The sequence below is a fragment of the Cyprinus carpio genome, chromosome B15 (genome assembly GCF_018340385.1).
Source record: "Cyprinus carpio isolate SPL01 chromosome B15, ASM1834038v1, whole genome shotgun sequence".
NCBI lineage: Eukaryota > Metazoa > Chordata > Actinopteri > Cypriniformes > Cyprinidae > Cyprinus > Cyprinus carpio.
In genome coordinates this window covers 13,362,115-13,429,217 of record NC_056611.1, presented here as the reverse complement: position 1 = coordinate 13,429,217, position 67,103 = coordinate 13,362,115, and the positions used below count along the sequence as shown (strand labels likewise).

The 67,103-nt window shown below is 36.8% G+C and overlaps 2 protein-coding genes across 2 annotated transcripts; one reads left to right on the top strand and one right to left on the bottom strand.

Moving 5' to 3' along the window:
* Positions 1-19,085: 19,085 nt before the first annotated feature.
* LOC109090322 (A disintegrin and metalloproteinase with thrombospondin motifs 8-like) lies at positions 19,086-30,622 on the bottom strand. Its single transcript, XM_042739329.1, has 9 exons — positions 29,584-30,622; positions 28,107-28,346; positions 24,789-24,921; positions 24,537-24,704; positions 22,950-23,242; positions 22,467-22,653; positions 22,200-22,372; positions 21,816-21,991; positions 19,086-21,069 (listed from the first exon to the last, which is right to left on the bottom strand). Exons 1-9 carry the CDS (start codon positions 30,262-30,264, stop codon positions 20,337-20,339), a joined length of 2,784 nt encoding a protein of 927 aa, XP_042595263.1. The 5' UTR covers positions 30,265-30,622; the 3' UTR covers positions 19,086-20,336.
* A 2,635-nt stretch (positions 30,623-33,257) lies between these two features.
* On the top strand, positions 33,258-47,209 carry LOC109057535 (A disintegrin and metalloproteinase with thrombospondin motifs 15-like). Its single transcript, XM_042739328.1, has 8 exons — positions 33,258-34,507; positions 35,943-36,075; positions 36,868-37,035; positions 37,168-37,451; positions 42,719-42,896; positions 42,982-43,157; positions 43,536-43,711; positions 45,176-47,209. Exons 1-8 carry the CDS (start codon positions 33,563-33,565, stop codon positions 45,945-45,947), a joined length of 2,832 nt encoding a protein of 943 aa, XP_042595262.1. The 5' UTR covers positions 33,258-33,562; the 3' UTR covers positions 45,948-47,209.
* The last annotated feature ends 19,894 nt before the right edge of the window (positions 47,210-67,103 follow it).

The following is a 67,103-nucleotide window of genomic DNA, read 5'->3' as shown; positions in this document are numbered from 1 at the left end:
TAATCATGAAAATCCCTTTCACACCTACAACATATCAACAAATATTTACCATAAATATCACATAAATTTGATCAAAATTCTTAAAAAACTCTGAAAAATCTCACTACAACTTTAAGGAACGTTACTAACGAACACCTTTTTTCTGCAACTAAGCACACTTTTTTGAGAGGTATTCCGTAACATTTAGTTTTTATATGTATACTGTTCAGAACTGTGCCAGCTAACATGTGCTGATTAGCATCTTTGAGCTAGGTTCAAAAGTATCTAAAATTGTCGCTACCAAAACAGTCACTATACCTAAACATTTGGTGAAGTTTCGGTAGTGACAGCTTTATTTAATTAATTTATTTTTTATTTTATTTTTTATTTTTTTTATTTTTTTTTTGGGGGGGGGGGGTTATCCCATAGAATTTTAGAACTAGTTTAGAATTAGAACATGTAATCATTGTTTAAGTAGTGACTGTTTGGGTAGTGACACACATAATCCTCATATTTGGGGGCATTGTTTGGTATTTTAGTATGGTTAAGTAGTATTTTAGTACTGTATGTGAGTTAAAATTCTGTAATGTGATGTGGTTGCTGCCAAAGCATTAATGTCACTACCGAAAATGTGCTGTCACTACCGAAACATGGGATGTTTTGTCACAAATAAAGTATACTGGATCATCAACTAAGATTTTATGATATTTTTTGGTTCAATGTATATTCAAATTGATAAAACCTTAACTTTGAAATCAGTATGATAAACTTTTTGCCTTTTACACAGAAAAATTGGATTCAAAATACAACAAATTTCACCTATATCTTTTTCATAACTTAAGTTCTGGGCTGTCAAGTTATATAAAAGTACTATAAAAGTACCATAGAAGTAGCCATATATGGCTTTGGCACTATATTCCATGTGTTCTGAAGTCATACAATACAACAAATATGATATAACATGAAAAAATAACATAGATTACTGTGTATTGTATGTACATACAATTATGTACCACTGTTCAAAACTTTGGGTTCCATAAGATTTTTCAAATTATTTTTAAATAAGTCTCTTATACTCACTAAGGCTGCATTTACTTGATCAATTGATATGCAAATGTTATAAAATAATAATAAAGTAAATTTTATTATAATTAAATTTTATAAATTTTTAATATTTTAAAATGTAATTCATTCTTGTGATGTCAAAGTTGAGTTTTCAGCATCATTACTCCAATCTTCAATGTCACATGAACCATGAACATTTTTCTATGCTGATTTGCTCAAGAAACATTTATAATTATTTTCAATGTTTAAAACTGTTGTGCTGCTTCATATTTTAGAAGAAAACTATGATATTGATTAAAACTTCTAAATGGTAAAATATAATATTTCTTTCCACTGCAACTCTCAATTCAAACGTGCTTTTACATCAATGAACGGTGGTGTGCAGATGTAACTGTGTTAAAAAAGATGTGCTGCTCAGATCTAGAAACACTCTTCATTAACTGCAAGCCGTTCTATTCGCCGCGGGAGTTTCACTCGTTCATTCTGGTGAGCGTTTACATCCCTCCGCAAGCGCACGTAAGTCTGGCTTTACAGAAACTCGCTGATCAGATCACAGAGACAGAACAACAACACCCGGACTCCCATTTTAATCATTCTTGGGGCCTTTAATAAAGCCAACCTCTCCCGTGAGCTGCCAAAATACAGACAGCATGTTACATGTCCCACAAGAGACAGTAATATATTGGATCACTGTTACACCACAATAAAGGATGCATATCACTCTGTTCCACGAGCAGCTTTGGGACGTTCTGATCACTGTCTGATTCATCTTATACCGACCTACAGGCAGAAAACTAAAATCAGCTAAACCTGTAGTAAGGACTGTAAAAAAGATGGACTAATGAAGCAGAGCAGGATTTACAATCTTGTTTTGACCTCACTGATTGGAGTGTTTTTGAAGCTGCTGCCACTGATCTGGACGAACTCACAGAGACTGTAACATCTTATATCAGTTTCTGTGAGGATATGTGTATTCCTACCAGGACTTAAACTAATTTACAACAATGACAAACCGTGGTTCACAGCAAAACTCAGTCAGCTCCGTCAGGCCAAAGAAGATGCTTACAGGAAGGGGGACAATGTCTTGTATAAACAGGCTAAATACACACTGGAAAAGGAGATCAAAGTGGCAAAGAGGAATTATTCTGATAAAATAAGGACTCAGTTCACTTCCAACGACTCAGCATCAGTGTGGAAAAGTCTGAAAGAGATCACCAATTACAAGACACCATCCCCCAGCACTGTGGAGAATCAACGACTGGCAGACGATCTGAACGAGTTTTACTGCAGGTTTTGAAAGAAAAGACACCCATCACCTGCCCTGAACATCTCTCCCACACAACACGTTCACACCATTTACACCTCTTGCAACCCGCCCTGAACACCCTCTCCACACAACCGTTCTCACCATTCACACCTCCTGCATCCCCCCCTCTCCCCCACACCTGCAATACAGATAAGCTAGGATGCGGTGCGCCAGGTCTTCCGGAAGCAGAAAAAGGAAAAAAGCACCAGGCCCAGACTGTGTTACACCAGCTTGTCTGAAATCCTGTGCTGACCAGCTAGCCCCCATCTTCACACAGATCTTCAACAGATCACTGGAGCTGTGTGAAGTCCCTTCATGCTTCAAACGCTCCACCATCGTCCCTATCCCAAAGAAATCCAAAATTACAGGACTAAATGACTACAGGCCTGTGGCTTTAACGTCTGTGGTCATGAAGTCATTTGAAAAACTGGTGCTGGCCCACCTGAAGGACATTACTGGACCCATTACTGGATCCTCTTCAGTTTGCCTACAGAGCAAACAGGTCTGTGGACGATGCAGTAAACATTGGACTGCATTATGTTCTGCAACACCTAGACAGACCAGGGACTTATGTGAGAATCCTGTTTGTGGACTTCAGCTCGGCCTTCCAACATGATCATCCCAAACCTCCTCCTGCCCAAACTAACTCAGCTCTCCGTGCCCACCTCCGTCTGTCAGTGGATCAACAGCTTCCTGACAGACAGGCAGCAGCTAGTGAGCCTGGGAATATACACATCCAGCACCCGTACAATCAGCACTGGTGCCCCCCAGGGCTGTGTTCTCTCCCCACTGCTCTTCTCCCTGTACACTAATGATTGCACATCTAAGGACCCCTCTGTCAAGCTCCTGAAGTTTGCAGATGACACCACACTCATCGGCCTCATTCAGGATGGTGACGAGTCTGCTTACAGACAGGAGGTTAAAGAGCTGGCTGTCTGGTGTACTCTCAACAACCTGGAGCTTAACACGCTCAAAAACAGTGGAGGTGATCGTGGGACTTCAGGAGAAACCCCCCTTCTCTCCCCCCACTAACCATCATGAACAGCACTGTGACTGCAGTGAAGTCATTCAGGTTCCTGGGCACCACCATCTCTCCAGGACCTGAAGTGGGACATTCACATTGACTCCATTGTAAAAAAAAGGCCCAGCAGAGGTTATACTTCCTTCGCCAGCTGAGGAAGCTTAACCTGCCACAGGAGCTGCTGAAACAGTTCTACTCCGCCATCATTGAATCCGTCCTCTGCACTTCAGTAACTGTCTGGTTCAGCTCAGCTTCTAAATCTGACCTCAGAAGACTACAGAGGGTAGTCCGGACTGCAGAGAGAAATCATCGGTACGACCCTCCCGTCTATTCAAGAACTGTACTTATCCAGAGTGAGCAAAAGGGCTGGCAAAATCACTCTGGACCCCTCACATCCAGCACACTCCCTGTTTGAACTGTTGCCATCTGGTCGACGCTACAGAGCTCTGAGCACCAGAACGGCCAGACACAGGAACAGTTTCTTCCCCCAGGCAATCCATCTAATGAACACTTGACAATAACTGTGGAACACATTTACACTATTTATATTACAGACACATATACTTATTATCTAACACACATACTTAGTGTACACTTAAATTATTATTTTTTTTGCACATAATATACCTGTACATACATAACTGCTCGTAATATATCTGCCATACAATTGTCAATTTGTATATTGTCATTCCTTACCTACTGATTTGTATCTTTTGTATTTTTTTATTCTTTTATGTGTGTGTTTTTTGTTTCTGTCATTCTCTTGCACTGCGGAGCTTCTGCTTCTGTCACGAAAAACAAATTTCCTCGTATGTGTAAACATACCATGCAATAAAGACAATCAAAACACCATACTGGATTAATTTTCAATTCAAATACAGTGCTAATGACAGACATTTATGGCTTTGAGACACTCAAAGCACCATACTGGATTAATTTTTTTTGTTTGTGTGTTATGCAAACAATATTGAAAATATTGAAACAACATAAAGATGAGTAAGCCATAAAGGGTGAGCAGTCATAAAAACAAAGATTGAGATGTTATTTAACTTCTATGTCACTCCATTTATCTGGCGCCACTTGTTTAAACACCATTCCACACTGCTAATAACTTGGAACTCGCACAGATGGTTAGGAAGAAGTATCAACTTGACAAGTTACCAATCTTTGTGACATCAATTGTTCACCTCACTTGTGTGCCAACCAATGAACTGAACACGAAAACCTTCAAATAAATAAATAATAAAAAGGGCATGTTGTTACTGCTAAGGGCAATTACTCAACTTGTTCTAACTAAATTGCAGATTATGTAGTAGAGTAGATAATGTTTCACAGACACTTTCAGAAAAAAAAAAAAAAAAAAAAAACAAGTTTAACAAAATGATTTTATGGCAACTCTAATATAACTCAATAATTAACACACAGCTTTTAAAAATTACAATGTAAGGCAGTTTTTGACTAACAATACATGACTTTTCTTTTTGACTTGCTGTTAAATATAGAAAAATGCAAATCTGACTGTGAGAGACTTTCCAGTAAGGCCATGGGTCAATTACTTTTGGATAGATGCTGACAGTCATTATGTGCCTTCCAAATAATAAAAAACAGAAAGAATAGTTTGATATTTTAACTTCCAGGAATAGACATTTGCTCACTATTATTGAATAAATGCTGTTCAAAGAACAAAACACCTTATGGGAACAATGATGTAATAAGGAAATGTGGTGTCCTGAACTTTCTTTTTTGAATTATTTTTTTGTTATCATTACTATAATATAACCAGCAAACTATTGACAAACTGTCAAAAAAAAAAAAAAAAAAAACAATAAGCAAATGCGGTGTGGTCATTATTTTAGAGCACAAACTAACTGCATGGAATTATGATTATGCAAAGCAAATCTCCATCTTTATTTTTAACTAGCTACAGTGCTCTTTTATTTGATAAATGAGTGATTCGTGCTAAATGATATGTGAGAATTTTCCATCAAGTAATATAAAATAACAACAGGCAACTGAATACACCTGTCAGGTCTTAATTTCAAAGAGATTAAAAATCACAATTCAACAGGTGTTGTCATACCTTTAAAAACAATACATCCGTCAATGTCTGCAACAGTATGTAAATACTTTAGGACGCATGAACCTCACTTGCCCACAACCAACTTCTGTGATTCATTTTGTGATCAATACTGTCCTCTAGTGGACAAAGATAGAAACTACGTTTCAAAACGATTCTCACTTGAAGACAATGGTAGCTCTACCTTTAATAAGAAATTTAGAAAAGTGATAATCAGATTAATCAGATGTAATCAGTTAATAAAGTAATGAAAATAGTTACACTACTTATTACATTTTAAATAGGGTAACTTGTAATCTGTAAGCAATTACATTTTCAAAGTAACCTTCTCAGCACATGAAACTAAGGCTTACAGTCTTAACAATGGCACGCACTGTTTAAAAGTCCTGTATAAAAAATATTGGGTAAGCCTATGTTATAAACAATACAGTCCTGTACTTCTATCTCTGACAGCCTCGTTTTCTTTGCTGTCAGCAATTTAATACGTCTCTGACTAGTCAAATGAAAGTCTAAACAAGTCTAATGAAAGTGCAAAAAGTATGTGATTATAAGTTAACAGTTGGTTTCACAAACAAGTGTTAAAGGGATAGCTACCCAAAAATTCATCATGTGTCTCAATCAGCTCTCTAGTTCAGTAGGCAGGGCACTGATCAGGGTGTCTGAGGCCCCGTTTACACTTGTGCATTTTCATTTTAAAACAGCGTTTTAGAATAAAAACGTTCCACGTTTCAGCTGTGTTTCAGAAACGATCTCCGTCTACACAACATAACCGAAAACACGTCACGTGACCATTCATGCACATGCGCGTAAAAGTGTAAACAAGAAGTCGTTGCTAGTCACTGGTAGGTTCAACAATGAGCATGATGGTGAGGAAAAGCAAGGACGTGTTTGTGTGGACAGATGATGTGGTGGAAATGTTACTCAAAGTAACTAATGATTGCAGCGCGGCCATGGTGGCCAAAAATGTCGATTGGGAGTCATGCCAAAACAAATACAGCGACATAATCTACAGATTTAAACTTTCTCTCCCTGAAAAATCCAACAATGCACTGCAAAAACCAGGGAGCACTGATGCTCAGTATGCTCCCTTACTAGAAATTATGTCACATTTCTGAAGACTGAAACAAATGCATGAGCCAATACTATCAAAAAGATATGGGTCCTGTCTGTTGTTAATACCAGTGGTTATATTCTACAATTGTATGTTGTAATTGAGTAAACACTTTCCCAATGTATAGTAAGCCTGGGTCCTTACCAGATTCTTGTATGCGATATACTGATTCACTAATTTGGGAGCTAGGCAGCTTATTGAGATGCTCCCATCATTTACGCATCAATACGAAATTGTTTGTATTCAGCAGAAGAAAGAAACTCATACAAGTTTGGATTAACCTGAGGGTGACTAAATGATGACAGAATTTACATTATTGGATGAACTATCCCTTTAAGATGGAGGAGGTTTGACAATCTAGGAAATTAAACAGTCTTCTTCTTTTGGGACAAGAGGATAATTTAATTAATGATTCTAATGAACTCTCAAGCACTCTCACTTTTTTTGCTTCCTGTTTTTGGTATACAGGGAACATCCCGTTCTCCTTTTCTCTGGCAAAGCACTTGATCTCCCCAAAGATGGACTACCAAGGCTTGAGTTCTCCTCCTTATACAGCCTTAAAAGTCTTTATAATACCATAATCTGTGGACATCAGTTAGATATATTTTCCATCTTTAAATCTTCATTAATAATCTGAGGGTGAAGAGTTTAAATGTTTTAGAAAGAAGCAATATTGTGAAATATTACAACTTAACTGTTTTTTATTCTATTGTATTTTCAAATGTATTTTATTTCTGTGATGGCAAAGCTGAATTTTCACATCATACTACAGTCCCCAGTGTCACATGATCCTTCAGAAATCATTCTAATATACAAATAAAAGGGCCATATAAGGCATCTTGCAGAAACAAACACAACACACAAACTCTCACAGGTATGCGTCTATAAAAGGAGACAAACTCCTCAAATCTCAACAGTCTCATCCCATTATGGATGTATGATAAATGTCTGCTGAAGTGTGGTTAATCTTATTACACAGTTTTTTGATCTCTGTAGATTGCAGGGAGATGATGTTGAATAATTTATTTGCTCTGTCACCCTGAGCAGTGGCTTGTCTTATCACAGGAACATTCTCTTGGCTCATTCAAAGGAATTTTCCAGCACTCTGCGTAAAGAGCCATGCAGTAATACAGCCTTCAGGGTACTTTTGGATCTTATATATATTGGCACTGTATACTGTACACACATATTGACAAACTTTATTGGCACTGACTATTTCTATCAAGTGGTTATTAGTTCTCTACAATAACTCAATATTTCCAATAATGAAATGTAATAAATGTGTTTTAATGTGTAGCCCACTTACACACACACACACACACACACACACACACACACACACACACATATATATGTATATATATATATATACAGTAATTTTGCTACATCCAAAAATGTGTGTGCTTTAAAATGTTGCTATGTACATGTAAATTTTGTGGCTTAATCATAACTAGAGGATGATGGCTTCTATCAATTAATATTTCAACTAGTGACAATGAATTATTGATATCAAGAATGACGTCAGCACTTGCAGAAATACGTTTATGATATCAAAAAAGAAATTACAACTAGTAATAAACATATTTCTTAAAATCTGTAAATTAATTCTTACGTGTTAAAATTACATTTTCACCAGCAAAAATTGTTTTTTAAGATATCATGAATTCCTTTTTGGATATGTGCATAGTAATAAATTCCTTTTGGGCAGTCATGGCCTAATGGATAGAGCGTCAGACTTGTAACCCGAACGTCACGGGTTCGAGTCTCAGGTCTGGCAGGGATTGTAGGTGGGGGGAGTGAATATCCAGCACTCTCTCCACCTTCAGTACCAGACTGAAATGAGACCCCTGAGCAAGGCACTAACCTCCAGATGCTCCCTGGGCACAGATACATGTGTGTGTTCATGGATTAAGAATTCGGATGTGTTAAAACTTGGATGGAATAAATGCAGAGCAAAACACAAAACATCCCTTTAACATAATTACACACACCCCACATCAACTAAAATAAACACATCTTTACAACACTATCCCACACTACCATATCTCAGAGGTGTGCACGCGGCGCATACGTAATACGTCATCCACCGGAACGGATGTGAGATACCGGAAGTGAGAGAAAAGTGTTTGTTACATTTAAAATATGGATATTTTTCTTACAAAAACGCATGCATTCACTACACGAGGCCTTTATTCACATTGCCACTAGTGAACATCAAATTACTGATATCAAAAATGAACATTTTTACTACTATCAATTGAATTGTTGATATCAAGAATAGCCATCTATGCTAGTAACCACGTGATTACAAATATCAAAAAATAAAGGTTTTAACAAAAACTTATTTTTTCTGATCAACAAGCTACACGATTGTTCTCCTTGAAAGAGGAATATGACTTACTTTCTCAATCAAAGGCAGAGTTTATTTTACATAGGACGAGGCAAAAATATTATTTCCAATCAGAGAGACCTAGCCACTTATTGGCCCTCAGGCTGAGAGAATGTGAGTCTAAGGCATTCATCAGTGCAATAAAATCTTCAGATGACCTTGTAACCACAAATCCTATGTTAATTAACAACACATTTAAAAGGTTTTACACAAATCTGTCCAAAACTGAAACTGAGTCAGTTTGTAGAGAGTACTTGGATAAATTAGAACTGCCTTGGATCACACAGATGGATAAAAACTCTTTGGAGGCCCCGTAAAGTTTGGAGGTGCTCCATGAAGCACTAAAAAGCCTTCAGAAGGGCAAGTCACCAGGCCTAGATGGCCTTCCACTAGAATTATATTTAGAAATAGGCTATGGAATGTGGTAGGGACTCTCATGCTTGATTTAATTTTGCAATCAAGTATGGTACATTTCATAGTAAAGATGAAATCTTTACTATGAAAATCAAGGGTAAAGATCCGTTAGATTACTCTAACTACAGACCAGTATCACTTATCCCATGTGATCTAAAAGTTTATGCTAAAACTCTTGCCTCTTATATGGAGAAAGTAAATCATAGCTTATTCAAAGAGGACCAAACCAGTTGATTTTGCAGACTCTCTTCCGAGCCCTTGTGCATTTTTTTCACTTGACGCAGAAAAAGCCTTTGACAGGCTAGAGTGGAACTATATGGCAGTTCTGCAATGTTTTGGTTTCGGTGAACATTACATTTCTATGATTAAGACACTTTACCACTCACCTGAGGCATCACTCTTAACTGGTAATATTATCTGCTTTAATGCCAATTAACAATGTTAAGGTTAACTCTTCTATCCCCTCATTCATTCCTATTAAAGATTCTTTAATTTATTTGGGTATTACCATATATAGAGAAATTCATAAAATTGCCAGAAATCTAATCTTAAAGTCTCTCTCCAAGGCAAAATCTCCACCGTCAAATTTAATTTGTTACCTTGGCTTAATTTTCTTTTTTCTATGCTGCCGCTTTCCCCTCCTCCAGGTTACTTTAAGGAGATCAATTCCAAACTTTCCCAGATTATCTGGAATGGTAAACGACCCAGATCCTCTTATACTTTCAGGAGGATTGACTGTGCCAAATTTTGAATTATATTATTTGTCATTTCAACTTAAGGCTCTTCATATTTTGGTTGATCCTCAATCTAAAGCTTCATGGAGAGTAATCGAAGCTGACAAGGTTAAACCACATAGACTCCAAGATATTTTATTTGCTGGCACAGGAAATAAAAATGATAAATATAAATTTGGCCCGGTTGTGGCCAATTCTATTAGAATCTGGAAAAGGGTGGTGGGAGGACCTTTCAAATTTTGTAACAACACACCCTTATGGCACAACTCTATTTTTTTATGTGGAAATCGGCCATTTGTCCAGCCCTCTTGGTTCACATTGGGCATAAACACATGCGGTGACTTATGATAACCAAGAGCTCTGCTCATATCAAGAACTAAGAACTAAGTTTTGTTTACAAGCATCATCATATTTTGTCTTTTCAGTTGCGCTCTGCTCTCAAGGCCTGTAGAGTTCCCTGGGCATCCCCTATTTCCTCTCATCCTATGTGGGATTGCATCACACCACCCATCTGTTTCTTTAATACAGCGGTTATCAATTCCAGTCTTCTCTCCCCCCTGCTTTGCACATTTTGTATGTTTCTCTTATCACTTCAGACATTTGTTCTATTCGAACATAAGTGCCCTGCGAAGTGGACATCACAGGATATTCCGCCATGATTCCAGTTCGAAATTAATGTGTATGTTCCATTCAAAGTGCATTGAGTGTGCGAGACGTGAATTTAAATTGTATTTATTTACAGAGGTATATGGCACTTGTATGTGTGTGAAGACATTGCGGAGCGCAAATCCATGATTTAATGTTCCGAAGTGAGGTAAACTTCAACAGATTTCCCTGCTCAGGGAGTAGGGAGCAATGAACACTGTGTAGGGACCATGTAAATGGGAACAGTTCATGCACGAAGCTCACTTCTAAAGAGCTGATTATCTGAATCAGGTGTGTTAACAAAGAGAGACATGCAAAATATTCAGAGCTGGGGGACACGAGGACTGGAATTGAGAATCGCTGCTTTAATGTATAGTAAACTAAATGATCACACTGCAAAGCCTCTTTCTATTAAACATATATGGAATCATGAATTTTGTTTTTTCCTTTTTACTACAAATTAATTACATGTCTAATCCATGTTTATGTCTTCTCAACGACGAATTCTAACTCCTGTATAAGTTCATTAAAGAAGAAAATGTTGTTTGCTGGTTTTACAGCTGCAAAGAAGACAATAATACAAAATTGGTCACAAAAGTTGATCACAAAAAAGAATTTAATTTCTGCGAGTAAAGATTTCATTGTTAATATTAAGAAATACAACTTTTACTAGTGGAAATGTGATTGCTGATATCAAAAATAGCCATTGTTATGAGTAGAAATCCAATTCCTGATATCAAGAATTAACATTTTAACTGTTGAAAACTGAATTGTTGATATCAAGAATTCCTATCCTGAGAATGAATAAAAGTCCAAACGGCTTGCCATGAAATAAAATTCAAAATGGCTTGCCATAGCATTCTACTTTAGGTCTATGAATTGAAAAGGCATATAAGCCACATTGTGTCCATGTTTCATCAACTTCAAATGGAATCAAATGCATTTGGGAGAAAATCAGTTTGGGCTACTCTCCACAAAATGCCCACTGTTGAACTGTGGCCTGTTTTGGTCACCCCTTAAATCTTTCATGTGATGTAATTTGTTTAGCTGATAACTTCATGTGATGCTAGAAGTGTGCCCTCACTATCTCTTTTGGTTAAAACTCTGAAATGATTTGTTTGCATTCAGAAGTCAATAGTCAGCTATGAATTACTGATTATTCTGTTTTTATTCTCCATGTGCCAACCACCCACAAAAAAGTGCTTTATTTATTATGCTTTAGGGCTACTGTGTGTTTTGTATTATAGTTTGCTGCATGTACTGTAAGTCTGAAGAATTTGATTATAAATTATTTTTAAAAATACATTTTAAATCAGTTCAAAAAATTACACATGATATAATGGGTTTTCCACTTCAAAACAGAAAACATCTGTTTTAACTAATGCTATTTTCCCATATGTAACTTATTTCCAGACCAGATTTACAGAAGCCTAATATAACTCACAGTGGGATCATGTCTTTCCTTTTGATTAAGACCAATGCTTTAGTCCAGGATAGGTTTTCAAAATAAACAAAACAAGCTTCCTGTGGCACATTCCATCCGGGGGGGGGGGGGGTTCTTTTCCAAGGAAAGGAAACTAGCTTCCTGTGGCACAGTCCATCCTGCTTTAAAGGAACATAAAATTTTATTGCATGCATTTAAAAAACTGTAACTTTTACTTGTAAAATAGTTTTTCCATTCCTTTATTAAAATGAACACATAAATGAAACTACATATATAAAATAATAATTACTATAATAACTATAATAATGTAATTATTGTTACATTAACAGTGCACTGATTTCAGCAGTAGTGATTAGACAAATAACATTTTCCTACTGTGTGCCAGCAAGACTCAGTTGCTTGAAATTAAATGATTCAGGCTGCCATCATAATAAATTAGTTATGCCAAATATAAGTGTATTTCAGTGTGGCCATAGAGCTAGTATTTGTTTGAAAATAATTCAGCTCATAAAGGGTAGGCCTGAGAGTGGGCAGTTAATACTGAAAAATGTAGCAAAACAAATAAACCATATAGAGTTATTTGACTTTTACAAAAGAATTAGGTTTTGCAAGCAGAATAAAACATCTAAACTTTGCTGTATATTGCGTGAAGCATCTGTGATCAAAATACATGCTGAATCTTCTTGAACACAATATATTTCCTGAACTCTCAACTAAAAAAAAAAAAAAGACAAAAAATAAAAAAATAAAAAATAAAATCATTTTGATGGAAACAGGAGAGAAATATGCACATAAAAAGCTAAAGAGGGAGTTAAAACTAGTGATGTCAAATGATTAATTGTATCCAAAATAAAAGTTTTTGTTTACATAGTATATGTGTGTGTACTGTGTATATTTATTATGTATTTATAAAAACACACCTATGTATGTATGTATATACAGTATTTAAGAAAAATGTTACATTTATATGTTAAATATATTTATATATAATATACATTAAATGAATATTAATGTTTACATGTAAATACATGTATATATATTATATATATATATATATATATATATATATATATATATATATATATATATATATAATATATATATATATATATAAATAAATATATATACTGTATGTGTGTGTATTTACAGCACTGGTTAAAACACCTTGATGGATTTGTTTATTACAGGCACACAGCTTTTCACTTCACAAGATGTTAACTGATGTAGTCGTATGGATTGCTTGTGGATAATCGTGATGATTTTATCAGCTGTTTGGACTGTCATACTGATGTCATGCTAAATTTCTCCAAATCTGTTCTGATGAAAAAAAAAAAAAACCTCTTCTAGATTTTGGATGGCCTGAGGGTGAATGATTTTTCATCTAATTTTCATTTTTTGGGTGAACTATTCATTTAAATGAATATCAGCTGTATGACTTAGTCCAATAATCTGGCTAGGCCTGAATATAATATTAATTTCTCCTTCGTTCTAAACCTATCACCCATCAAATGTATCTATTATTCACTTTTTCCTTCTCTTTTTGTTTTGATCGAACCAACAGAAGTCTGTTTTAAGGCATATGCTATATCTGAAACATGATGGATGTGAGGAGCATGGTGTTCCTTGCTCTTTATTCCAGTGAATTATATGCAATTGTTCACAGTCTTCAAGAGATGATGTGCTACACGTGTTGGATTAAATAATGGCTACTGGAAAATGTCACAGGTGTCACAGGGGTTTTTACTGGTATAGTGTCAGGTTGGGTTTTCCATTGCTTCTCATCATTACAGTGGAATAAATCTGCTTTAAATTGTGGAAAATATGGTGGTGCTATATTTGGTGCCATTGTTTAATTTCATCATTGCATTTCTGTTTCTGTGAATTCAGTGTGCATTTATCAGGAGGGCTGAGCTTATTAAAGATGATCAAATATATGAACTGTTAACCCAGTCTGAAATTTGAATGATGAAAATGAATTTCCGGAAAGTCTTTGCTTAATGGAAACTATTGTATGTTGTGTAATATTCTTGTGCTTGAAAAACATTTTTTAAACATTTAAATATTAGTTGTTTATATATATTGTATATATTCATATATTGTTTTGTTTGAGTTTTGCACAAGAAATAGAAATAACAGGACCGTAATTTGTCAATGGGTGCCGTCATATTAGGAATTCAAACAGCTGATAAAAACAGTACACTTATTATAAGCATATCAAATCTTCATATAAGCATATAAACTTCATTTAAACAGATTTTAGAGTCCTTCACTACAAAGTTTACTGCTTAAAACATGAATGTGCAACAACATGTTCCTGTTCTCAAAATGAAACAATAAAAGTTAAATAGAAAAAAAGTTTAATTAAATGCAGTGTTTTCCAATTAAAGCTGCTAAATAAGAGGGGTCATGCTGTTTCATGCCTTTGTTTCATTAGTGTGTTGTTCATATGGCAACAAGCAACTTTTATTTGACAAAGTGAAGCAAATACTTGTAGAACTTTTGTGCAATCCACCATTAAATAGGTCACAATTGATTAAATGCAAGTTTAATGTCTGTGTTATGATTCTCTTATCATGTTGCATAATGATGAACACTGACCAAGTTATTTAAATGTTTTGTACACAGAGTGGAACTAAGCCTGAGGTTACTTTGTGGTATTAACTGTTCAGCTGTGCATCAACACACAAACACGCCAAATCAAGGGAAAATAAATGCCAAGAGAAGAGCAAAGAATTAAAGCTTGACCTTTCACTCCTGTCTCAGGTTACCTCGTCAAATTCTGGCAGCAAAGAAAATCACAGTTCGTTCTAGCTAATGAAAATAACCATGCTAATCACTTTAGTGTACTGTTTATAATGTAAGCACAAATACATTTTATAAATACAATAAATCTGCATTTCAGCATAAACTATAAAGTTCAAAAGCATCTTGACTTGAATGATGGTTACATGCAAGTACAGTATATTGAATATTGCCTTAAAAACACGTGGCGTTATGTATGAAAAAGTATAATTCAAATAAGGGCTTTAAAAAGAATAATTCTCATTAATGGGATTTAATAAATTAATGACTTTTTCAACACAGGCAAGAGCTAAGCTTATAAACCATTTTTATTGTGAGATCATAAAAGACAGAGTTAAGCCAAAATCATCATCAGGATTTTCCAGAAGTCTGGCAAAAATAATTATTTAATAGGATTTTTGTGGAGCTAAGTCTTATTCTTGAAATGTTTGGATATAAATCTAGTCTAAACCTTCTGTAATATTTAGAATAGCACAACGTCTGCAAGGGTTTATACAGGTTCAGAGTTATAAAAATAAAACGATAATTAGGTGGAAAAAAATCTGAAATATGTGTGTGCGTGGGTGCATGCGTGCGTGTGTGTGAGAGTGTGTGTGTGTGTGTGTGTGTGTGTGTGTGCGCGCGCGCATTATGATTATGTGAATTCTTTACAATGAGTTACGATGCAGAGTTTTCAAGCAAATTTGACACTGTCTCTTTAAGACACATGGGTGGTGTTGTAAATCATTAAAGGCTGTTGGTTAATGAGAAAGCCACACTTAAAGGTAACAACAGCTTGAAAATTTATTAATTTGATTGAGCTGTTAAAGTTATTGCTACAAGGTTTGCAGAAGAAATTACACAAACTATTTTTCCACCAAAAGACTAATCTGGCTACAGAGACAGTATGGTTAACTTTAGTGAGGCCAGAACATTTTAAAGAGTCATGTCATTTGCACATGTATTAACAGAATATATACAAATGTTGCTTTATAATCTGTTAAATGCATATTACGAGCATGTGCATTTGTTCTATGACAGCCATTTATTTTATTTTTTATGTAATTTTTCCTATACCTTTGGGTCACAGATTAGGGATTAGTGATAGTATTGTACATTTTATAATCAGGAATATGCATTAGCTCACTCCTTTGACATTTTAAACTTGTGACACAATCTTGCTGGGGCATGTGGAGAGGTGCTCTGATGCAATTGATTTTTCCATACTCCCTGTTCCTAGGATTAACCAGAGTTAAAATGGGAATCTCAACACCCTATTACCTTTCATCAGAATCAGTCTGCCTGCCAGCGTCAGCTGTGCTGAACTGATGGTAAGCCATCTCCACTGCCTCCCTTGTGAACTGAAGATGATGCAATTTTTCCACAATTAACATCATACAGTACTTTAATTTTCCGAGGGTAGAATAAAATGCTTTATTTAAAAAATAAAAAATAAAAATATTTAGTGTGCACTTCTGTACAATTTAATAACTGTATATAGAGTAAATAATGCACAAATCTGTTCCAGATTAATCCAACATTATGATTGTTTATTGGGGATTTTTTTCTCTTTGGTCTCAATTAAATGTTCTTTCTGTTCTCATGTCATATATGTATGTATGTATAAATGTATTTATGTACTAAGAGCTCCTTAAGAAACTACAACAAATTAAGCTAATAAAGCTAATTCTGCTTCTGAAAAATATAAACTATTTCATTATAATATAGATTCTTAAAAACAGCACAATATATGTTTCCCTTTGATAGTACAGTGTATGATTGTTGCTTCCATCAGCCAATCAGCATTCCTGCAGACCTGGAGTTATAAGTCACATGGCATTTAGCTTCAGGTGATTGGCTCCTGGCAACAGAACTGAGTGCTCATGAGCTGCCAAGAAATAAGGTATATTTCAACTGCTTCATAAACTGCCTTTTAGACTTGTCTGGATAGCACATAGAATTGTATTTTCTGCTGTTTACCAAGCACTTGAAAAAATGGCCACATTTGTAATATATTTTTTCATGTGTTTTGCATTAGCTCATTGTGTCTCCTCATTTAGAAACAAACAATTGTGTGTTTGTAGTCTTTATGCTCAAGGGTCTGCATGAAGATAGCAATTTGCATGCGAGTTGAACTGAGAATAGGAGTTTTTCTGAGTTCACAACACAAATCTGTCACCACTGAGCCCTTGGGCAAGACACATAATCAGCGCATTGTAATTCATTTATGATAAAAATTGCTAGGTAAACAAGATGAACCCAATAATCACATAAGCATGTTAGAATAGCTTGTGACAGCTGTAATTAAAAATAAACATTTTATAAAGATGTTCGCCCCTAGCATAACCCTGAATGGACGATGATTCTATTACAGCAGGTGAAAATAAAATAAACTCCTTTTATCGATGCTCATTTCCATTGGCTCAGCAGAGACACAAGCAGAGATTTGTCCTGGCCTGGTTTCAGAAAATTTCCACTGGTTAATTTTCTCAACTATGCGAGCTCTTCTAAATCAGGCATGTAATCTGTTCAATATAACTCAATTTGGATAGAAGGTGCTGGCTAAATAGTTACCTGTAAACCACAAGCACATATTAGAACAACATGTGTGTTGCTGTAATTTAGTAGAAACATTTTTGCTTTGGGTTTTTGGGTGGAGTAGTGGTTGAAAGTTCTGTTCCACATCCTTAAGGTAGATTTGCACAATATAATAATGTGCAGCCTGTTCTTATGTTGCAATTTATGAGAACATGATGTCTGGAGCAGCAAGTAAGCAATAAACAGCTCACAAAACTCTTTTTGTGGAATTGTTTAGACTATTATGTTGGTAGATAATGTGTTCAGTTCACCAGCCCATAACAAAGTATATGCTTCTATGAATAATTACAATGGAAGGCCTCAGATGTGGTTAGTTGAACATATGTGAAACTGTTAGAGCTCATGCTTCGTTTTAAATGTGCAGCTCTGTTCATTTTATCAGCGGGAAGGAAAAGCTAGACAGAAGATATAGTGCTAAGTTATGTAACAATTGTAGCAGATGCATCTCTTTCAGAGCCAAACTCATGCAAAGCCCTTTCAAAGAGATAGAGAGCAGCTGTGGAATAGGATTTTCCATCAAACAAACATTCTCTCAAAGGGGCCCTCTTTTAGGAAAGAGCACCTCTTCGAAATTAGGGAAAAAACTCTGAGGCTATGTTGGCCCAATAAAATTCAATCTGATTAAGGGAGAGCCGAAGCTTGGAGTTGTTGTTACTATTCGAATGCCATGCCAAAATATGTTTCTTGCAACTCCAAGCCGCACATTAGGGCCACAGTGTTAGTTTTACTAGACCATCAGAGGTTTCTTTGGCAGTGATGGGTTTCAGAGGCATTTTTAGCTGTCATGATTTTAAATTTTCCTTTAAATAATACAGTTGAGACCTAGTAGCCTGTTGCATGCTGGAGGGCTGCATGTCCATTTAACAACAAACAGTTGTATTAAAGATCTTCCTGTGAGACCTATCCTTCAAGGCTTTGTGGAGTGAAGAGGTGTCTAAATTGCTTCATTTAACCACTGGTGTACCTCAGGGTTCGGTGTTCAACCCTCTCCTTTTTCGTAACATCTTTGAGTCCTGTCATAAAGTCTCATGACTTTCCCTATCCCTGTTACACAGATGATAGAGGGTCATTCCAGTTCAACAAGCCCAAGATCTCAGCATCTATCTCAGGAAATCTTTCTGCCATTTTGGACTAGATGAAGGAACGCCACCTCTAGCTCAAATTTACTTAGGTCAACAACACTACAGGCAGCCAGGAATCTTATCGTATTTGACATCCAGCTGAACTTTACAAACCACATCTTAGCATGCAGATTCATGCTCTGTGATATCAGGAAAATCAGAACCTTTCTGTCTGATTATGCTATGCAGGTCCTAGTCCAGGCACTTTTTATAGCTATTCATATGTTTATGTTTTGCACTTACATTTTTGCTTTAGCTTTAATTAAATACTTTCATCCAAAATATGTTTTTGTAATTTTTAGGCATTTTTATTTTCAGACATGTCATTGATAAGTTACAAAACAAAAAGAAAGCAACATTTGGAAACACTGCATAATTTATATGCATATACAATATAAAATGTACAAAAATAAATAGCTTTACAATGAAGAAGTAACAAAGTACAATCCTTCACTGAAGGGATAATATGTGATGTCGCATTTTTAATATGACTAATATGACTAATGTATACAACTGGAATGGTCAATACCATATTAACATTCATATACAATCATTTTAAAGGAGCATTAACTATTTCTCAGTTTAGTTTCATGCTGTACTGTTTTTTCTCAACATCGTTCACATCTACACAGTTCTTTCAAGCTTTCAGATATATCCACTCATGGAGTATGAAAACCCAGGAAGGACTGATGTTTCTAAACATCCAGGTTTTCATTCACATAGCAGTTTACAAATAAAACAGTGTTTAATACAAAGAACAGCGATAGTAAATAGTAAGTTATACAACCCTCTGAATGGACACAAACATTATGTTTGTTGAGGAATTTTCAAAAGCTAGATCTGACACTTACCTGTAATTATTAAAGTTTCAGGATATAAATTAGGCTCAACCACTGTTTACCTCTGATACAGTTTTAAATATACATGAAAATAGCTCTAATAGATTTATATGATCATGCTCTAAGTGTTTTTAATACGCTTTAACTCTGAAAGTGAAAATAAGCCACTAATAAATGCAAGCCAAGGTCTATAAATAAAAAAAGATCTAAATTATTGACCCAATCACAAAGTAAATCAACAAAAAAAGAATGATAGCACCTTCATAGCAGCTTAGCAAGTGACAGTTCCTAGTAAGATTTTCTAATTTCAAGTTAAAATAATTCCATTTTGAATTTCCAAATTTATTTGAAAACTGAATTTTTAGTACATTTGAATGCACAAAAACAAAAAAGTTGGAACTGATTTAAAATAATTTCAGCCTGAGATGAGTGTTAAATCTTAGCCAATCGGTGGGTTTTGTATGGTTAAGAATCATTAAATATGACATAGTTGAAAATTAATTCATTTGGAATGCTCTAAGAAAGCAATTAGGAGACAGAAGTTAGGGAAACTGCAATAAAGCATTGCTTGCTGAGGTAGATATCTATTGGATCAAACTTCAATAGTGGTTATAAATATACATGTATATATCTGGAAAACCAAAGGCCAAGTGATCAGTCCGTGCAACATTCATGAAAGCTCAACAAATTTTCTATCTAAAGCATGAATATTTCCTGCTCCAACCTGAAGCACGGTCAAATGAAAATCTTTATATTCTTTCACAGGAGTGTTCTTATCACCTCTGAATAATTTGAAAGCCTGCATGATGTCCTTAACACTCTTGGTAGAAACACTTTTCAGACACTGATTCAGGCATCTTGGCAGGATCACAGTTCTCCGGTTCCACAATCTTTCCAGCGTAATCAATGCAGAGAATCCTACGCTGGCGTTCCCCATGGCCACAAGTTTGTGAGCATGAAGACCAAGGCCCTATTTGCCATATGGGACATGGCAGGTCTGCGCAGGGCCTGATATCAGAGGGTCTGAGATCTTTATTGCAGTGATTTGAATAGAAGCCAGCATTGTCTTTACATTCCACATTTCTCCTGGTCCATCCTGAACCACACGTTTTGGAGCATTCAGACCACTCGCCCGAGACCCACTGTGGCACCCCAAAAGGATGAATAAGTTTGCCAGCAATCTTTTTGTCTTTGGGTTTGCTAAAAGACATGGTTTTGGGGATGTAGAAGGTGTATTTGACCTTCGGTGGGATGGATTCCCCAGCGGTGGAGAGCAGCTGTATTGTGATTGGTTCCTGGAGCTGGCGGAAGCTCTGAAGTCTCTCCAGTGTGGTGGACGAGCCAGTGTATTTCAGCACAGCCCCCAGCACTGGAATATACTGCTCCACTGTGGATACAGAGAAGTTGCCATTCAAGATATAATCACCATTTTCTCTTCGTACAGCTAGGTAATGTCCATCGTGTGGTATACTTCCATGGCTCTGCTGTTTGATGTTAATGTTAGTGGCTCCACTTGGAATCGTCACAATGTCTTTATATCCATGGCTAAAGAAATGGGAAAAAATTAGATACAGATTAGAGCAACAATAATGTTCCGGAAGTAAAAATTAATTCATTTGCTCCTTAGGGAAATTGAACTTTAAAGAAGACCTGTTGTGAGCTCGGAATTTGTTAATCAATGGTATATGCTTTTGTTAAACCCATCTGTTTGAATTATTTCAACTTATTTGCAAAATAAACATGTTCAAACAAAACAAAAATGACAATACCCATGATTTTTTATAGAAAATTTCACCAGAGACTGAGTGGCAAGCAAATAATGCAGGAAATGCCCTCTCCCATCAAGCACTACAAGTCGGTCTCCCTAGGTCTCAAAATACTTAAATATTTGTGTATATATATAAATATTTTGCAATAAATGTAACATATTGTTTCTACAGATATAATCAACATCTTCAAATGAATACATTTTTTTTTAGCTTCGTGTTAATTTGATTATGCCATTTGCGATCAGTCTTATACCTTTGACTTTTTGTCGGATTTTCAAATACTTTTTTGCTTTAAATCAAAGTTGTGATTCACCTTTGTAGCTGATTGGCTTGGTTAATGGTTTATTATGCTTTAATAAAGACTTTTTCAAAATTCCTATTAGAAAAAAATGAATGGAAAATACTTCTGGAACTAACACATCTGAAAATGTGGTCAGCCATATGCACTCTATTACTGTGGCCATAATAAACAAACATTCACAAGACAGTGCACATTAAAAAGTAGCAGTGAGATATTCTTACACGACTTTATTGAATGAGCCAGATATCATCCTGCAGCTCTGGCCATTCCCTCCACACATGCCACATTTGTCCAGCTTCTTACTAGAATCGATCTCCAGGTCACAACCGGCTTTGATACACTGGCCTTGCACACAAAATGATGTGGTATCTGGACCACATGGGGTTCCATCAATTACCTAAGATTGAAACAATGGTTATACTTGCAACAAGGTTTTTCAAAGTGAACTTTTATTCCTGTAGCTTAAACAGTACAACATGGCACAAACAATGCCAAGGTCATGGAAAGTAAGAACCACTAAAATGTATAACTTGAATGCAGTGTGAGTCGCTTTGGATAAAAGCATCTGCCAAATATATAATTGTAAATCTTAAAATGTAACTTACTTTAGCTGCAAACACTCTGAATTCACTGCTGCCTCTTGCTCTGCAAAACAGTTTACACCTATCCCTTAACGACACTCCAGCGTATTTTGGTATCCACTGCTTCACATTTCCATGAATATCAAAGTGATTTGGATTGTTGTACATCTCACATTGTTCCTCTCTGAAACTTTTTCCTGCAATAATAAAGAATTGTTACCTTTTATAATAACACAGTATGAAAAGACAGATAGCTAACTAAATATACTGAGACTGAAGAGAACAACCCACCTTGGTTATTCTCGCAGATCTGTTTGTTGCAGGACTGATACTTCACTCTCTGTCCCACACAATATTTTCCTCCGTTTTGAGGAGATGGATGGGTGCATTCTCGGTAGGAGAACATCACTCCACCTCCACATGATCTGGAACACGGTTGCCATGTTCCCCACTCACCCCAGCCTCCATCCACAGCCGGCTAAACCAGAACAACCACACAACCAAATGAATGTCCTACACTCCTGAACTGTGTGATTTCAGTGGCACTAGTATTACCCAACCAAATGCACTCTCAGACAAAAAGGTACGAAATCAGTCACTAGGGTGGCACCTTTTCAAAAGGTACACCTTTGTACCTTTTTAATGCCTAAAGGGAGCATATTTGTAACTAAAAGGTATATTTTAGTACCTAAAGGGAGCAATTAGTATACGGTATAGATAGATAAGTACTTATAAAATGATTAAATGAAAGACTAAAAATCCAGCTTCAAATACCTTAGGTCTCATGGCTTCCTCAGAGGACATGCACACGCTGTTCAGGCAGGTCCTACTGGGGCCACAGCTTGTGCCGTCTGCCCAGGGAAGACTCCCATTCCTGGTTGTGCACACAGACTGACCCTCTTGCTGGCACCAGAGCTGTCCGCACACCTCGCTGTCTGAGGTGTTGGGACAATGTGAAAACTCCTCTCCAAATATCTGTTGGCACTGGCGGTCCAGGCTGTAAGTTATGCCTGGCAGCTCAGTGGGTAAAGCCACTATCGTCTCAGGGGTGTCCAGTAAACAGTCTCCTGTTGTTATCCAGAGGAAGAGTTAGAGTGTAGTAAATCATGAAATCAAAGGATTGTGTAACAGTAGGAAGATTGTGCTCCTGGAGCTGACATTTAGGGAGACTCATAGGAATGCACATCTGGGGGAGTGAGCCGCGAGGAGGAACACGAGTGAGCACAAATGCACGTGGGGAACATGGGCCACTGCCCACTTCAAATGATACAGCGGTTAAAAAAGGAAATGTGCAAGACTGATACTACAGAGATGCGGTCCGGTGGAAAGAAAACATTTGTTACATTCCTGTTTTATGACTTGGAGTAAAGTGACAGGAATGCATTCTTCCTGACTCATGGGAAAGCAAAGGAAAAAATAAGAATCTAATAATTACATGCAAGAGGTGATGTAAAAGTGTTTTACTACAAACGAGGGGAACACCAACACTGAAATAAAGTAAGCTGACTTTTTAAAAGCATTCACAGGAATCAGTTCCCTTTACTGTTGCAAACTCTTCCACTAATTGAAGCTGGGACACCAACAAATCAGATGAAAAAATAAAAATAAGAAATAGGATTAAAACACATTCAACAATTCTTTTATTAATTTTATTTCAGCATTTCAGTTCTAGTTTTAGTTATTTTAGTAGATCGTTAAACTAAATGAAAATGGTGCCTTGGCAACTGCTGAGTGTGTGTGTGTGTGTGTATATATAAAACCCTGATTTAATGAGAAAAGGAAATAAAATATTTTTTAATATTTAAAGTCATTAAATGTTCAAGAATATAGTACTTTTTTAAATAAATATCATGAATTATTAATTCATAGGTTTTTGGACAGTTGTACCACATAACATTTTATAACCTGAAATAATAATATAAAATAGTTTGACATTGACACTCATGAGGGTCTGCAGGGGTCATCTCTAAGTTTTAATTTTTATGCTTTGTTAAATAGTACTTTGTTAAATAACTATTAGTTTTGTATTAAATAACAAAAATATTGCTGTTTCTAAGAAATAATAATAAAAGATTATGACAAACTGCTATTTAATTTTCAAGACTTTCATTCTTTTAATTAGGCTTTTTTGATGATGTTATCAGGACAATTGTTTCACCCACTTTTGATAATTTTGACTTAAAAAAAATATCCAATTTAACATGTTTATAATAGAAGACATGTATTCAAGTCACTGTACATATGAAATGTGGGTGGGTGCATCACAATATTGACCAAGATAAAAATTTAATTGCAAAAAATACATGTAAAATACACCATGATACCTATGAAGTGATAAATAAAGATGAAGGGTGCACATACCATGTCCATTGTCGAAAAACTCTGTGACGTGCAAAGCACTGCAGGGAGACCAAGGCAAGGTCTTACTGAGCTGAGTGAATACAGGGGCCATGATATGGTGCTCGCCTAGATGTCCAAAAAGCTGCTCACAGTTCTTAGTGTCATCATGAGGCATACTCAAAACATGGCCTAAAACAGAAACAAAATCATTTTTCCGATGGTCAAATCAACTTGAAAATTGGTTAGGGTGAGATTATCAGAGGACATTCAGACCTAGTTCATGCGCAGTTGTGTAAGCAGCCTGGAGGCCGTTGTCTTCAATAACAGAACAGCTCCTTTTGGTGTCACACATGGTTCCAACATCAGCTACACCCAGCGTGTCACAGCTCTGATGTCCACAGATGTCCTGAAAGGCAATTAAAAAAAAAAAATTCTTATTGCTGTTCCAGGTCTGTGGTTAATAGTAAGAGCAAAACATATTTGCCAGTGTTTCCATCATAAAACCAAGCAAATAAATAGTTTTGGCAGGCAGCAGACCTATGAAGTGAGAAAATGTAACTATGTGGTGTCTGAACTGTATCTCAAAAACATGCCTGGAGTCTTTTCCATCCTTTGCCCAGAGATCCAAGACGGAGACAAATGTTTCCAAAGCAGAAGACCACAAAACACACATAATTCAAGGCACATCTGGCCTTGGCACAGTCCGAGAGTCAGTCTCACATGTGTTCACCTTTCAGAGAAGCTGCTGTATGTAATCAGTATGCTCCTATTTTCAGCCTCGTTTTCAATATGCAATAATGAAATATGTCTGCTCTGGTATTGAGCAATGCGACAAAAACTTTTCATAAGGTCAAGTTTTGAAACTGGCCACATGCACACTTTTTAATGGTACAACTAAACAAACCATTGTAAAAAAAAGAAGTGTGCTTAATTTTATTGAATGTGCACTTGCAGTGTACTTTAAGTCTTGTAAGTGTATTTAAAAAACAGATTATATAACAATAGTGAAATAAAAGGCCACTTAGGAGTACTTAAAGAGAGTAGACTTTCATGTTTCGTAACAATGTTGGGAAGTAAACTACTTACATGTAATGACATAATTTAATTACAAAATAAATGTAACTGTAATCTGTTACAGTTACTGAGAACAATTTTAACAATTACAATGAGGGTTATATCTGAATATTTTCTACAAAAAGCTAGGATATGTTGAATAACATTAATGCGTTGCATTGCATGTTTTTGATGTTCCAATGCTTTAACAGTGCTGAGCTTTAAAATGTAATTATTGTAATCTTTTGGATTTTGAAATACAGTAGTTGAGTACTACTGTAAGGTTAACCCTTCCTGGTTTAAATGTTTAAAAATGATTCAGTTATAAATATTCATTAGAAATTTAGGAAAATAATCAAATGTAATCAGTTATATTACATTAATAAAGTAATTACATTTTTAAATAGGGTAATTTATAACTATTTGTCACGCTTCACGAGGGAGGAATGAGGAGATGCTGGAGAATACTTTAACGAGAATTAAAGGAGGCTGGTACAGGACGGAGACACGGGAGGCCTCCAGGGTGGATCAGGGGGCCATGGCGGAGCAGGCAGACTAGGCAAGGGCCCTCACTGGGCTTAACTCGGGAACAGGAGTCCCCCCGAGCTTAACTCGGGGAATGGAGCCCTCCATGGGCTTAACTGGGGATCAGGAGCCTTCCCTGGGCTTAACTGGGGATCAGGAGCCCTTATTGGGCTTAACTGGGGATCAGGAGCCCTTACTGGGCTTAACTGGGGATCAGGAACCCTCACTGGGCTTAACTTGGGGAATGGAGCCCTCAGTGGGCTATATTCGGGAACAGGAGCCCTCCATGGGCTATACTCGGGAACAGGAGCCCTCCATGGGCTATACTCGGGAACTGGGTTCCTCCGTGGGCTAAACTTTGGAACAGAAGCCCACTCTGGACTGGATTCGGAAGCACTTAAGAGGAGCTGGCACTGGAGGAGCAGACACAGCAAGGTGCTGGCAGCAGGTCGAGCTCTGGGGCTGGAGCTGACACTGGAGCAAGCTCTGGGGCTGGGATGAGGGCTGTGAACTGTCTTTTCCTCCTCATCCTCCTCCCTTGGTTATGGGTGAATTGGGCGGCCGGTGGGCTTGTTGTTGCGGCAGCCGGCAGGCTTGAGAGAGCTGCAGCCAGTGGGATTAACATCGGTGCGGTCGGCAGGCTTGACTACTGAACGGCCAGCGGGCTTGTGGGAGCCGCAGCCAGGGGGCTGGACATTGGAGCAGCCGACAGGCTGGAGAGAGCCACGACCGGAAGGCTTGACTGTGGAATGGCCAGCGGGCTTGCCACAGGAATGGCCGGTGTTTCTGGGCTGAGGACAGGGACAGTGCTGGGAAGAGATGGGTGGTTGGAACATTTGGCTAGGTATGTGGAGGGTCCTGGCGAGAGGTGAGCTGGTGAGGCCCGGTAGTTTTCATGAAGGACTGGATGATGATCGCTCCGACCTCTTTCTAGTTCCAAATTAACTCCATTTATATAAAGGACATGATTAACCAGCTTGATCAGGGAAAAACTATACGTGGGAAGATCGCAGCCGATTACGTCATCATCCAGCCCCAGCCGAAAACAGACACCAAGAGCAGAGTCAAACCAGCTCATGTGGTTTGAGAGCTCTAGGAACTCTTCCACATACCTCTCCAATTCCCGACCACCCTGCTGCAGACACCAAAGCCTGTCTTCAGTCGTAGTCATCTTTGTTAGGTCCACTGTTCTGTCACGCTTCACAAGGGAGGAACGAGGAGACGCTGGAGAATACTTTAACGAGAATTTAATTCAACAAACAAAGGGATACAATCAAATGAACTCAGGAATGACATTTAACAGCGGATGGGAAACAAGGGGCAGAACACACTATAAATACATAGACACCAATGGGACACACCTGAGAGCAAATTAACTAATTAATCAAACACAGCTGGAAACGAATTAACAGGACGAGGACCAGAAAAGGAAAGACCAAATAAGGAAAACAGGGGTAAAACAAGGAAAAACAAGTCCACAACACTGACACTATTACTTTTCCCAAATATCCTTCCCAACACTGTTTCTTAATACACTTAAGTACCCTTAAAAAGTGCACGTTTGTAATTATTTTATTATTACAAATTTTTGTAATTGTATTCATTTGTAATAATTATAAATTATTTTGTTTTAATAGTTTTGTCAAAAAACTAAAACACATTGAAAGTAACTGATTGTATTATATTATTTTAAATGTAGTGTTATTTAATATGACATTTAAGGTTAATACATTTTAAATGTACTTAATTGTAACTACATCATTGCAAATGTGTAATTACAAATATATTTAAATACATAGCATAGACATTTCAATAGAAATGGCATTAAAGTATGTTTAATTTACCATAAATGGTTGTCATTACATTTTGGCAAGTAATGTTTTTTAATTATTTATTTATTTTTTTACAAGGGACGACTGTTCTAAATTTAGCTAATGGCAAGACTCTCACTTCTTCATGATCCCATAAACAGATGTCAGCTGACTCTAAAATACATAATAAATCACTGCTTACCTCTCTAGTAAAAAGTATGGCTGTATCAAAGTGTTCCGGGTGCCTGTGGCTGGGTGGGTTGAAGAGCTGTTGCCAGGCACAAAAGTTGCGCAAAGCGACGCCTCCATTGCTGGAGATGGATGGCCCAACCTCTTCGTCCTCCACAATCAGCATCTTCACAAGCACTATGTTGATGGAGTTCTTAATGCTGGGATGCTTGTAAATCTGAGCAGCCACTGACATCAAGGTCAGCATGTAGTGCTAAAGAGAGAAAACCAACAGCTCGCTATTCACCAACTGTGTAGCAGAATGTTAAGTGTAAAAGCATGACATCTTGGCAGGACAGCTAAGAACTCCTGGAAAGGAACAGCTTTTACTCTACAAGCTCTACAGTTATTGTGGACAGTAACATCTTAAGCTTTTTCACATGCAATAAACTGCATTAGACAAAGCATGGTAAATATATGTATGTATATATATATATATATATATATATATATATATATATATATATATATACTGTATTATATAATCTATATATTCTATTCAATAGTCTTTAAATGGGAATCATTTTTAGCTGATACAGCCAAAGACCAGAGATTCTTCTAGAGTTTTTTTTTTTTTTTTTTTTGACACAAATATGTGGTTTGTTTGTCGGAAAGCCCTGATGTCAACATTAGGAGCAGCTGGTGGTCCACGCTGACATGGGTTGCTTTATGAGGCATTGTGTTTCCATCTGCAAATTTGGAGATTTGGATCCCAGTATCGACATCTGGATTGCTATCTGCCTCCTGATCCCGACCCGGACAGCGCATTTTTTTGCACTCTAGTCTTTTCCAATCATTTGTTTTCGATGACTCAATGAAGGAGAATTTCAGGGGGTGGTGAATCGTATGTGTGTGAGAAGACCAGTACAGTAAAATTCATATGAATCGTGACTCGCTCTTCTCACACAACTGCAGTCTATGGTATGATCATTTAGATAAGTCCCTTAAGGTAGATCTTACTGTAAAAAGCTGTATCCTTCTTTCGAATTTAGAATTATTTGGCTTAAAAGTGCAGGGTGTAGCCTAAAATTAGTATTTATAAACCTAAGATGGTTTGCATGTCTCAACTGGTCTAGTCAGCTGGTCTCAGCTTGACCATGCTGCGAAACCATCTTAAACTAGCTAAGACAAGCAAACAATTGCAAGTCAAAAACTAGGACTGTTATATCAGCAATTTGAGTTCTAAAGAACTTTCATTATATGTAAAGACACTTAATAGCTGGTGCAAGCTGGTTGTCCATCTTACACCAGAAAGCTACCAGTCAGTCATGTAATCTTAACATGGTCAGGCTGGTTTTTAGAAGATGACAGCTGGTCAAGATCACCAGCTTGGATCATCTTGCACAGCTTAGACCAGAAACCAGCTATCATGTTCTGAAACAGCTTCAACTAGAATTTTCATTTGTGGTAAAATGAAACACATCTTTAGATGTACACTTGTGAGCCCCTACCTTGATCTCGTCTCCATAGAAATGTGTCAGAGAAGCGTCACCGACCACCAAAGTCTCAATAAACCTGGGGGTAGAGACAAAGCGCCTGCGTCTAGACATCGAATCCTGATCATCTCTGGTATCTGACAGCGGTTTAGAGACCTGCGGAGACTTTGTAAAACGTCTTCTTTTAATGACATGCAGCTGCTCGGTTAACTTTCCAGATGTTCCCAAGCCGAGAAGTTTTGGTTCGATTAGATATTCTTTACCATCTGTGATAAATGATCCTAAAATCCCATGACATAAACTGACTGAGACAATAGAGTCCTCATCGGAGTCAACAGCGCCGATGTAAAAGCAACCTTTTAATAATTCTGCTCCAGTCTCTTCAGTTTGATTCAAGGACTTATAAAGTTCTGTCAGCTTGCTAGTGGACTCAAGTCTTTTTTGTGGTTTGGCTTTGATGCGATAAACCTTCAGTGTTGGCGATATAAAGGTGCTGTCCGGTGTCAAATTAAGTGTGAAATTCCTGCCGAAAGCCGTGAGTCTGAAGCTGGGCTCTTCTTCACTCCTCTTGGCCACTCGTCCTGCGGTCCTTCCAGTCAGCCGTACAGGTACAATCTCCTCAGTCTCAAATGAGTGAGCAGATGTTTCAGCGAGGAGGCAAACAAATAATATAGATGTGACTAAACACGACCACATTTTATTAAATTGTCGCTATTCCAAAAAAGAAAGAATGAATACCTAACTGATAAATTTTTGAATGTACTAGCTATTTAAATTTAGAATTATAAACTGGTCTTACTTTTCTGAAAACTATTAATATCATAAACATTTATAGTTAGAATCCACATGCCTTCATTAGCTTAAATCTATTTTGAAAATGAATAAAATAGGCTATTTAATGCAACCTATAGGTGTAACTGAATTAAAGCTAAAACGGAGCCAAGTTCGCGAGCTCGTAAGTCCATCGGACTGTCTCTGGACTGAGGCGCTGGTATTTATACTTTCTGAGAAATGAGAGGTTTATTTTTGATATCCAGCGCTGCTGAAGTCTCTCCTCCCACTGTGCGCTCATGAAAAACCTCTGGATCGGGTTTGCCCAATGAAAACTGAGAAGCACAGCCCTTCCTAAATAGCAACAGTTTGTCAACTGAGTAGTTAGTGTATGTGTATATGTATATGTGTGTGTGCGTGGGTGTGTGTGTGTGTGTGTGTGTTCCTGCAAAACGTCAGATATTTTATATATATCAATATATGCATATATAAGATTTTTTTTGTACTATATATATATATATATATATATATATATATATATATATATATATATATATATATGATTATTTACTTATTACGTTTAATGAGGTATCACTATTGTGCTGTTGAGCAATCTGGAACGTGCCTTGTTTAAGGGGGCTATAAAATACCTAGTAGCTTTTATTCAAATCGAAAAAAAAGCATCAGCTACATTATTTACTATTTTACAATGCTATAGCATATATGGAGCAAATCAACAATGTTAAATCTCCACGAGGTGGCAGTAAGACATTGTATATGAATGTGCACACAAGAACACGTTCTCTTCATTCACGTTTTAGTTCTGATTCGTACAGTCTTAAACAGTTTATGGATATTCTCTGGCTCAGACACCAGAGGGCGACTATGATTTAGATGAGGTAGAAATAAGTTGAAAGACTCCACTATTTGAACCATAAGAACATAAATATAAAGATTTTACATAAAATTGTTTTTAAAAATGTATACTATAGGATAAACTGTATTATTGTAGGCCTATGACTATTCCTCAACATTCCTAATGTATAGCCTATAGTAGAATTAATATTTTGTTACATTAGCTGTAGTATGTACAAAAGTTACAATAAAACATTTTCACTCAGTTATACATTTGTTGGCAGTGAACTCCACCAAGAAGATTATAGTAAACAATCTTTTCATGAGCATGTATGATTATGACAACTACTAATCTAAATGATGTGTATGGTTCACAACCAGTCTGTACTCTGTATGCCTATCGATTCAGAGTGAAAAGAAAAAAATGCACAAAAACAAGATCTCAGCTGGTTTATAGCACATAGTGAACTTCCATTCTCTATCACCCCAGAAGCAATGTTATACAGAATATGACATTTAGGTCAGGAATGATGGTCACAAATATAAAGAGAGGTCCTGATGTGCATTCTAAAAACAGCAAAACGATGGAGCTATTCCAATATCCAGACAGGCTAGTTCATAGTATCTCTATATCAGATGTGACTTGTTTCACTGTGGGCAAGGGCAAAGAAGCTGCAGTGTTCCCAGATGTGAATCATCTGGCAGTTCAGGCAACAATTCACAGTAGGTGTCATCATGGTCAGTCATCTACTGTTTGTGTTGCTTCCAGAGTTTTCAAGACCCTGTCATGACCACATGTGTGGAGCTCAGCTGATAAGAGGGGGTTGGGATAAATAGGAAGGACTTGCTATGCTATAGCATCCAGCAGTTCACAAACTTGCAGAGCCTAGTTTGCAAATAATGAAATCAATCAGTGTTGGACCTAATTTATATGGATTCTGGTAACAAAGCATCACTCAAGGGAATACATGATGGTTAAAAAAAGGTAAAGACTGTACATGCTCAGGTACACATTTTCAAATATCATATTTACATATCTCACTATTCAATAGGTTCCATTAGTTTGGAGGTGTATTGATGACATAAATTTTGATTTTTCTTACTGTCAAATGGCAATAAAAATAGATACAACTATTTATTAAAAAATGTAGGCTAATTTATTCAAACATTATTTACCAATGCAATATTTTATCTGTTAAGATGTATGTAAAGATGGTTTGCTCATAGTTTTAAATGTTTAGTGCAAATTCCCTCTTTGTTTTTTATTTATTTATTTTATATGTATTTTTTTATTTTTTTATAATCTCTGTATGATGTTTGTGAATATTTTGAAGTGGTGACTCTTAAAGGAATTGTTCACCTTTGGGGTGTTTTTTTTTTTTTTTTTTTTTTTTTAATGGGGTCATTGGGGACCAGCAAATAATTGCTGGTCCCTATTGACCCCACTGAAAAAAAAAGACAAGTCAGTGGGGTCCAACTGAAGGTGAACTATCCCTTTAAGTGATGCATGGCTTTAGGGATCAATACTTTTGAAAGTTCAAAATGTCTACTTTTTCAGTTTTTTTCTTGGTTATGTGAATGTTAAAGACAATCTTAATTTGAACTTTCCATTTTATTATTTTGCTAACATTATGGGAATGTTTAAAATATTCTCTTAACAATCTTAGGCAAAAATCCAACTAAAATGTTGCAGAAAATTTTATAGGCTTACTAACATTTTGAGAATGTTATGAAAGATCAGATAACTTTGAATGAACATTCTATTGTCTCATGATCTACAATCAAAATTATTAGGATTATGTGTTTTGATGCTTTTACCTCATCTCATTAACAACAGGCAAAACTGTTTTAAACTGATACTGATTGTATTAAACAAACATGAATTTAGTTTTATAGAACATTTAAAGGAATTTTTATTTTATTATATTTTGTAAAAAAAAAGAAAAATATTTCATTATTATTATTATTATTATTATTATTATTATTATTAATAAGACCGTTTATCCAGTTTGTTCCACAGTTATTCCACAACCTCTACAAATGACAAGCCTTAGTATGGAGTGGGAGGTAACATCTGAAGCGCGACTGGCTTGATGCTCATATTTAGAGAGCCAGAAGTGTCTGCAGTGTTCAACATGAACCATGAGCTCTCATCTGAACTTCCCCAAAAACTCTTATTACAATCTGCAATGTTTACATATGACGCAAAAGAATAAAAAAGAGAGCGCTGGTTTCACAGAGAGAAACACCAGGGCGATGGATGGGGACTGTAGCAAAGCTTAATTCTCATGACGGATGTACAGAACCGTGATCAACAGCATCACGGTGTGAGTTAAACACTCTGAAGGATATCTAATCACCGCCAACGATGTCGGTTTTTCCCGAAGTTTTGTTTTGTCTCTTGCACGTGCTGTTTTTAACGAAAATATACCTCTGTATGGAAACTGATTTTTGTGAACCTGTTCGACTTGACCGTGAAAAGTTCCCAAGGCACGACAAACTGAACAAAGAACTTGTTGTTTACAGAATAAACGCTTTTAATCAGGAATTGCATCTTAATCTTTTGCCTGACTCCAGTTTTCTGGCTCCTGATGGCACATTTCAGTATGAAACAACATCTTCAAGTGCTTTTTTAGGAGGTGATTTGAGAAGATGCTTTTACTCCGGTGATATTAATGCAGACAGGAATTCATATGCAGCTCTCAGTCTCTGTGGAGGTGTCCGAGGAGCGTTTTCTTACAACGGGATGGAGTACCTCATAGAGCGCAGGTCGACCAACACAGCACCCGGGCTGATCTCAGATTATGCTGAAAAAACGCACATCATCCGCAGGAGAAGACATCTTCACGCACCGAACTCAACATCTATGTGCGGAGTTACATCCCGTTTAAATCAGGGCGTTGTGGAGTCGTTGCAAAAGTATAAACATGTTAAGGGACACACGAGGAACTTAACAGACACTTTGTTGAAAAGCATGAGCAGATCGAAAAGATTCGCCTCTATACCGAGGTACGTAGAGGTCCTGGTTGCTGCTGATGAGTCCATGGCAAAATTCCACGGCGACGACCTGAAGCATTACCTTTTGACTCTCATGTCTGTTACTGCAAAGCTGTACAAACACCCCAGTATCTTGAACGCCATCAGTATAGTGGTTGTAAAACTTATGGTGATTAATGAGGCAGAAAAAGGACCCAAAGTATCCAGTAACGCGGCACTAACGCTGCGCAATTTCTGCACCTGGCAGAAGAAGCTGAACAAGATCAACGACAAACAGCCAGAGTACTGGGATACTGCTATTTTGTTTACAAAGCAGGTAAGAAATGATGTTCTCATATTGGCCAATGACTGTTCTTGTCTGAAAATAGGTTATTTAAAACACCCATAGAATTGAATTTCAATTCAATACATACGATTAACTTTTTTTTTCTTCTTTTTTTCCTGTAGGAATTGTATTAATGTTTTCATTTTGTGGGGGTTAAGGTAAAAATGTATGGTGCTGTGGTTGTAGATTTTAATAAAATAAGTAAATAAATAAATGAAACGAGATTTTTAAATCAAAAAAAATATTTTATATATATATATTTTTAATAGTCTGGTAAATTAAAGTCTGTGTGGTGTAACCAGCAAACCGTTTTGTTGTCATGTCATAAAACAACAGACCCCAGACCCTCATGACTGTGGCAAAAAAATAATAAAATAATAATAATAATAATAATACATAATTTACATACCACCTTTGAAAAATGTTTTATTTTGAAATTTGAGAATTTTGAAGTATTTCTTTGTTTGCACCACTTGACATTTGTCATTTAGGTAATTTATAATTTATAAGATTTCTCCTTTTAATCATCTCTGACATCACATCTTTCAGCGGTTTTGCCACAATTGAAACTCTTTCTATACTAACATGACATGCCATCTGGATAGAACGTAGTAAAACATTTCAGGAAATAAGTCAAGTATAGGGAGTGCCCCTACAAGAAAATGTAATTCTCTACCATTTGACTCCAATATAAACTTAAAAGCACCATTACATCACCAGAAAGCTGAAAGCACACGTCATGTGTGTAATACTGACTCAAGCAGAGAAGTGATTCAAGTCAGCTGTCATTACACTGTTAACTATTATGCCAAGGTACCTGCACTGCACCTGCTATTTCAGCCAAATTAACTTGTGCCTTTTTATTACAGCAATCCACACTTCTATTTTGCTGCTTGGTATGTAAAAAATTTAACTGATAACTTCTGTAACTTCTCATAGCCATCAACTGCCCCACTCTTCATATCTGACAGCATGAGAAAGTTGGAACATTCATGTCATGATTATATTGGAATGTATTCAGCCTTCCCAAATGTTCTCCCTGAAGTCTCCAGGTGGCTGCACTATGATGTTCTCACATGGTTCCATCTGTCCTCTTGACAATATCGTAACCAGAGCTGTTTACAGCCATTCTTGGCCACCCTCGCTGCTCCACACAGCCCTGTGCTTCTCATTATGTCAATACACAAAAATAAATAATAATAATAAAAATATTTTGATCTGACAAATATGTTCACAGACATACACTCTAGATCATACCTAATCACTGGGGAAAGCTCAATGAGGAAGCATGGATTATGGAGATGAATTAAACGATTACTTCTGTAACCCTGGCTATCATATTCATACTGCTCCTGAAACACTTGATGCTTGTTATGTCACATTGTGTTTCATCACTGATTTCACACTATAATCATTCTCTTCACAGGACCTGTGTGGGGCCACCACGTGTGACACGCTGGGTATGGCTGATGTAGGCACCATGTGTGATCCTAAGAGGAGCTGCTCAGTGATTGAAGATGATGGTCTCCCCTCAGCCTTCACCACCGCACATGAACTAGGTGAGAGCTTTGTTCGGCTTCAGAGGCAGTCTTTTGTGAGCAAAACAGGTGAACTGAAGGTTCTTGTCTGCGTTCTCTTCCCAGCATTCACTCTGAGACTCTGTCTGTGGTGTAATTAAGTCGAATCCTTTAGGGTGATGGGATTTTGATGAGGCTTCTCACTTCTGAAATTCTATCTTGGATTCCTTGATCTTTGAACATGAATATTGTGCCAGCTGTTTCAAGAAAAAAGTCCTGTCACGCTGTATTATGAAATTAGAAGAACAATGACAACTGCATTCAAGAGTTTTCCACATCTCTTGATCCCTGTGAAAACAAAGGTTTAATAAAAGACAGATGGGAAAACATTAGCAGATGCTAAAAGAACCAAATTCACTGGTGCATCAGTGCCATCCTTTTATGGTGTGTACAGACCTATGAAAGTCTTTGTACATGTTTGAATTGGTTAGCCATCGTACACCTTGCAAACAGACAGACAGACAGACAGACAGACAGACAGACAGACAGACAGACAGACAGACAGATAGACAGACAGACAGACAGACAGACAGATAGATAGATAGATAGATAGATAGATAGATAGACAGACAGATAGATAGATAGATAGATAGATAGATAGATAGATAGATAGATAGATAGATAGATAGATAGATTGACTGATTGATTAAATTTAAAAGATACTCCTATCAATGGACTTGAACTCTTAACTATAACAATAATAAATTTCCATTTTCTGCTATGAAAATAAAAACAGACTGACATTGCTTGACTATTTCTTTGGCTCTTGTCCAGGGCATGTGTTCAGTATGCCACATGACAATGTGAAGGCTTGTGAGGAGGTATTTGGAAAGCTCAAGGACAACCATATGATGTCTCCCACTCTGATCCAGATTGACCACAACACTCCCTGGTCTGTCTGCAGCGCTGCCATCATCACAGACTTTCTGGATGCTGGCCACGGTTAGTTCGACTGCTCTGCTGCAATCAACTCTGACGTGTGTGGCTCAGCAATGTCGAACAAATACAATGCTCAGCTACACAAATCATCAATACTAAATGTATAATTTGCATTAAGTACCTTTTCTTCTCCAGGTGACTGTCTGCTGGATCAGCCCCAAAAGCTGCTGGCTCTTCCAGATGACCCTCCAGGTGTAAGCTACTCGCTCAGCCGTCAGTGTGAACTGGCCTTCGGCTCAGGATCCAAGCCCTGTCCGTACATGCAGGCCTGCTCTAAACTGTGGTGCACGGGGAAAGCTAAAGGACAGCTGGTGTGTCAGACTCGCCACTTTCCCTGGGCTGATGGTACGGCCTGTGGCAGCAACAAGCTGTGCTATCGGGGGATCTGTACTGATAAGCAAAATACCACCAAAAACAAGGTGAGTGATGTGCTAACTACAGTATATCTGACTTTAGACAATTGCGCTTGTATCATTTTACTTGACACACGTGAATCATTTCTGGATTTTAAAATGTACACATTTGTTCCAAAATCAAGGTGTTTTTGAACAGTCTTTTTTGGTCACCAAGGCTGCATTTATTTAATCAAAAATACAGTAAAAACAGTAATAATGTGAAATATGATAATGGTTTTCTTTTTTAATATATTTTAAAATGTAATTTATTCCTATATGGAAAAGATTAGGGACAAAAATAAAAAATAAAACAATCTCGAGATTGAAGTCATAATGTTCATTGTCAGCATTTTATTTGGTATTTTTTCTATTTTCTAGTTTTTTTATCGAAACACAACAACATTTTTCTCATAATTTAATGAGTTTATTCTCAACATTTTATTTCACCTTTTTTTCCTAGGAATTTAACAAGTTTTTTCTCTAAACATGACTTCATTCTCAAAATCAAGAACTTTATTCTTGAAATTTAATGAGTTTATTCTCAACATTTTATTTCACCTTTTTTTCCTAGGAATTTAACAAGTTTTTTTCTCTAAACATGACTTCATTCTCAAAATTGAATGAGTTTATTCACAACATTCTATTTCAACATTTTTCTCGAAATTTAACAAGTTTTATCTCGTATTACAATGACTTTAATCTCAAGATTGTTTTATTTTTTATTATTGCTTGGCCCTAATCCTCTACCATATTCCTGAATTTTCAACGTCATTACCCCAGTCCTCAGTTTCACATGATCTTTCATAAATCATTCTAATATGCTGATTTGCTCAAGAAACATATCACATTATCATCAATGTTGAAAACAGTGCTTTTTTTTTTTTTTTTTTTTTGTGGAAACCATGATCATTTTTTCCCTGAATCTTAGAGAATGTAGTGGAATCAGAATAGTAGAACTGTATTTTATAATATTATAAATATCTATATATAGAGAAAGAGAAAATATATATATTTTGTAATATTATATGCCTTCACTCTCACTTTAAATCAATTTGATCAATTGTCAAAACAAAACACAATTTACACTTTCACAAACAAAAAAAAAAAAAAAAAACCACCTCTATAAGATACTTTGGTTAAAATTTCTCAATGCTAGTGTAAAACAACACCCCTTTTACCCTGTCACAAACAGCTCTTTTCACAGCAAGCCATTTCAGTGCATTTTCCTTTAAATGCTAATGAGCTCTGCTATCTCCCTCCATGGGGTCACGCGCAGTTCTCTGAGAGACTGTTAACTTCTGCAACTGTAAGCCACATCCATCGTGAAACTTGCTAACTAGCACATTATAAGGAAAGGTGATTTGCAAAATTAATAAAAAAACACTTATGCTCAATTCTTCTGGAGGTGAAGCTGAATCACGAATGTTCGCATGAACATAGACGCATTTAGGCAGATCGGGGTATGCATTCCCTTTAAAAACAAACATACTCCACTGCGTCTTCAGTGGCTCAGATGTCAGGAGTAAATGACGACTTCTATGTTTATTAATACATCCAACAACAAAACACCTCAGTCACTTAGGAGACATTCTTGTCTACAACCGCTCCGGCGGTCCGTAGTGGCGGACTGATGACAGCTCACTCAGGGCGGGTCTAAGGTAAGATGGCCATGTCAGCAATCAACAATCGTGGGAGGGGCCTCACACAGCCAAAAATCACACACCCAATATCCATAAAACAGCTTGATTTGAAAAGGGGGATATTATTTATCTGGATTTAAAAAAAAAAAAACACTGTGTGGATTTTTATCATTATAGGGTGGTTGTGTACACACAATTCAAAAACAAGTAAAAGTTTCTTTATAGTGGAAGAATTCAGAAAAAAATTGTCTCTTGCATCACTAGGGATAGTTCACCCAAAAATGAAAATTATGTCATTAATGACTCACCCTCATGTCGTTCCAAACCCGTAAGACCTCCGTTCATCTTCGGAACACAGTATAAGATATTTTAGATTTAGTCCGAGAGCTTTCTGTCCCTCCATTGAGAATGTATGTACGGTATACTGTCCACGTCCAGAAAGGTAATAAAAACATCTTCAAAGTAGTCCATGTTACATCAGAGGGTCCCTTAGAATTTATTGAAGCATCGAAAATACATTTTGGTCCAAAAATAACAAAAATTACGACTTTATTCAGCATTGACTTCTCTCCCGGGTCTGTTGTGAGCGCGTTCACAACACTGCAGTTTAGTGATATCCGGTTCACGAACGAATCACTCGATGTAACCGGATCTTCTTGAACCAGGTCACCAAATCTAACTGAATCGTTTGAAATGGTTCGTGTCAACAATAAGCATTAATCCACAAATGACTTAAGCTGTTAACTTTTTTAACATGGCTGACATTCCCTCTGAATTCAAATAAACCAATATCCCGGAGTAATTCATTTACTCAAACAGTACACTGACTGAACTGCTATGAACAGAGAACTGAAGATGAACACCGAGCCGAGCCAGATAACGAACGAAACATTGACTCGTTCTCGAGTCAAGAACCGTTTCTGTCTGACGCGTCCGGTTCGAGAACCGAGGAGCTGATGATACTGCGCATGCGTGATTCAGCGTGATTCAGACTGACACACACAGCGCGTCTGAACCGAACTGGTTCTTTTGGTGATTGATTCTGAACTGATTCTTAATGAAAATGTATTAAGCAGTATTTCAAAAGGCTTGAATCAAGGGCAATCATCGCCAATGAAGTCATTACGTTGAGCGCAAAAGAACTGGTGAACCGTTTTTCGGCAACCGGTTTATTAAATCAAACTGTCCGAAAGAACCGGTTCGCGGAAAAGAACAAAACTTCCTATCACTACCGGTGATCCGAAAACCGATGCAACCGGTTCTTGACTCGAGAACGAGTCAATGTTTCGTTCATTATCTGGCTCGGCTCAGTGTTCATCTTCGGTTCTCTCTTCACAGCAGTTCAGTCAGTGTACTGTTTGAGTAAATGAATTACTCCGGGATATTGGTTTATTTGAACTCAGAGGGAGTGTCCGACATGTTAAAAAAGTTAACAGCTTAAGTCATTTGTGGATTAATGCTTATTGTTGACGCGAACCGTTTCAAACGATTCAGTTCAATTTGGTGAACTGGTTCAAGAAGATCCGGTTATATCGAGTGATTCGTTCGCGAACCGGATGTGCTGTGAACGCGCTCACAACAGACCCGGGAGAGAAGCAATGCTGAATAAAGACGTAGTTTTTGATATTTTTGGACCAAAATGTATTTTCGATGCTTCAAAAAATTCTAACGGACCCTCTGATGTCACATGGACTACTTTGAAGATGTTTTTATTACCTTTCTGGACGTGGACATTATACCGTACATACATTCTCAATGGAGGGACAGAAAGCTCTCGGACTAAATCTAAAATATCTTATACTGTGAAAAACAAGTAAAAGTTTCTTTATAGTGGAAGAATTCAGAAAAAATTGAAAAATTCACCACTGCATAAATTTTTTACTGAAAAACAAGTAAAAGTTTCTTTATAGTGGAAGAATTCAGAAAAAAATTGTCTCTTGCATCACTGCTGAAACCCCCTTTTAGAACCTTTATTTTTAAAGGGTTTAGCCCAAAAAAAAAAATAAAACTATCCTTTACTCAACCCACCATCCATCCATACTAGATGTATATGACTGTCTTCTTTCAGACGAATCCAGTTGGAGTTATCTAAAAAATTGTCCTGGCTATTCCAAGCTCTGTCATTGCAGTCAGTGGGTGTTTCTGTTCAACAGTCCACAAGGCGTCAAATAAAGTGCTTATACATAATAAAACGTGCCTCATACTTCTCCAAGGTGTGAATAAAGGCCTCCTGTAGCAAATCCATGAATTTTCATAAGAAAAATATCTCTTTCAATCTCTTTCAAACACGGAAGCTGTTCTGGCAGATAGTATGACATAGTGGGCCATATCATACACCTGGCGCAATGCGACGCAAGGCGCAGCGCAAGTGTGTTTGATAGTTTCAGTCCGGCGCCGTTCGCATTTTCCCGTCCAGCGCCACGTTGTTCAATTAGCAAATGCATTTGCGCCCATTTGTGCGCCCATGGGCGTGCTGGTCTAAAAAAGAGGTGTGTTCAGGCACATTGCTGGCGCATTGCTATTTTAAGGAGCTGAAAATAGACTGCGCCATAGACCAACTCAAACCTGGTCTAAAGTCTGGCGCAATGTTTTTTCTTTGTTATTTAAAGAGCGTGTTAGTATAGGTGGGTCTACAACGCGCGTACACGCTGCTTATTAAACAAAGGGATGCACAGCAGCACACAAACATGCCAAATATTAAAAATGAAAGGATTGCAATGCATAAGAATTTTTTGTAGGCTATTAAATATAAAAATGCCTACATGTCATAACGGATAGTCATCGCATGTTTCAGAATTAAGTTATCTATTTGCTTGCACACGAGCAGCTCCGTTTCATCTCGGAGACGTGTTCCGTCTTTCCGCTTGCCAAATTCCGCCATGTAAATAGCAAATCCATCATGGCACGAGCACAACTGGCTCTTAAAGAGAATGGAAGATTTTACGCCCAAAAAACACCCATTACTCATTAAGAGAATAGGGACAACCCGTTTAGACCATGCGCCTGGGTGCTCCAAACATTTTTCCGTCATTAAAATAGCAAAAGTGGATTTGGGCACGCCCTGAGCACCTGCGCCGTGCGCTTTACACTTCGCGTTTAGATCATTAAAATACGGCCCAGTATGTCAGCGTTGCGTGATTAGTGACGAACGCGGAGAGAGAACAAAACAAAATGGCAGTCACGAATTAGAAGTGCAAACCATGGATTTGTACAGAAAAGGTACAAAGGTACATGCGAGGCACGTTTTATTATGGATGCGGGCACTTTATTTGACGACTTGTGGACATTTGAACAGAAACACCCACTGACTGCAATGATAGAGTTTGGAGTAGCCAGGACCATTTTTTATATAACTCTGATATGATTTGTTTGAAAGAAGAAAGTCATATACACCTAGGATGCCGCGAGGTTAAGTAAAACACATGCTAATTTTCATTTTTGGGTGAACTAACCCTTTAAAAGTGTAAAAAAGAAGTCAGTTTATTTATTTACTTGTTTTATTTTATTTATTTATTTTTTTTGGCATATAATGCTCATGATATTATATTTCTGCTGCCAATGAACATTTAAATGCTAGTCATTTTGAAGATGTTTGCCAGTCTTCTCAGCAGGGATGTAATTGTTTCTGAGCCATGTTGACACTTTCCACAGTTAGATGGCCATTGGGGTCGGTGGGGTCCGTACGGTCTGTGTTCCCGTACTTGTGGGGGAGGGGTGCAGCTTGCCAAAAGGGACTGTAACAATCCCGTCCCTGAAAACGGGGGCAAGTACTGCCAGGGACTGAGAGTGAAGTATCGCTCCTGCAACTTAGAGCCCTGCAAAGACTCAGGTAAAGAAAATATCTTTCAGTCTCATGTTCAACAACATGCAAAAGTCAATATTCATGTCAGACAATGACCTTTCATTTGTGACAGGAAAGAGCTTTCGAGAAGAGCAGTGCGAGGCGTTCAATGGCATCAGTCTGAACACTAACAGACTGAGCCCATCTGTGGTCTGGGTCCCAAAATACTCTGGAGTCTCTGTTAAGGACAGATGCAAGCTCATCTGCCGAGCCAACGGCACCGGATACTTTTATGTCCTTGCGCAAAAGGTAAATAAATTAAAATACATGCTTAAATACTGCAAAATTGTTTGACGTTCATGGTTCATGAGCAGAAGTGCAGTTCTTATCTCATGGAAAGAATAACATCCACTTTTCAAAGTGAACAAGATACTTTTAAAAAGTAATGGTGAAAGCTTATCTCTCAGATATGGCTTTAAGTTTGTTGTTGTACAATGAATAAAAAGAGTTTGATGAAACTTGGACAAGGAGAGTTAGAAATGTTTGTGCAGATCAATTGGTAGTGTATGGCACTAGCAAAACCAAGGTCATAGGTTTTACTGGTTTTTACTTAATTAAATTAAGTATTAAATCGTAATTAAAAAGAGGCTGATGGCATAGTGAATGTGAATGTAATCTGTGTGACAGGTGGTGGATGGGACACTTTGTTCTCCTGATACCTCAGCGGTCTGTGTTCAGGGGAAGTGCATTAAGGCTGGCTGCGATGGTAAACTGAGCTCCAACTTGAAGTTTGATAAATGTGGTGTGTGTGGTGGAGACAGCCAAAACTGCAAGAAAGTCTCTGGAATGTTCACAAAACCCATGTAAGTGCTTTATCTCTGAGTCTATGGTTTTACAAGATCTGAAGGAATAGCGTCAGCTGCAGCAATGTCTTCAGGGTTGTTTGCCATTCAGAAGTAAACTGCAAATGCTTTTAAATTCCACTTCTGTTTCTGATTTTTATTCGAATTTGAATTGAATTTGAGTTGGTGTTAATGTGATTTAAGGGTGCGTTCACACTTGTCATGTTTAGTTCGATCAAAACAAATTATTGTGTGATTTATCTGTTAGTACGGTTCATTTGAGTAAGTGTAAAGGCTGCCATCCAATCTCTGGTGCATACTAAACAAGTGGACTGAGACCGCTAAAAAGATGGATCTTGGTCCGCTTCCAAATGAACTATGGTGCAAATACTTCTAAATAAAATAAACACAGGATGTACTGACAATATGCGATGCATTGCGACATGATTTGATGGCACAGAACGAATGGTGTATCCAAAACAAAATGAGCAAAGGGCTACATGGAGTAACAAGGAGGTAAAGTGCCTTTTATGAGCTCTTTGTGAGTTCACAGTAGGTAAAAATAAAATCATATGTACACACAATGAGCGTACTTAGTTCAGCAGACGGCATTAGGTGTGTTCGACTTAAAGCGGCGCTGAGCAGACTGATCAGTTAATGGGTATAAAATGGGTATGAACTTTGACGTCATACGCAATTGGTCTGTGCAGTGCCACTTTAAATCAAACACACCTATTGTTTGGGATGTTCGGTAAGTGCCGTCACAAAATATACGTCATTCAACCTGACCAATCAAGTTGTGACTATGCCTTCAGGTTCCATATCTTTAAGGTCGCTGTCAAAAATGCCAGTGTGAAAGCTAAGCAGAACAGGACCAAATGAACCAAGAGAACCAAACTACAAGTGTGAACGCACCCTGTAATTGCGATTCAAATTTAAGGAAGCAAAATTAAAATAAGTAAGAGTTTTAATTTTAAGGTTACGTGTCACATGTATGTACAGTTCTATAGTAATTACAGTAATTTATGCATAATTACAAGTAACTAACACTAAACCAAACCCTAACACTAAAGTACATGTAGTTAATGAATATTACTCACCACTTATTTGTGTAATTACACTGTAATGACATCACCTTAAACTAAAATAAAATAACCTTAACAAGAACTGAAATTCAAAGAAGCTCATACAACTGCTACAAGTGTAATTAACTAAAGCAGAAAAATAAATTAATCAAAAAAGAAAAATTCTTTAATAATGTATTTTATTTTGATAATTTAAAAATACAATCAATTTTGAAATAGCACTTCATTTGCCATCATGCTAATGGTTTTTTTTAAATTCCACTTTATTCATTCCAGTTCAACTTCTAACAGAAATTCCTGAGTGGTGTCCCTAATTCAATTCAAATTCCAAATCATGAATCCAAAAGAAGGCAAATCTTTAATTCTGAATATTGTCCAACTCTGTGATCTTATTTTTCAGGAATGGATATAACTTTGTGGTGACTCTACCGGTCGGAGCTGCAAACTTGGACATAAGGCAGCGCGGTTACCGCGGTTTGGTTAACGATGACAACTATTTAGCAGTAAAGAACATCCACGGCAAATATCTCCTGAACGGAAACTTTGTGGTTTCAGCAGTAGAAAAAGACATTATCGTAAAGGGAAGTCTGCTGCGCTACAGCGGAACGGGCACATCGGTGGAGACGCTACAGGCCTCCAGACCTCTCAAAGAGTCTCTCACGGTGGAACTGTTGTCGGTGGGTAAAATGACACCTCCTCGAGTGCGCTACTCCTACTACCTGAATGTGGGATATAGAGAGGGCAAGGTCCTAAAGAAGGAGGAGAGGAACCCTATGCAGAACAGTGTGCTGGAGGACAGCAATAAAGTGGAGCTGAAGAAGCCGGCCTATCAGATGCCGTCTTATAAGTGGGTGGCGGCGGATTGGAATAAGTGCTCGGTTACCTGTGGGAACGGGGTTCAAAGTAGACTGATACAGTGTTTGGATTCAGATGGGGAAACAGCTACACAATGTGACGGCACACAAAAGCCCAATGCCATAAGGGTGTGTGGTGACCCTTGCCCAACTTGGAGCATTGGCGAATGGTCCTCATGCTCTAAAACCTGTGGGAAAGGTTATAAGAGACGCCCACTGCGATGCATCTCTCAAACTGGGCTGCATTTACCAAGAGACCACTGCTCAAGCAAAAGAAAGCCACAGGAACTGGACTTTTGCGTTGTTCGGCCCTGCTAGTGAACGATTCTGTGTGTTCTGGGACCCATTTTAATGGAGCCAAAGTTATCATTTTATGTGTGCATCCTGTGTTGCCTCATTTGTAATGAGAATATTCTCACAAAGGATGTCTTTTACCATTGCAGTGTTACATGTTAAGGTACAGCTATCGCCTACCTCGAAAAGTACAGGGTGTTTTAAAGCAACCAAATTACACAGACCATGTAAATCTGTAAAATGTTATGCTTTGGCTTTAAAACTTTCGCAAAAGCATACTTTTACAGTATCTCCTCTACATATGGTTGTAGATAAAGTGAGAATATCAGACAGTGTTTGAATTTGTATGCAGACTTTAAATACATGTGATTAATTTGATCTAAATGTGAAGCATGTTGTATGCAAAAATAGGGTGACTTGGTCCATGCACTATTGATGATTTGTATTCGTACAGTATATTAGATAGTCAGTAGATTAAAACATTCCTAATCATTAAAGGTTCAACAAGCAGAATTTAGGAGTTACATATAAGTTTAGAGAAGACAAAACAATGATGCCAGAAGTAGGCTTTTAGTTTGGGTTTAGTGAAAGTAATCAGTAATTTACCCTCTCATTTTGGGCAGATTGTGAACACATATTTACATTTATAAAATAATGTTTATGTTTAATATAATGGTACTGTACGCTAAGTGATAAAATAGTTACTATAGATACTATAAATAAATCAGTTAATATACTTTATGGCACAAAACTTCATCAATTCAGTTATCTATATAAGTATACCAGTTAGAAAGTCTTTGTTTATCTGGATTTATTTATTTATTTTATTTTATTTTTTGTAAAACCAATCTCTGCTAAAAGACACTGATGTTGATACAGCCAAATTTTGTGCAAAAGCAACTTCTTATAAAATATGATTTCAATATCAAAAATCTCCACAGTATACAGAGGAAAAAATAAGAAATATTAAACTCATGCAGCTGCTACGGCCACTATGATTTTAGCTGTAAAGTCACCATGTTTCTTAAATGAAAATCAACAGTTTGTTTAATTGTAAGTGTATTAGATGTATTCTCTGCTGGATCTATGAAGATACATTGTAACTTGTGTAAACCAAACTGTGTTGTTGAGAGCATCTCATTCATTCCCAAGGTGCTTCCTTGTATCATTATGTTTTCTCATCTTTTGATGTTCATACAGCAAAAGGCACTTACGTTTTTCTGTTGGAATCCATTGTATACTATGTATACATCCATCAACTGTTCAAAAATAAATACAGATATGACATGAACTGCTCTGAGGGATCTCCTCACAATGTGTATGAATCATGTATATGTTAATGATAAGCTTTCAACTGTGCTGAAAAGTCATTTGGTCACGGCAGCTAATCTCCTCACTAAAGGCCGGATGAAGTGTCAAGGACAATCCCAAAGCGTTCAGTGACACTGGAATTCTGCTGATGCAACTGTTCAGCCTTTCGCAGGAAAAAACCTGACAGTCTCAGGCCTGATAATCCTCTCCAATTGTGTGACGGAGCTCAACCATCTCCAATGTTTCACATGTCCGGCCGAGCCACAGGTTATAGCCTATACCAGTACAAACTTTGGTATAATGCATTTTTTGAAGCAAGACTAAAGAAAGAAAAAAAAAAAAAAAAAAAAATATATATATATATATATATATATATATATATATATATATATATATATATATATATATATATATATAAATTAATATTTGAAAAAGTGCAGTGCATAGAATGGGCAGTTTTTCAGGTGTAACCTAAATGTGTAAACCATAGCTGCATTCATAAACAGTCACATTAAATGGGACTATTTCTCTTTGCCAGCCCTGCACATACCCTGTCAATTAAAACCATTGGTGGTCAGCTGTTTCCAACTCAAATATTTCCAACTCAGTGATTTTCAAAACAAATGAAATTCCCCCCTGCTAGGATTATAACATTAGACGCAGCAAGCACTGACTTGGCATAGAAATCGCAGTATTGAAAAATCAAAAGCACTACCTTCTCCAGCCAAGGTTAAATGAAATCATATACTTCTATATATATTTAATAACGAAATAATATGCTATATAATATCATTTAAATACTGTACATATCAATGTTATTTTAGTTTCACTGAGATATTTGTTTTATTTCATTTTACTTTACATACCAAAGATGTTTTTATGGTTTTGGTTTTATTAATTATAATAACCATGACATAATTTATATATATATATATATATATATATATATATATATATATATATATAATATATATATATATATATATATATATATATATATATATTAAAAAACTAAATACACATACTATACTAAAATAATATTCTTCACACTGTATTTTGCATACATATAATTTACATTACAAATTAAAATATAATGTTCTAATTTATATTATAAAAAAATACACATACAATTACACACACATACAATGAAATAATTTTCTTTACATTATACTTTAAATTCTGTATATATCATTGACATTATAATAAAAAAAAGAATTAATACAACAACTAAAGGCACACTTAGTTAAGCCAAAAAAATTTTTTTAAATTTTTTTTAACAGTAATTATTTCAGCATCAATTATTCTGTAAATAATAAGAATATGGCATCATTAGTGCAAAGTGAATTTCCACTGACGACAAAAGCATTTTCACAACTGAAGATATTGGATTCAAGGGAGCAAATGGGTTTCCATGTGGTCACATGAAGTACTAATAAATATTATTCTTACATCACGATGCAGACACACACACACACACAGCTGCAATAAAAAGAGTCTTTGGCTATGAAATGAACAGCTTTGCATTTCAGGTCTCACGTATTTGAGGATTACGCTCAACACCTACAGAGAAAAAAATATATAGTTTTTCTGCAGTACACAGAGTTCTTTTAAAAAGCATGCATGATGACAGCTTTAACGCATTTGTTTAGTACTTAACTAATCCAGAAAACTCCTCATGCATTTATTTATAGCTTGATTAATCTGGAAAACATTAATGCGCTGAATTAAACTTCAAGAGGTTCATCTTTGTTTGACTGAGTTCCAATAAAAATGGTCACTCTCCTATCTAAACACCGCACACAGTTTGTCCATCTCCATAACATTAAAACTCTCAGCTGCTTTGGATCTATTGTTCCACAGGATTGACCTCGCCTGCTCTCGGACCTTGAGAACACCCATGAAAATCTATATGATCTGCGTTTCTGAAGTTAATGCTTGCTGAAGCTTGGACATGTTTTAAAATCAAAGACAGTACCCTGTGGCACATAAATGAAAGAATAAAAAATGTGTTTTTGTCAAACTAGTCAAACACAGAGTCTCTGTTTTGCATTCAGTCTCATAAATCCTTGAATTAAAAATTTATTTGTGATATTAAAATGAACTCCCTACGTCTACGTTCACACATTTGGTGAATGTTAGCAGATGACACAACCTCATTGTAAGCTTTTAACCTATTGTTACCCATTATGTCTTTGTTCGGACCACCATAAAAATCAAAAGCCAAGTGTGAAGACGGCCAGCAATAGTTAAGCAGGAGGAAAAAAACTCTGTGAATCAAGAGGCCACGTTTCTTTCTTTGGCTTCTCTTGCCTGTTTCAGAGAGCTGTTTTAAATCCACGTCATTGGAGACACTGCTTTTACAAGGTCATTTGAGAGTTCAAGCTTAGAAAAGGAACAGGACCTTCTGTTGCGGAGGTCTTGCATAATGAGCTGCTGGATTGTAAAAAATCGCAAAGAAATCTCCACAACATCAAACCAAACGTTTAAAATGATCCAAAGAACAAATGCTAATTCTAGAAATCACATGAAGCTCCCAATGAGGCCACTGATGCCTGAGGGAAGGCCAAAAAAAAATCTAATTTATTTGAAGACTATTTTTATTTCTTGTAAATGATTCATTTTAAATATGTAAATTCATGTATGTACATATATGTAAAATTCATAGATTTAAACAATATACATATATGGCTGAAACTTGAAGCTTGTTTCCACCAAGGGATCATTTCTACATTTTATCTCACAATTTAGACTTTTTTCTCTCGCATTTCTGAGTTTATGTCCCACAGTTCACAACTGTGAGAAGTGAGGGATATATATGCAGAATTGTAGAAAAAAACAACTTTAATCTCAGAATTGCAAGATATAAACACTATTTTTTGCTATTCTTATTTTAAAATCTCGCAATTCTGAATTGCTACAAACAAAACCTGGTTTGTTTAATATAAACTAATCGTGAGGGGGAAAAAATCCACAGGTTTCCACTGAATTTTAGAGGGAAAATTCATCCAAAAAATGACTTTCATTCTATTGTGGAACACAAAAGAAAAATGTCTCAAAAAAATAAAAAGTAAAAAAACTGAACAATGAACAACAATGCAAGTCAAAGTGGTCCAGTGTTGTTTGGACCCCAAATTTCTTTGAAATATTTTTGTTTGTGTTCTGCCTGAAAAAGAAAATTGCACACAGGTTTAGAACAACACTTTGCACTTTTTTACAATTTTAATCTCTTTAATCATTTTGTAGCATGCTCTCAGGTCAGACAATCTGGTCAATCAATGATCAAATCTCAGGTCAATCAATAATCATCAAAATCAAAAATAAATAAGTATGCATGATTCTGAATAATCATTTTGTAGAACAATCATGTTTAAGCTAAAGTGTGCAAATAGGCATTTCTACAATATTCTTCAATATTCCATCACAAGGAACTTCAAATACTTTTCATTTGGAAAGTGAAAAATGGCAAAAACACTGCATGGACCTAACCCTCTGCATTAGTTAGTGGGTATAATTGGGGATTTTCCAGGGTTACTGCAGATTTAAGTTGCTATGGTGAAAAGTTATAATGCACACCAAAATAAGGGTTGTGCCTAATGTGTGAGAAACTTTAAAGACATCAGAGCAAGGTACAGAGAACTGGAACTGGTGAGATCACAGCCACTCCCTGATCAACAACACAGAAATAGCCTCAGATTATGACATTGTGCAGCCATCATCATTTGCCCAGGCTGAGTTTGAAGTAAATGGAACGTCAAATTTACTGTTGCGATGGAGAAGGAAGTAAAAGGAAATAGATGATATATTTAATGTTTAAACAAAAATAGCGAGGTAGCCTAAAGCTGGAGACCCCAGGATAAAAGACGTTTCCATAAAATACTGACGTAACCTTTACGCAGAATCATGTGACGTTCTCTTCCCCCATTTTTTTAGTGAACAGAGAAAAAAATCATCCAATGCAAAAGGACTGTTTATCCGTGTTTCTATGGGTTCCCATGTGAAAGAAAACTTAAGTCCACTTTTAAAACAAACATTGCAGTGTACAAATTTTAAAAGTATATTTTGCAGAGAATATAATATTAAAAGGCCAATCAAGTGTATTTAAAGAGAGTAGACTTTCATAGCTGTTTCTTAAGTCCACTTTTAAAACAAATTAAAAGCTTTACTTTAAAACATTGTTTAAATACTCTTAAATACTGTCATGCTTTTAAGTACACTTATTTTTTAAACTATAATGTTTTTTATTTAATTGCACTTTTAATTGAATTTAGTTGCAATTAACATGGAATTAAAGTAACAGTTCACACAAAAATGAAAATTCTGATTATTGTTCCAAATCCATAATTTTTTATTTAATATTCAAAACACAAGATATTTTTAATGAAACCTACTGTATGAGGTTCTTCATATATGATGTGACCTATGCATGCATCAATCATTATTCAGATGTAAATAAAAGCCTAAATGTTCATCATATAAACAATCATATAAAGTAATTACTTATTCTGTTTGCACTTACGTATATTCTTTTCAAATGTCCATAATATTATTTCCGTAATAAGTATTCTTTTTAAAAGTTTACTCATTTTTACATGGGCTTTGGAGTAAAAGTTTGAACATCGAAACATCGTAAAAATACGGAGCCCCGCACATGACATGCAAGAAAAAATAAATAAATTGTGCACATGATTTACTAATTCGTTCCCTCGTTGTACTAATCGAGGGAATGAAATGGTAATCGTGTGCACGTTTTACTACATTGAGGGAACAAATTAGTGAACTGTGCGCACAATTTATAAATCGAGGGAACAAAATAGTAAATCGTGCACATGATTTAGCCTACTATTTTATTCCTGCATGCCATGTGCGGGGCTCTGTATAAAAACCTTTGTAAAGTCTATAAAACAGACTTTTCCTTATCTTTGTTTTTATTTGAAAATATTTTAGTGTGCAAGAGCTACAATACTTTGATTAGCCTGAACTAAGGGAGGTTTGAGATATAAAAGAAGATGGATCCACCGGACACCAGCAATCCAGCTGAAGATGTGAACCATGGCTGCTTCTCCGGCCAGCCGCTCTTTCTTGCCCTTACAAAACAAAACTGCCTTTTGTTATCTTAAGAAGATGGAACCAGTGGATGCCAGGAATCCACAATCAATGCCAAAGCTTTGATCCCTTGGACTGTCTCCACCAATGCTTGGCCTTTTTCAAGCTGACAACAGTAGTTCTTCATCAAAATACGACATTAACTCACATGTGCATTAAATTGCATGAAAACTGACATAATGAATGACCTCTACATTCACTAGTAGCTAATCAGGGGAACAACTGCATTGAAATACACACACAGTTCCTCAATGCTCAGGCCTGCTAGTTTGTTTCTAATCACACAGGAGACAACAGCAAGGGTTAAATCTTAATTTGCTGTGTGTGCATGGCAAGTTGACAAGGGCCGATAACCCCTCTCCTCGCACGCTGTGCAGACACAGGCTCTGATAAGTGTGCTGTGTAAAGGAGGTAGTGAACCACGATCAGTGTTGGCAGAGGAGGCAATTAACCAGACACTTGCTCTGCCATGACTGGATGGGAGTAATGAAATCATGTGGCTTTCACCCTTCAACTGATTTTAACAATATGGTTGAGAGACGCCTTATTAAGGAGGAATCCAGTGAACTGATCTCTCCTGCTGTTTGATAATGCCCCCTTCCCATAGTCCCCTTGTTCTGTGAAGGAAGCCAGATGGCTCTGCAGAGTATGGGAAAATATTCTTAATTAGTGATGTGTTAAATTATAGACAGCACGTGGTCGTGTTTACACCTTTTAACCCAAAGAACCCATTTAAAGCATATTATATGTGAAAAATGGAAGACATTCTGAACATGCACAACTTAAAAATTAACTGATAAAATATAGATTCCTAGAGTCCTCACATACCTGCATTCAAAATTACTGAAGGGGTATTTACTTGACAACATTTTCAACTAAAGCCATTAATTAACATGACAACTCCTGAAAATGCAAACTTCTGAAAACCAGGTTTTAAAGTGCAAGATATTAAAAACAATAGCGTTACTATTTTGGTGTGAACTACAAAAACATGAAGCTATAAAAACAGCGACATCATGTCCATGCATATTACATGTTCAGTCTATAGGTGTGCAGGCACTGGAGTAGTGTCCAACTAGTGTCCAACTACTGGCCTGGCATGCATACAGCGTTTTTAGTTCTGTACGCGAAATTTTTATAAATAATGCAAAAAAAAAATAAAAAATCTGTTTTTAATAAATTGTGTCATGGCTGATTTCAAATCAAATTGCATCATTTTGTTTTTTTCCACGTCACAACTATGGAAGCCCCTTCTCGCCACAGAATAAAAAAAAAAAAAAAAAATAGAAAACAATAAAAGTATACCTGTGACTTTTTATCTCACAATTCTGATATTTTTCCTTGTGATTTTGAGAAAAAAAAAGTCACAAAATAAAAAATAAAAATGGTAATGGCAGCTTTTTTTCACAAACCTATAAATATAAACTTTTGCATTACTCATAAAAAAATGAGTGTAAATTTAACAGTAAAATATATTGTAAAAATGCTACAGAAAAAAAAAACTGTTAATACTGTAGGTTAACAGTTAGTCTGTTGAATATATACTGGAAAAAAAAACTGGTAAATATCTAACCAGACATATTTCATGTAATTTTACAGTATAACACTGTTAACTGTATAGTTTTCAGAAGTTAAAAAAAAAAGTACAAATCATATAAAATACAGTCAAACACTGTAAACAGATGTACCCAGAATTCCCTGCATGACATGCTTCTTAATAGTTTTTGTTATCTACGTACGTTAGGGTTTAATGTTACATCTTCTGTTGTTTAATAAACGTTTATTGCATTATTTTAGCGTCATGTGTGTTACAATGATGGTGTTTTGTGTTTGTGTGAATGTGAATGTCTCTGTTCACCTTGTGTATATTAGTATATACTTCAGCTTATAGAAAAGCTACTTGTGATGAACCTTGATTCTTCATGTGGCTTTCTCTTTTACCACCTGCATTATTATGGTGTTTTTAGGATATTTTAAAGGTAAAAAACAGATTTTAGTAGCAGTGTGTGTTGTTGAATTTAGTTGTTTACATTCAAATTTTCTTGTTTGTAAATTAGAGCTTCTACTGTTACATTTACAGTTTGTTCTGTAAATGTGTTTAAAGTTTTTCTGTATTTTATAAAATTATTCTGCTAACCACAGCTGCCAAAATTATTATGTAAAAACTACGGAATCTTTTTACAGTGTGGGTTTATCTGCAGTTTATGGAGGTTAAAAATCTTACACCTGGGTCAGGGTTTCCTGCTCAAATCATAGCTCTTTCACAACAGCTTAACTACATCAGCTCCACAAAGTTGTATTTGTGTATGCTGCAGCAGGTTTCTCTGATGGAGGTGACTTGTATTATTCAGTATGCCACGGGAGAAGTAAAATTTAACAGGCCATCCACACCAAAGAAACCAATATGGCATGTGTTTCAGAATGTGTGTGGATTCAGGGAAGACTTAATCATGGCAATGTTTTGGGCTATGCATCAATGTTAGTACAAAGACTATTAGCAGTTTTATGTCAGACAAAAAACAGATATGTCATGCTGGCATGAGAGCATCTCATGTGCTTAAACTTCAAAGCACTGTCATTAAAACTATTCAGGAACTACCTAATATACCATAATATTTAATCATAACTCCAGTGCTTTTAAGTTGGTAGAAATGAACATTTGTTTCAAATTTCTTTCATTGACTTACAATGTACTCCCACCACATTCCCAGCACGTTTATGTAGTCAAGTACGCCCAAGTACACTATTACAGTCCCTGTGAGTTGAGTCCCTGTTCTCCAGAACACACCTAGAACATTCCCAGCAATCTTTTACCATGTTGACCTACAAAATGTAAAAGCAATGTGGTTTCTATTCACAAAAAATGAAATTCATTTATCTAGTTAAAATATGCTATTCTTCATTGTGAAAAAGAAGTAAATAGTACTTATTATGAAAATATGAAGATTATACTTAAGTGTGAACTGAATGTGATGTTTTTGGACACTCAACTGCATGTTAATGCATTAAAAATAAACGAAAATGTATCAAAAATTTTAAAAGTTTAAGTTTATATTAAATGCAATTAGCTGAACTTTGGAGTACGTTTTTGGACCACAAAAGTAGGACTTAAGTACATCTTTATATGTAATTTCATTATTATTTTTATCTATCTTTAAATCTATTGCAACATGTACAAACAAACATACATGGTTATCAAAATGCACAGTATTTTAATGTCATTTCTGTTGAAACTTGTTTCTGCCACAAAATAAAAATAAAAAAGGGTAATTGTGCCTTTTTCTCACATTTCTGACTTTTTGTTTCTTGCTTTTGTAAATCTACATCTCACAATTCTGACTTTTATTCTCAGAACTGAGTCAAGCTTCTACAGTATGTGAAAAAACACATATGGGTTCAATTTGATTTGAAATCAACTATGACTCACAATTCTGACTTTTTTCTTAAAGTTCTAAGATACAAACTCATAAATGTGAGAAAAAATGTCAGAATTACCTTTTATTTATTTTTTTATCACGTAGCAGAAACAAGCGTCCAGAAATATAATCTCCAGAAGTGTTGTCAATACCAGATTATATTTGTAATTAAAGATTTGAAATTATGATGTTTTTTAGCACTTTTAAAATATATATTAATATATAATAAAAAATTATAAACTGTAAGTGTAATATACTGTCCATGTGCTTTAGTATGTTAGTCAACATGTCAAAATAAGTGCATCTTAAAGCATGTCAGAAGATAATTAAAACATTATGAGTAGAAAAGTACTTTAAAGTTAAACTGTTTATTTGACATTATTGCAAAGTGCACTGTACCTAATTATGTTTTGAAATACATTCATAGAAGTGTACCCTCTTTAAGTACACAAAAGTAACCTTTTATTTCATTTAAAGGGGTCATATGATGTTGCTAAAAATATCATTATTTTGTGTATTTGGTGTAATGAAATGTGTTTATGCGATTTAAGATTTAAAAAAATCACAATATTTTCCACATACTGTACATTATTGTTGCTCCTCTATGCCCCGCCTTTCTGAAAACGCATTGTTTATTTTACAAAGCTCATCATTCTGAAAAGTGAGGTGTGCTCTGATTGGCCAGCTATCCAGTGTGTTGTGATTGGCAGAATGCCTCAAGCGTTTGACGGAAATGTTACGCCCCTTAACATACTGTAATGCGTGTCCCGGTCAGAACACCAGCGAGACAAGACAAAAACAATAAAAACCCATTACAAACGAGCCATTTGTTGCATTCACAACATGGTGGCGGCAGCAACAGCGAGAATCAAAGTTCCGCCTTCTTTCTTTGCATTGAACATTTGGGCGGTGTTATGCAAATTTTCCCACATCGTGACATAGATATGTGGGGGCGTGTTAGAACAAGCAGTTTTAGGAGGGCCTGGACAAGTCTTAACTTTTATAAAGAATATCTCTTTGGGTTTAAGACTTTAGTCTTTGCAACTTTACAGATCTTCTTCATGCACCAAGAGCTTGTAACACTCCAAAGAGAAAGGAAAAATTGAAATTGCATCATATGACACTTTTAATATTGTATTATCTCAAGTACAGTATTTTTTTTAAAATATACACTATTTGAAGTATACTCCAAGTGCGTATTCAATACAATTAAACACACTTCTTTTTCATAGGCCGACATTCTCAGATCACAAGTCACAACTTCTCCCTCTCGCTGGCTGACCAGCTGTGTCTTTTCACTGAGACATATCAGCTAATATCACATAAACACTTTATATTTTGTCATTATAATGGTGGTTAAAGGATTATGCAATGCTAAACAAATTTAAAAGGCATTTAGATCAAAACATCCCAGTTCAGAAAAGTCATTCCATCAGTTCTTGAATGTCCTGCATGTATTGGTAATACAGAGGGGAAGATCACTCTTGAGACCTGGATGGTCGTGCTCAGTAATAGGATAATTAGTCATCCCAGTGGTCTGAATCCATTCATGAGCCTCTTTAACACTAAACATTAAGGCCACAACTATTCCCTTTATTTTCAGCTGTGTGGATGTGTTTTCAACACCACCAGGCCAAGCCAAAATCTTCTCGTCTCTTTTGAATCCAAAAGGATTTTTGAAGTCTAAATGATGGATTCTTGTTTTCCAGCATTTGAACCGTCTGAAATCCCGTGTTTTCCTATATGGATTACAGCCAAGGGAAATCAGCATCTAACACCACACATATCTCAGCTGTCTCAACTCATCAGTCTAAAGCACTCATGGGCCAAGTATTTGAGGGAACATCTAACAAACAGTGTCTGGTTGAACAGACAAACATGGGAAAAACAGATTTCACTACATTTCTATTTTGGTGGCCTTCTAGAGAGCTGCTGGACATTAAAGTTAAATTACTCTAAAGTCTTAATTTCAGACTTTTCATCACACTAAGCTATTGTAGGGCTTCAGAAGACTTGAAATATAGTTTATGAGTCATATATATATATATATATGATACATTTATGGTGCTTTTGTGTGCTTTTTTAACCTTGAATACTTCAGGAATACTTTCTAAGGATCAAATTCTTCTTAGCTTCTATTTTCTTGCGTATTGTCTTCCAGTTCCTCAAGAGAATCTTATCCTTTATTTTTTTCAGCAAGTCTTCAGCAAGAACCAGCATATAATCAGATAACACCAAATAAATGTTCTGTAAAAAAAAAAAAAAAAAAAAAAAAACATTTGAGAACTTTTTAAGATTTTTTTCAAGAACTGCACTTCTTACCAATGTCTTTGGAATTCATCTTAAGAAGATTCTTTCGTTAGACTATTTTCGTAAATCTGGCCCCAGTTCACACTGATTAGAACTGGACGGAGAAGATCAGCCAGCACATTCTTCAAAGTTTCTCCTTTTAAAAATTGTCCAGGTTTGGAACAACATGAGGCTGAATAAATAATGACAGTTTGTATTTTTGGTCAACTGTCCCATTAAAGGAATTACAGTAGTTAAACCAAAAATGACAATTTGCTAAAAAATTAACTCACTCAGACCATCTAAGATGTATATGGATCCTACAAACACACAGCTTTTTAATTCAAAAGATGTTAATTGATGGACTGAAGTGGTGTGGATTACTTGTTGTGAATTATGATGTTTTTGTCAGCATTTTGGATTTTCATACTGACGGCACCCATTCACTGCAGACGATCCGTTGGTGAGGAAGAGTTGAAATGCTAAATTTCTCCAAATCTGTTCTGATGAAGAAACAAACTCATCTACATCTTGGATGGCCTGATACAATTTTCACTAAATTTTCATATTTGGATGAACTCTTGCTTTATGTGTTTGCTCTGCAAGCTTCTACATGTCCTTCTGACCCTCGTTTAATACTGCTTTTCATACCACAGTATACATGACAAGACAAACAATCTTGCATAGTTATAACTACATGTATGTCTTTCTCTTTAAGTACTGAAATAACAGTTATACAGCCTCAGTATAAACACTTTTTTAAGACAGATTGAGGTAAATGGCTCACTGTAAATCTCACTGTAGCGATTTGACTGCAGCCTGAAACCCTTCAGCTTACATTACCATTATGAAACTACAGAGTTCAGCTGCTCGTAATGCATCAACAGGGATAAAAGGCTAATCGCTTCAAGAGAAACACAAATCTGTCTGTGGGATATCCATCTGTGCCCCTTACAGCACTTCTCATTTCAGTCAGGTGCTCCAAGGAAACAGACAGACCTCCATGATGGCATTCTGCTGACATTCCTCAGGCTTTGGCCAGATGAATTTTACAAATGAAGTAAACGTCATAAACAGTTAAACACAGTCAATACCATGAACAAATGACAAACTACTAACGCGTTCTTTTAGCATTAATCGTTGCATTCTTATAGAATTATGGATCAATAAAGGTTTAATTATGATCCATAAAAATAACTCAATTTGACGTTTAGCATCTTTGTTAAAATTATCTTTTTAATTTTAACAAAGATACCAGGAATGTCACATGTTTGTTTGTGGAAACTTGGCTGTTTTTTCTTTTTTAAGATAATATGAGAACTAGATTTTCCAAGAACTTCTAAAGAAAAAAAGGCCAGGAAGACTTTGGAACGGAAACCTAAGATAAGAATTGATCAAAATCTGCTTCTCAATGCCTATTTTGTTGCTAATGCATGTGTGTGCCTGATTAATTCAATTAAATTGTGTATTAATGCTCGTTTAAATTTTTACACACTTTTACAAACTAGTCTTAAAATATTACAGCAAGCTCTCTAACTGTACCGTAATTCAGAACAAGTTATTTACTTGTCACTGTCTGTTTTGTTTATTCTGGTTCTTGCGTGGTTTATACTACTTATGTGTGCTGGATTCCGGATTTTGTTTAGCTTAACTGTAAATAAATCTTTGCATGTGGATCCTCGGTTTTCATCTGAGTGAGATTGAAGACTTTGCCCCAAAATGGATCAAGCAATGATTCAGAGAAAACATTTGTCTAATTGAAATGTCCTCTGGCAACAACGCAACAGCCAACCATTTCCAGCTTTGTTTCCAAATAAAGCAAAGATAGTATCTTTTACAGTTGCACTAATACATGGCACAACGAGCTACACAACAATAAAAAAGGTCTCAGGTTTGATTTAATATTCTCTAAAGTAAATATTGTCTATGACAATGGTTCTTTAATTTTTCAGACAAGTACTTGCCTTTCATAAAACATTTTGCATCTAAAAATGTTTGGCAAACTGGCTATAATATCGATTTAAACAGTGCTTAATCTGGCCATATTTCTCTCCTGATTCAGATGAGATGGCATTTTCACTGGAGAAAGCAAAATTATGGTTAGAAAACTAGTCTGAAGTTAAAAATGTCTCGATGTATTAAGCAGTGGATTATTTGCAGATTATTGTGATGTTTTTATCAGCTGTTTGGACGCTCATTCTGACGGCACCCATTCACTGCACAGGATCCATTGGTGAGCAAGTGATGTAATGCTAAATTTATGATGAAGAAACATACTCGTCTAAATCTTGGATTGAATTTTCAGCAAACTTTCATTTTTGTGTTTCTTTCAAAAGTGTAACACTGCAGCACAAAGAAAATCGAGAGCAGCCAGAAATTCCACTGACACTGACCAGGTTTCAATAGCTTCACATTCCCACAACTCATTTACTTCAGCCTGTTCAAGTCACAGCTGCTAATGGTAATCCTATTTGTTCCAGAGCCATTCAACAATCTACTACAACTTCTAAACCGAGAGGAAAACCCAGGAGATACACAAGTTCAGCATCAGGAGCGACTCATAGAGGAGAACCTGTCACATTCAGACCTGCTACTCTTACAGCTCCCCACCAAAGGACCATCTCGCTGGACCTCCAAACTGAACAGTTAATTACAATCACCTGTTTCTCATTCCTCTATATACTCAGTGTTTATACTCACTGCAAACTTCAGGGCGTTGTTTCCGAAATCACTGTCTGTTTTTGGTTATGCTCATTCTTGCCTGATTTGTTCTACATATATACTGTACATGTGCATTTTCGACATGCCAACTGGAATACAGAGCATGCACAATATAAACAGTATGCAGCTGTTTCTGGTTCAAAATTTGGCAATTACTTTCAAACAAATTAATATTGTATGTAAGACAAAATCAGACATGCTGGATATAAAATGGTCATTAAGCTGTACATTTGTCCTGTATCCGTTAGCACTGCTGGTTCTTACCTGGCCACTGCATGCCTAAGATGAACTGTAATCACTCATTCCAACTACTCACGAAACTGTAGCTACTTGCTAAAGCTTATTTAGAACTGCAATTATTTCCAAAAGAAATTTCTTGTAATCAATCATGCACCAGCACTGCTTGGAATGAGTTATAAAAATGTTTATGCGCCTGATGCTGTATGTAGTTATGTAGAACCTGTCGCGTCTGGTGTAGACATGATGTGAAGCATTGACTGGACTGTCCATCAGACTTTTACAGATGTGGCCGATAACATGGATAATCCGCAACCCTCCAGTAACAGAATGCAAGATGTGTCACACAAACCATTTAGTGCTGAGCTGCAAAACACACCTGCTCAGGGCCAAAACAATAAGCCTTTCTCCTCGTCTGTAACCATGGCGCTCACACACAGTTATTGTAAATACTGATTCGGGATTGTCTTCTCTTTTCAATCATTGTGTGTGTCGACTTCAGTGGTTTGGTTACGCTTCGGTGTGAAAAGTGACACACCAGAGATCCTCAGTGCACATCAACTCCTAAACAAAGAGAGCAAAAACAAAGCGCTCATTGTGGAAATAATACCAACATGACATCATCTTTGTATCTTGTGTCTAATGGGAGAAGCTGTACCTGTGTGTTTATTGTGCAATGACACCTGAGCTCTATTCTCAACATATTTTGGAATTTCTTATAAAAAAAAAAAAACACAAATGTAAAAAGAAAAAAAAATAGATTGCAATTATAATATGTTTATATTTTATGTAATAATATAATATAACTTTTATATTTTTTATGCTTTTTTATTTTACATATTCTAAGAGGGGTCAGAATTTGTCTCTCGTCATACAGTTTATGCTCATTTCACATTTACTCTCTTGCATACGTTACACATGACCATGACTGAAAGAACAGGACCGTGAGTCTTTGTATTTGGATTGGATCCAACATAGTACACATCCGTAACCACACATGGAGCTGATTACACTGTGAAAACCAAAACATTGATCCTCAATTACCTTACTACCAAACACTGGCTGTTAAGATCATGACCCGCATGGGAGAGACAAAGTATTAACTTTTATAGTTAACAGCTGCCATTTACAAACTACACCAACCTGCAAAATGCAGGTCTGATTGTGACAACTTTACTGTTCATTTGAGCTAATTTTATGGTACAATCACTGTTCCTCGTTCCAGCAAAACTGAGCCTCATTCATGACTGCAACACAGCGGCTTTGTGCAGTTTACCAAGAACCGCTTTGCTAAAGTGAGTATATTATACCAGACTGCTGTTCTTCATTCCACTAGTTAACTAGGTCAACTAGTTGAAAATTTTATAGTTTAATACATTTAATACATTAATAATTTTGCTTGAAGTAAAAGCTTCCTTTAAGAGTTTTGTCTTTAAATTAATCCTGAAAAAATGTAGACAGACTTTTTTTTTTTTACATTTGTAACTTTTTTTGGGGGGTGGGGGGGTGGCTATTCCTAACATCCAAGAAACATTCTTTTTAGGTCTTATTTTTACACTATAACCATAAACTAACACTGTCAGAATGCAGGCAAGAATAAATATAGGTGAGGAAAAAGAGAAAGCATTTTTTAAGGCTCAAGTAATTCTAAGCAGTCAAAGAGCTGCTGCCTCCAAGAATGAGAGATGGATTCTTCTGCCAACTCATGCTCAGAATACCTCAGTGCTCAGTAAACACAACGGCCCCTGAACTCAACTCAAACAAGGCCCAACAGGCTGGAAAGACCAGACTGTGAGGAACAGCTGAACTTTGAATGCCGTAGAGAGTGAAAGTGTTGTGATCTGTCCACTATGAGACCCGATGGCTTGTCTCTATGACTGACATCCCTTTCAGGCCATAATCCTTTAAGACTCAAGCGATATTTACTAAGGTATCAGTTGACTGCCCTTAGGTACAGTACACATCTTTGTATGGTTCCTATGGAAATTAAAAAAAAAAATCTACATTTACTCAAAGTTTTCAGTCACACTTTATTTTATTTTCGCTATTAACAATCCATTAACTATGACTTTTCCCTCAGTAAACTCCTAATTTGCTGCTATGGTAGTTGTCAAGTTTAGGTACTAGGATTAGGGATGCAGAATATGGTCATGCAGAATATATGCTTTATAAGCACTAATAAACAGCCAATATGTTAATAATAGGCATGCTAATAAGCAATTAGTTAAGAGTTAGAATTGGTCCCTATACTAAAGTGTTACCAAGTTTTCTAATCATTGTTAAACTTATACACAGCATAGTGACATATCTCCATCAAATAAAAATCTATTAGGCTAAATAACAATTAAATAATTTTATATTATGTATATTAAAAATATATGGTTACACAAATTCACTATAAACTATGACTTTTCCCTCAATAAACTCCTATTTTGCTGCTTATTAACAAGGTAGTTGTTAAATTTAAGTATAGGGTAGAATTAAGGGATCTAAAATATGGTATTCTGCCCTCACTGTTTGATTCAGACACAGCTATGCAGATAGATAAACTCCTCGACAATTGACAGGTGTGATGGCCTTTTATTGACGTATCCTTCAATTACAGACAGAGTGAAACTACAAAGGAAACGAATAAACATCATGTAAACTGTATTCTAATGTATGTTCACATGTATCTATGCAAAGCCTGGCTAACATTCAGCAAAACTAAAACTATCAAATATAATCTTGTTTAACATAAATGTTCACAAATATTGTCTTCAAGACTCATATTAAACATAAAATACTCACAAGCAATGCTTTCTGTAAGACAACAAAGAAGGATGAATGTAGATCACATCAGAAGTGAATTCTGCTGTCAGCATACTTCAACATGTGCTGCATTTCTAACTCTCATGCTAGTAAAGGTTAAACATAACACTCTTAACAAATACAACGCCTCCTACTGGAGGGAGAATAAACTACTCCAGCACACTCCCCGCCTGACGTCCATAGGATGTCACCCTTAATTCTTAGGACCACTGGCTACATTCATTGGAGTTGCGCAGCAGAAGTACAGTCTCCGTAACTGGTCTCAAGAAAGTTTTGCACATACCCCCAGAAGCAACTTTTATTTCTACCTTCCTGACTTTTCCATCTCGACTAGGGAAGGTATTGACCACAACTCCCATGGGCCATTGAAATCTTTTGGCTTGGTTGTCTTTTAGAAGTACAAGATCTCCTACTAGTAGATTTGGCCTGTTCGTCTGCCATTTTCTTCGATCTTGTAATGTTGGCAAGTATTGAGTTCTCCACCGGTGCCAAAAGACATTAGAAAGATGCTGCACCCATCTCCACTGGCGTCCGTACAAGTCTGACTCACCAAAGCTTCCAGGAGGGATAGGTGGAGATCCTGTCTTCTATGTTAGAAGTGTAGCAGGTGTAAGAATGAAGGGACAGTCGGGATCAGATGAGACAGGAATGAGAGGTCGAGAGTTTACGATGGCTGTTACTTCTGCAAGAAGGGTAACGAGAACTTCATGGGTCAGCAACTGAACTGAGTTGGTAGTCAACATTGAGTCGAGAATACGCTTCACAATCCCAATCATGCGCTCCCAACTTCCTCCCATGTAAGAGGCATGAGGTGGGTTAAAGACCCATGTGCATTCATTCTTGTCCAAGAAATCTTGTATCTCCGGGTTATCACACTGGTTTGAGGTTATACCAAGCTCCTTGCATGCACCCAGGAAGTTGGTTCCGCAATCAGACCTGAGTTGCTTTACTGGTCCACGAATGGAAATGAACCGTCGTAAGGCGTTGATGAAACTGGATGACTCCATTTACTCGATAACCTCGATATGGATGGCCCTGGTACTCAAGCAGGTAAAAATGACAGCCCAGCGCTTACTATTGGCAAGACCTCCACGTGTTCGACGAGAACTGATAGTCCAGGGTCCGAATACATCGACACCAACGTAAGTAAATGGTGGGCTGACAGTTACACGATCAATTGGTAGGTCAGACATCTTTTGGGTTTCTGTGTTCCATCTCAGTTTGCGACATTTGATGCAGTGGTGGATGATGGAGCTGATGCGATGTTTTCCGCCAACAATCCATAATCCGGCCGTTCTTACCGCGCCCTCTGTGAAATGGCGTCCCTGATGCTGTACTTGTTGGTGATAGTGCTGTACCAGTAGTGTACTCACGTGGTGCTTTCCTGGGATTATGAAAGGATGTACTTCATCATTTTGCATGTCGGCTTGTGAAAGACGACCTCCAACTCTAAGGCAGTCAGCGTCATCTTTGTATGGCGATAGGTTTCTGAGTGGATTTTGCTTTGGTATCTCTTTCTGGGCTTCGATGCATGCAAAGACTTCAGGATAAGTCTTGTGTTGAAGACAGCTCAGAATAACGCTTTTTGCTTTCCCATAGTCCTCTGGGGCGATGTTTTTGCAAATATGCCAACCTCGACACTTGCTTCCATAAGCATTTCCCTTGAAGCATCTGGTTATATGAACGAGTCTTGCTATTGCTCTAAGCAGTGATGTCCAAGTTGAGAAGGACTCAAAGCGACTTGGATCTAGGAAAGAGTCTATGAGACGAGTTTGCAAAGGCCATCACCGTAGGGCGAATCTCAGGGTCAGAGTCTGGACTGAGTAACTCAAAACAGCACTTGGTTTCTTTCGCGTGCGCTCGTAGCAGGAAATCTGGTCCTTTGAGCCACATGCTGGACATCAAAGTGTTTGCTGGAATGGACCTGGAAGCTACATCGGCTGGGTTTAAATCTGTCTGCACGTAATTCCATTGTTCTGGGCTGGATGATTTTCTAATCCTTTGAACTCGGTTACACACGTAGACATAGAATCTCCTGGATTCATTTTGTATGTATCCAAGTACTACCTTGCTGTCTGTGAAGAACCTTGTACAATGGAATGGAACATCAATCTCCTCTGCAATCAAGTCTGCAATCTCGATGGCAAGAACAGCTGCACATAGTTCCAGCCTCGGGATAGTTATGTCTTGTTGTGGGGCAAGTTTAGCTTTGCCAAACACAAACCCAAGTTCGCTCTTGCCTTCTGTATCTGTGATCTTTACATAAGCTACGGCAGCAATAGCTTTGGTGGACGCGTCACAGAATATACAGAGCTCTCTTTTGGCTGCACCACAGAAGGATATGGATGTGTACATTCTTGGTATTCGCACTTGTTCAAGATGCTTCAGGGATTCCTTCCATGTACTCCATTCTTCTTGCATTCGTTCTGGAAGTGGGTCGTCCCATCCACCTGCATCCATTGAAAGCTCTCTCAAAAGGGCCCTGCCTTTGATGCTGACCGGAGCTGCGAAACCTAGAGGGTCATACAAACTGTTAATGATGGAAAGTACCCCTCTACGAGTGTAGGGCTTCTCAGCGGTAGACACTTGGAAGGTGAACTCATCTGTTGCAATGTCCCAGCTTATTCCAAGACTCCTTTGCATTGGTGGACTGTCTGCTCCTAGGTCGAGATCTTTCAGACCCTTTGCAAGATCCTCCTTGGAGAATGCTTTCATTACTGTGATGTCATTAGAGGCGATCTTATGCAGCCTCAAGTTAGATGAGGCCAAGGTTTCTTGAGCCTTTTGAATGACAGAGATGGCCTCGGTACTTGATGGCAGGGAGACAAGCCCGTCATCGACATAAAAATGATGTTCCACAAGATGTTTTGGTTGTATTGTCTCTATTCTCTTGATCTTCTGATGCCCTCCTAAGTCCATAGGTCGCTACTGCAGGCGATGGGCTGTTGCCGAAGACGTGTACCATCATTCGGTACTCCACGATTGGTTGTTCCATGTCGTTGTTCTGGTGCCAGAGAAAACGCAAAAGTTCCGATGGTCCTCCCTGACCTCAAAGCAATGGAACATTTGCTTAATATCAGCTGTTACAGCTACCTTCTCTTCACGGAGCCGCATGAGCACTCCCAGCAGGCTGTTGTTGAGATTCGGACCGGTAAGAAGGACGTCATTGAGGGACACTCCTTCAAATCGCGCGATAGAGTCGAAGACAACCCTTATTTGGTCCGGCTTGCGGGGGTGATAAACACCGAAGAAGGGAAGGTACCAACACTCTTCTTGTCCAGTAAGGGGTGGC

Excerpts from the sequence above, each read along its gene's own strand:
- LOC109090322 (XM_042739329.1), bottom strand. The coding sequence starts at position 30,264 with ATGTGGTCGTGTTTAGTCACATCTATATTATTTGTTTGCCTCCTCGCT. Across the intron at positions 22,654-22,949 it reads AGGAAGCCATGAGACCTAAG|CCGGCTGTGGATGGAGGCTG; the intron begins GTATTTGAAGCT and ends GTTCTGGTTTAG. Across the intron at positions 21,070-21,815 it reads GGCTCATTCAATAAAGTCGT|CCATGGATATAAAGACATTG; the intron begins GTAAGAATATCT and ends CCATTTCTTTAG.
- LOC109057535 (XM_042739328.1), top strand. The coding sequence starts at position 33,563 with ATGTCGGTTTTTCCCGAAGTTTTGTTTTGTCTCTTGCACGTGCTGTTT. Across the intron at positions 36,076-36,867 it reads CACCACCGCACATGAACTAG|GGCATGTGTTCAGTATGCCA; the intron begins GTGAGAGCTTTG and ends GCTCTTGTCCAG. Across the intron at positions 42,897-42,981 it reads AGAGCCCTGCAAAGACTCAG|GAAAGAGCTTTCGAGAAGAG; the intron begins GTAAAGAAAATA and ends CATTTGTGACAG.